The sequence below is a fragment of the Manihot esculenta genome, chromosome 8, assembly GCF_001659605.2.
Source record: "Manihot esculenta cultivar AM560-2 chromosome 8, M.esculenta_v8, whole genome shotgun sequence".
NCBI classification, from domain to species: Eukaryota; Viridiplantae; Streptophyta; class Magnoliopsida; order Malpighiales; family Euphorbiaceae; genus Manihot; species Manihot esculenta.
Window position 1 is genome coordinate 5989409 of NC_035168.2, and position 60948 is coordinate 6050356.

Genomic DNA, 60948 nt, shown 5'->3' on the forward strand with positions numbered 1-60948 from the left:
CAGCTCTTTAAATATTACGAGTCCATTATAGCCATTCTTTCCTAGAATTTCTACATGATCAGGTCACATCAAAGTAAAATAGTCCGGTCAACGAAAAATTCCAGCTAAATTAAGTTAAGAACCTTGATCTACACAGCCATGTCAATAACCAAACTAGAGCACTATCATATCGCACGAGTTTAAGTTCTAACCGGAATAAAACACTACAAAATCTGAAACGAGAAAAAAGAAACGTCATCGCACAATAAGATCTCATTTATCCACCAGATCACAAACATAAACCGATCAAGATAATCAAGCTCCGTTCTATCTCTGAAACTAAACTACAAAAAAGAGAGAAAGACGAGAATTCGATCACGTCTTCTTTCGACTCCATTGCATTAACAGAGCATAATTCTCCACTTCTTTAGACATTTGACTTCATTTTCCGTTCATTTCCCCTCCATCTTTCCAAACTTTCCCAGCAACCAAACAACAACAAAAGAATTTCAAGGAAATCGATTGGAATTCAACAGATACATAGATCTAAACAACCAAACACCAAAACCAGTAACGCAAAACGACATCGTCGCATCACAGAGAAGGATCAGATTTGAATTTGATACCTTGAGCGAAGAAAATATCTGAGCGTTGTACAGTCGTTATGATTACAGAACGTTGGTTTGGACCATTAAGCGTGCGATACGTGAGGGAGCAAGGCGCATATTTATAGGGCGGGCGGTCTACACCTGGGTGGTTCGGAGTAACGAGGCTGAGGTTCGGAAGAACCAAACCAGCCCCTTGATTAGGGGGAAATTCAGCTATCGGGCCTGCGGGTTCTTATAGCTGGTTGTTAGCCGGTCCCCGTCAGACACGCGTTAGACGCCTCTTTTTGACTCGTTGACATGATATTTTAAAGCGAGTGATAAGGATAATATTTGTAATATCGCGTGTCGGTTTCTTATAATGGTATAGTTATGCAGCTGAAGTTAAGTGCGTACAGAAAAAATATGATAGTTTAAGCACGATAATATCGTGAGAAATATATGCTATGTGCAATTCAAGCTTTAAAAAATAAAATTTGGAAAAAAGAATTTAGTGCCCGATTTAGAGCTTCTTTTTTTTTTTCTTGACGTAATATAGAAACAATTTTTTAGCGTTATTTTTTTTTTTAAAAAAATATCAATTTACCTCTCATTTACAGGGGTAAATTTTTCATTAAAAAGTTGAACAATTAAATTTACGAAGGTTAATTAAACATATATAATTATATATATGCAAAAGTAATTTAGAAAAATCAAGGGGTTTCATTAACCCTAATGTAAAAAAAAGTGTAAATTAAATGATTTCTCACCCACATAAACAAATGAAAAGAAAACCACAGCTAATATATTACATTAATTTTTTATATATAATTAATTTTGAATAAAATTTAAATTTAAGATTACTTAATTTCATAACGTATAATTATATTTTCATATTTACTTTGTTAATAAATTCTTAACAATTTTAATCAATACAGTAATTTTGCTTTTTGTAACGCATTATGGAACAGTTCAAGCTCATTCACAATTATCTTCGTGGCTTTGAAAAAGCTTGTGATTCGAAAGTGAACAATTTGATGTCTAAATTCTGCTACTCTTCAAATGTTCCATTTGAGATTCTATCCCAAATTTGTCTTGTTGGGATGAAGCAGGTAGAAGACATTGGGAATTACATAGGTGTTTCAATGGTTCATAGCAGAACGCCTAAAAATTTATTTGACATGATGTCCCCTCAATTCTAGATGAAAAGTTTATCAAAGTATGAATACTTACTTATAGTTGGTATTTATAGATAATTATTTTGACTCTTAAATTATTAAATTAATTTTAAAAAATAAAATAAAATAAAATTTATTTTTTTAAAATTTTCAATTATGTACTTTTAATGTTTCGTATATTTCTGTTTATATAATATAAAAATAGCTTATTTGGGATAGTTTATATAAGAAAATTCAGGATTTCATTTGGAAAGAGTAAAGTAGCATAAAAAGAGTGCATGCGTTCGGTTATTTTTGTTTTTTTAAAACAAGGGGTTGAGAGAGTCGAATCTTAGATCTTTCAAAACTACAGAATACACTTTTCATCAGACTAATTCTTGGAGTGCCATGCGTTCGGTTATTTGGCAGCTATATTAGGGAGGGTTGGGCATTAAGTTCACGTCGCTGTATGAATTTGACCTTTCTAGCAAAACTAGGTCTTCAATTGGTTGAATGATGAAAATTGTGCAATCAGCTGGCTTGGAAAGCAACGACTTCCCGTGCTTTACTGTGGCATTTGCATCTCTCTTAGCCCGTCATGTACACTCCCTCCACGCCAGGTCATTTTTAAAGTTTATGCGAAAGAAAAGAAAAAAAATTAAACCCGTTTTATAATTGACTTAAACTATATGATCCATACAAAAATTAAATAAAATTTAATTATTTGTATCGTAAATTCAATATAAACCAAGTTAAAGGCTTATATTATTTATTAGTTAATTTTTTAATTTTAAAAAATATATTAAATATTTTTAATATTTTAAAAAATTTATCATTTAATTATTTTATTAATTTTAACGGTTAAATATTATAAAATATATTAAAATATTTTTTAATATAAAAAATTATTTAATAAATTTTTTAAAATTTTAAAAAATTAATTATTATATTTTTAAAATTATAAAAAATAAATATTAAAATATTTAAAATTAAAATTAATAGATAAATTAATTAATATATTTTTTAAAATGTTAAAAATATTTTTATATATTTTTTAAAAATTAAAATATTAATTAATTTTTTTATATTATAAAAAGTAAATAGTAATTTTTCAATATAAAATACTCCACATTACTAGAATTGTCTTTTCTATTAAAAAGAGTAGTAAATCACCGGTAATAGAAGTGACCTATATTATATATAATAAACGGCCAAGATCATAGAAATTTGATGATGACACATTATAAAAATGTGGGCCCAGAGATTAGGTGCTCGTTTGCCACATGGTTTGTTGGTGGGCAAGGCAAGAGCATGATATATGATGAGGGTGACACCTTGCTTATCCAGCCAAGCAAAAGCCTTAGCTCCTTATCATACCAAATAATTTATTTGATTTCATAAATAATAAATGTAATTAATAATTTAATTATAAAGGATATAATTTTTTTTGTCTTAAAACGAATTATCTAAACTCCATTCAAAAAATTTAAATTTACATTTATTTATATTATAAATAAACATAATATAATTTAAATTATAAAATTATTAAAAAAATTTTTAAATTAAATTTTTTTATTTAATTAAAATCTTTTAAATTCAAAATTAATAAAAAAAATTATTCAGAAATTATTATTTTACAAAGAAGTCACAATCTTTCATATTTCTTTAATTTTCAATGTAAAATTAATGTTGGCGAATTCAAGTGAGTATGCTCATAAATTTATTCACAAGTTTGTTCGCGAGCTTATTTACGAGTTTGAAAATGAGCCGAACTCGCGAGATTAAATGAGCTGAATATTGTTAGATTTAAATTTGACTCGTTTATTAAATAAATCTAAAAAATGAACTCAAACTCGGCTCATTTTGAAAATGAGCCGAATCCAATCGAATTTTTATCGAGTTGAATCTCGAATAACTTACAAACAGTTTGTTCCGTTTACGTTTCTAAAAAATACTTGATATATATTTTTTTTAAAAAAATATCCAATTAAATAATAATTTGACCTTTACATATTTATATGAGCTATTTATAATAAATATTTATAATAAAAATAAAAATCAGAATGTCCAATCAAATAATAATTAGACCTTTAAATAAAATTTAACTATAGTGTCTGGATTTATGAACTTTTTCAGACAAGAAGAGGTTTTATATTAATTTCCGGCACAAATAAAGTATTAAAAAAATCTTAAATCACCTAGTAATCATATCATATCCATTAATTAAAGCAAATTAATACAAATGGATGTCACCATTGCTAAAAGACAGAGTGTAATATTTTAATATACTTGCTTAATCAGCATCTTTTACTTTTGGTAAGCTTTTAGCTAAGATCATCATTATCACTTTGTCCATTAAAAAATGGAATTTGAGGATAGAAATTTGGGAAGGAAAGCTCTTAGACATGTAATTTTCTATTACACAACTCATTGGGATCCCACAAGTGCCTTTTCCAATTCACCTACTTCTCCACAATTTCTTTGCCTACAATGTGCTGCCTTTTGTTTGTTTAAGGGAGTGTGGGTTGCCTAATTTTGTCTACAAAAATTGCAAATAGTTACACTTCAAAATTTTATGTTAAAAAAATTATAAAAGTACTCATTTTTATCTGCATTCAGGTTATTTCACTTTAATTATTAATTTCTATTTTATTTTATAAAAGTTACTCATTTATATTTTTATAATAAATAATCACTCTAATATGAATTTAATGAAATTTTCAATAAAATAGTATATTTTATGTGGCTTTAATTTATAAAAAATTCATTTATTTACCACGTTGAATTAAAAGTCTCCACAAAGTGTGAATCTCCTTAGTAACCTCTCCCTTGAAAATATTGAACTATTCTATTGCAGTAATTTCTTTATCTAATTAGTTGGGTCTGTTCAAATTTTTCTTTTCCTTTTTTTTAGTTTGTTATACTCAAAAGGGTATATAGTAATTTAGGTTTGCAACAAGAGTTCTCCTTTAAACATTAGGATTTATTTTTCAAAAGTTGAATTTTAGCAACTTGGAGTTATTGAGGTATAATTGATTTTAGCTTATTTTGGCATTCAATTTACTATATATTGAAAATTCAAATATGGATTGTTTATTGTAAATTGTTTTTAGTTTTATTTAGATTATTGTAGGTTAAGTTTTATTCCAAAGACTATATTATTCATTTCGAAATTGGGTTTAGCTTGAGATAAATTAACTAAAAGTTGAATTTGTAGTTTATGCAACTGTGTTGTTGAATTATTGAATATTGAATAGCCATTTAATAGTGGAATATGAATTACATGTGGGTCCTAGGTGTAATGGGATTTTTTTCAGTTATTTGTGATGTGGATGAATATTTTCAAGTCCATATTGCTTCTCTTTTCTATAATATATCATGTTTTCTATAGCCTCTTTTATATGGATTGTTGTTAAGTTTCATCATGCAGCATTTTTGTGTTTAATTGAAGTGAAATGCATTAGAACTCTGTTTTGTCTAAATTAATGGGTAACTTCAAGAATAAATCATATAATTCATTTGCTTGAATTATATTCAAACAATATTATTAAAGTGTCGAAAAAAGTGTTAGATGAATCGAGATGAGACACATTTAGTGAAGTCTCGCCTCAGACTATTATTAAAGTGTCGAAAAAAGTGTTAAATGAACCGAGATGACACACATTTAGTGAAGTCTCGCCTCAGTGAAAAGAGGCGTTAGATAGCAGGCATTTTGAGGCGCATCTTTTCTATGTAACTATTTTTTTCGGAAGAAGTACAAAGTAGAGTAGCAAATGGAGGAGGAAAAAGATTGCAAAAAATAAAGATTTTTAAATTATTATTGTGATTGGGAACCAAGATATCAGATTATCTAATATTAATATTGCTAGAAATTGTATGAAAATTTATAAAGAGAAAAATTAAAATTAAAAGTCTTCCAGTCTCAGTGGTTTTTTCTCACCACTCATATTTATCATTAATGCAAAATCTCAATTATATGTATTTAAATGTTCAAGAAATTTCATAAAATATTTTTCAAGAGCTTGTGGAGAGTTTGAGATAAATTTAATTTTTGCTTACGGTTGAATCAAAGTCTACATTTAATTGAAGTGTCCGTAATCAGTATTTTAGGGTTCTTTATTGATAAAATTGATTAAAATTTCAATTAATCTCCAAAAAATAATGGATACTGCAAAAACATTTAAATAATATGATAATAACATTTATTTATTTTTATTATATTTACATTTATATATATATATAGTTTTTAGAATTATGTCAATCAACAATTGAATAGTATCGGTTTGCAAGATTTATAAGTGACTTAGTTTTTATTTAATTATTATTTAATTTTGGACAGTGTAATATTTTTAATTTTTATTATTTAAAAATTTAAAATTTAGTTATTATAGATATCTCATATTATAATACGGTGAATATTTTTCCAAAGGATTCTCTTTGGCACTCGCTCTACTGGTGTGCTTCATTCTTGGCTTCTCCATGGTGCTCGTGGCATTAGTCTAGATTTATTGTGAATTGGTTCTTTTCTGACCTAATTATGAAAAATAGACTAAGGTTTTTCATATTTTAGCAATTTAATGTAAATGTTTAAATCTTCACAGAAATTGCTAAATTTTAAATTAGAAATAAATTTATCCAAATTTTTAAAAATTAGTTGATCTTGCCATATGTTTTTAAACTCGATTTTGATATCATTGTACATCAAGATTATTAGACCTTTGTTCAAATTGAATCGTTATAGTCAGACACCCTCTCCTTACTAACACTAAATCTCATCTTGATCTTCATTAGTCATAAAAATAAAATTATAGATTAAAGAATGTGTTAAAGTAATTTTTTAAGGGTAGTTGAAAACATGTTGGAAAATAAAGTTTAGGATTTGATGGATGAAAATTAAATTAAATTAAATTTTTAATAATTTTTAGAAATTTAACTAATTATGAAAAAATAAAAATTTTAAATTAATATACCTAAATTTAAAAAAGGTTAGAGTTTTCTTAAAAAAAGAAATACTCTATTAGGACTTTTTCTTTTGAGACAAAAGGCATTGTCTCTAGCGACAGGGGTGATCTTCTTCCACCTCATCCTCCTTTCTCTCCTTTCGGATGAGGTTGTATAGTTTTTGTTTCGTCTTTGATTTTTCTTTTATTTTGCTTTGGCTAAGTTTATTTGAGGAGGTGTTGCTTTGTGCTTTAATATCTTATTTATAGCTCCTTCCGTCTGTGCGCTTCAAGGAACACTCTAGCGAAAGAGAAATCAAATCTCATGAGGCAGATTTCCCTTTTGCTGGATTTGTTCAGCTAGAGGAGTTTTTCATGGTTTGTGTAATGGGGGCTGGACTTGATCGTGGAGGTCCCTACTCTCTTTCTTTTAGCTTTCCACGATGCATGGTTTGATTGTGGTTGAGGCTGAATCCTCTGTACTATATTTGGCTTCTTATTTGTCGAAGATCGGTTCGAAGATGGCTTACAGTAACAATGTGAATGGGTCACCTCAGAGTACACCTTTACTGCCTTCGTCTGCCTTTTTAAACCTGTTGAAACCTCGTTGACTATGAAAATATTTGGTTAAAGGTTCCCGACAGCTTGCATGTATTTCTCTTTCTGTCTTTCCCTCTTCTACCTTTGTAGCTGGAGTTGCTTGAGCTTTGATGGAATTTTTCCTTCCCTTTTCTTGGTGCTTCAATATGTGCTAAAGCCTATGGATTACTGTAGCGAGGTTTTCATTTATCAGCCTTAGGGGCATTGTACAAGCTCAGATGGCCAGAGATCTATGTGAAGAAATGAAGTTGGGTTTGCAGCTGTTTTCGGATCTTCAACAAGTCATCAGATATTTTGGATTTTTTATTTTCCTTCTCTTTTATATATTTGGGCCTTATAATTTACCTGATTTTTGATGTATGATACCTTGGATCTGTCTTTATATTATCAATGAATACGACCTATTGACTGAAAAAAAAAAATACTGAACAGATAAAACTAAAAAAAGCTGGAAAATGCTGTCTAAAAACAATAGCAGTTCAATTATTTATGGAAAATTATATCAATACCCGTCGCATCTAGACATTATATTTTTCACATATAATTAATGAAACAGCAACCAAAATATTGGAAACCATGATTCAGAATCACGCACTGCTCTGATTCAGAATCACACATGCATATTTATTCTTTACTTTTTTTTTTCTGTAATTAAGATTTATTAGCAGACGCAGTTTGTGGAGTTATGGCAATAGATTTCTATATTATATGGATTCTGGAGCAAACCCACTGGAGAAGATTCAATGACTTGGTCTGCGGAGCCACGCATTGCAAGAAAGCGGATAGAAAGATGGAACTTCCGATGAAGAGTACAGGCACAACGTCAGGAGGAGAATTGGCTATAATTGCATACATGTAAGCTCCAATTGTAGAAGACGCTGAGATTAGTAGCCATGGAAGGATTGGAAGTTTGTGCATGAGGATTGCGATCAAGGCCATTGATGCGAAGAAGATGGTGGAGTTAAAGAAAAGGAGCAGGCGGAACATTCCGCCGGAATGATTACTTGAGACTTTGACAGGAAGCAAGTTCGGCAGCTGAAATGCTCCGAGAAGGCTCATTGCTGCTGAACAAGTCGACATCAGTAACAGCAAATGAGCGCTTCTGTTTCGTAACTCACAGCTGCCAAAAGATCCTGGAGGGGATGGCTTGTGATCCAGCTTCGTAACTACATTCTGAAATCGAAAGTTGCTCTGACGATTTTTCCGTTCAACCGTGTCTTTGCCTCTTAAAGCTTCAGCATTTTCTGTTGTTTCCAGAGACGCCATTGAATCTTCAATTTTCTCATCTTCTATCATTATAACCTGTGATGCCAAGCAAACAAAAGCTAGTTTCCATGATTCTTGAGTTATAATTATAATTTAAATATATATGACAACAATATACGGTAATTAAGCTTTATAAGTTTCCAATTATTGCCACAAATCTAATAAATGTATGAAAAAAAGCAAGAAATGGAAGTATTTTCCAGGAAAAATAGAGTTCACCACAAAACTGACCTTGCGAGTCTCAACGCAGGTTTTAGAATCTTCCCAAGGAAAATCATAAAAACCGATTTCTGTATTTCTTTTGAAGAGAGTAGCGGAAGGCCAACACACAGCAAAATCATCTTCTGGTGGTCTGCCGAAGGATGATGAGGAGCAGATCATCGATAACAAGTCTTGACAAGCACGAACAAGCCTTGAAGCAGGAGAACTCTGATCTGTCATTTCTCTTTGAGAGAAAACCTCCAACTCATCAACATCAACTGCCAAGAACAAAGAAATCAAGAATATATATATAGGGTTTTTTTTTTTTTTTTTTTTTTTTCCCTTCTTCTTCTTATATTCTACCCTTTTCTCAAAAGAAATTGTTGAAGTATTGATTTTGTCTCTGTTTAATTAACTTAATATTTATTTATGATAAAGAAGTCAAATTTCTCTTTAACTATACAACAACCACGGTAGAAAATATTAAATTCTAAATTATTATTAAAATATTAAATAAAACCAAATAAATCAAGTGGAGCTTTGTTCACACTCTTAAATTCTAAATTTTCTTTAAATTATTATTCACCTCTTTGCCCTTTCCAAACAATCCATGCACCATTCTCTTATTATTTATTTTTTTTCATCGTTTTTAATGAAAGAATGACTTTATTATTGTTGAATTAAACCCGACAATATATATATTTTTCTCTTTCACTAGAAATTGGATGTGATTAATTAAACTCATTTGAAAATAATCTTTGTAGAAAAATCGTCTGAAGGTAGAATGTAAGTAGTTAGTTACACCAAACCTTGATATTTTTGGAAAAATAATGTTAAGAAAGCTTGTTACAGTCATTTGTTAAACCAAACCAAAAGTATTTTTAAGTAACCACGTAGAGTGATTCACAAGAAAAGAAAATTTCCAATTTAATGTGAAAGGAAAAAATATATATATAGGCTTCAGACGACGTTAAAAAAAGAAAAATTCTCACCTATTTCAGCATTATAATAAAATTTTCATTAGAATATATTAAAACATAGAAGAGAAGAGAAATGATATTATTTATTTTTAGAGTCGGTTGTAAATTTGTAATGTAATAAATATCTTTTATATTATAATTTATTAAGACACCAAATATTTACTTATATCCTTATATGTTAATAAAAAAAGAAAAAAAATAGTGAAGAACTCGTGTACCTTTTTGTATATCACCAAAGTATAGCTAGATAGCTCTATTTATAGCAGTCTGATATACTAGAAAGTTTAATACACAAGGAAAGCATAATCTTTCTAAAACAAACAATAATTTACTTGATAACTCAATGTTTTAGTACCACAGTAGTAGCTGATCCACAGTACCTGAGCTGTATTACATGTGCACACCAACACCCCCTCCTCAAGTTGGATCTTGGAGAAGTTGAACAAGATTCAACTTGGACATAATTGAGTGATGAGCAGCGGAAAAGAGAGGTTTTGTGAACACATCTACCAATTGTTGAATGGATGACAAATAAGATGGTGAAATGAAGCCACGCTGCAAATGCTCTCGTACTAAGTGACAATCAATATCCAAGACTTAGTATGCTCATGAAAAACATGATTATTAACTATATGAATGGCTGCCTGATTATCACATCTTAGAGGAATGGGGAGCTGTATAGGAACCTTTAAATCGGAGAGAATATAACTAATCCACAATAGTTCACAAACTGTGGCAGCCATACTACGATATTTAGTCTCAACACTGGACTTGGAAATAATATTTTATTTCTTGGTTTTCCAACTAACAAGAGTATCACCAAGAAATATACAATATCTTATAAGAGATTTATGAGAAAAAAATACAAGAATCCCAATCAATATCACAAAAAGCATGAAGCTAGAACTCAGACAGAGCAGGAAAGGAAAGGCCCTGTGATGGACAAGATTGAAGGTATTTGAGGAGATGTAAAGCAGCTTCCCAGTGAGCTTTCTGGGAGTAGACATAAACTAGCTCAAGCACTGTACTGAATAGCTAATATTAGGTCTTGTTATGTTAACATAAAGAAGTCTGCCAATTAATCTCCGAAACTTATCTGGTTCAGGCAAAATTTCTCATTCGTCAATGGACAACTTTAATTAGGAAAGGGAGCAAAAGCATGTTTGCAATCAGACATTCTAACATCTTTCAACATATTTAGGGTGAACTTCTTTTGACTGATAAAGGTGCCAATATCTAATTTGGCTATCTTAAGACCAAGGAAGTACTTGAGAAAGCCAAGATCTTTTATTGTAAACTAGGAGTGCAAAGCTGATTTGACTTGTTCAATCAGCTGAAAACTTGTATCAGTCACAATGATATTGTCGACATATACTAAAAGAGTAAGAAACCGACCATCCAATGATCGAGTAAATAGACAATAATCATGGGCGCTTCGTTGAAAACCAATGGATTGGAAAACCAAGGTAAACTCAATATTCCATTGGCGAGAGGCTTGCTTGACGCCATATAAAGATCCCTTCAAGAGACAGACTTGTCCAAGCATTGCTTTGCTATAACGAGCTAGAGGCTTCATGTACACCTCTTTATCCAAATAGCCATGCAAAAATAAATTTTCGATATCAAGTTGAAAGATGGGCCATTGTTTGATTATGGCCAATACAATAAACAATCTCACAGTGACAATCTTGGCTATAGGAGAAAATCTCTCTTTGAAATCTAAGCCTTCAATCTAATTGTACCCTTTGGCTACAAGCTGAGCTTTATACCTCTCTACTTCACCATTTGGCCTGTATTTTATCTTGAAAACCTGTTTGGATCCAATGAAATTCTTGCCTTTAGATAGTAACACAGTTCCCAAGTATTATTTTTTTGCAAGGCCTGCAATTCTTGGTTCATAGTACTTATCCAATTCTGATTTGTTATAGCTTGTATATAAGTAGTAGGTTCTTGGATTCTAGAAACTGAATTAAGGTAAGAAAAATGGTTAGGGCAGAAAATAAATGATGATGTACCTAAATTGATAGCAGCAGAAATAGCAATATGGAAAGTACAAACAAAATCTTTTAACCATGTAGGTTGATTATGCATTCTAGCACTTCTTCTAGGAGGAACATTTTCATTGGATAAAACCAAATTTTGTGAAGGAATAGATCAAGAGTTATTTGAATTTTGAAGAATGGGAGAAGAAGGCGGCATAGGAGAAGATGAAGAAAGAACTGACTTGGAAGGAGGAACAGTAATGTGACCAGAACATAAAGCATGTGTAGGTAAAGGTAAAACCAGTAAGATGACATCCCTGCTTACAAATAGCTTCTTTGTATGCAAATCCATCAGCTTATATCCCTTTTGCCTAGTGGGATAACCTAAGAAAACACATTTGATTTCCCTATCACCAAATTTTTCTTTTTATGGTTGTAAATTGGCAGCAAAACAAAGGCATCCAAAAATCCTTAGGTGATCAAAGGTTGAAGGTTTAGAAAAAAGGAGTTCATAAGGTGACTTCCATGAAAGGACTTTTGTTGGTAATCTGTTGATGAAGTATGGAGCTGTCAAGACACAATCAGACCAGTATTCAGCAGGCAAGTGAGCTTGTAACTTTAAAGCTCTAGTCACTTCTAATAAATGTCTATGTTTCCTTTCTACTCTTCTATTTTATTGGGGAGTATATGAGCAACTTTTCTAATGAATAATTCCCTTTGAAAACAATAATTGAGTACATCTTAATTGACAAACTCACTCCCATTGTCTGTTCTTATGCACTTAACAATAGCATTGAATTGAGTAGTAGTATACATAAAAAATCTTTGAAGGACAGGACATACTTGATCTTTATGTTTGAGCATATAAGTCTATGTAGCTCTTGAATGATCATCTAAAATAGTGAGAAACTACTTATCTCCATTAATAGATGCCACACCATAGGGCCCTCAAAGATCTATGTGTAAAAGTTCAAAAGGAAATTGAGCCATGCTATCACTCACAGGAAACTGATTTCTGGTTTGTTTGGCTAAAGGACACAACTCAATTTGTAATTATAATCAACAAGAGGTTTATATTTGTTAATATGAATGAGTTTATGAGAAGAAGTATGGCCAAATCTAGCATGAATTAAAGCAAAATTAGTACTGGAGACAGAATTGAAACATTGAACATTCTATTTATTGATAGAATCTGTCACTGAGGTAGAGAATATAGTATCTACAGAGGTGGAGATAACAAACTGAGAAATTTTTTATGTGTACAACTGAATTGTAACAAGAAGAAAGCTAAATGCGTCTAGAATGTATAATCCTTCATGCTCTTTCCCAATTGTTATTACTGTGCTAGTCTTGTGGTCCTGAAAAACATAATAGAAAGGAAAAAAAAGTGAATTTTGGTATTTTGAAGCAATTCGAATACTGAAAGAAGATTTAGCTTGAAGCTAGGGACTAGAAGAATATCGATTAGAGTGAATGACTCATGTAGTTTTATGTTGCCTTTCTTATTTATAGTAAGTACATCACCATAAGGTCAACAAATGTTTGTTGGTGTATATGTGTTTGTAATGTTTTGAAGAATTTGAGAATTAAAATTCATGTGATTCTATAATCCAAGAATCTTCCTTTAATATACCAGCATAACAGGCCAATTGAGGACAAAATTTACCAGCATAATTGTGAGTCTGCATGAAGGAAGTGCCTGCATTGGTCATCACAATATTTGCTATTGCAGTATGCTTTCCTTTCATCCATTTTTGCATCTCCAACTACAGGTTATCCAATTTGGAATTCATTTTATTTATCTTTACTAGATTAGAATTGGAACCAATGTCTAAAGGAGTTTCAAACACAGTTATCAGCCAGATCTGATTTGCATTCAACATGTGCAGCAAACTTAGGTCTTTGACATTGTGAATTCTGATTTTAGTTTTTGTTTCTACTTTTGAACCATTCGGGATAGCCAATGAGTTTAAAATAACCAATTCTTGTGTGACCATCAAGATTACAATAATCATAATGGCCTCTTTTTGGATCATATTTTTTGTAATCTTTTCTTTGATTTTGTGGTCTAACAGCAAGTGCAACTGATTATACACTTTCAAAAATATTTGATTGGACTTCTATTTGTGCCTCAACTCTCAAGTTCATGGAATACGCTTTGTTAACTCTGATACCATGTTAACAAGGAAAGAAAAATGAAAAATAGTAAAGAACTTGTGTATCCTTTTGTATATCACCGAAGCAAAGCTAGATAGCTCTATTTATAGCAGTCTGATACACTAGAAAGTTTAATACACTAGGAAAGTATGACCTTTCTAAAACTAACAATAATTTACTTAATAACTCAATTTTTTTTGTGCCACAGTAGATGACCCACAGTAGCTGAGTTGTATCACATGTGCACACCAGCACTATATCAATTAGAATTAACCTATTAAATACTTAAAACACATAAACTTGTAAAAATCATAATAATTAAATACAAATTAGTCAAATTATTAATAATTTATCTAAAAAAAAAGATTGACCGCATATATTGCTTATTATATTTTAAATTTTGTTAACTGTATTTGACACTTTTTTTTTTGGTAATAAGGAGAACACAAGGTAAACTAACTGACTCTAGAACTAACAAGCTCCTCAGAATCCTATAGTATAAGTGGTATCAAAGCATTTGATGGATGATCTAGCACCTCTTATAGACTTTATCTTTGACCGCCACAATTGCAAGAAAGTTCGCACAAGCGTTAGCCTCACGTAACACATGCATGAAGGACACAGTAACCTTATCGGTGAGCTAGTTTAAAACTTCTCAAGCCCACATGTTGTAGAGTTCTAGCACCATAAGGCTCATTCAGCATAGGATAGCTGAATAGTTATCGCCTTCTACCTCAATCCTAGTAAAACTCCAGTGCTTCACTTGTCTAATATTATAGGAGATCACCTGCAACTCGGCATTTAGAGTTGATAATTGCCCGAGGGAAATAATGAAGCCTTTGATCCACTGCCCAGCTTCATCACGCAGGATACCTCTCCCAAAAGCAGCATAGTCATTAGGAGAAATCGAAGCATCCATGTTGAGTTTCACAAAATGCTCACTTTGTTTCTACCATATGATAACATAATGATTTCTCTAAGATTCCAACTCTAGATGAGGAGTCCTACTCCTGAGACTTTTGAATTCTCTTGCTTCACTAAGAGCTAAGCTGATAAAAACATTTAGACTGGATTCCACCTTCCCAAAGAGAGAGTAATTTCGCTGGTTCCAAATTCTCCAACAAACTACACCAAACAGGAGAGTCTAGGAAACTTTGTGAATCATCTTACTAGTATGGTGGAGATTCCAATTGATCCAATCTTGTGTGGACATACTACTAGAGATGAATGTATGCTATTTACTCTTATCAATAAGCTTCTACCAAATATAAGACGTCGAAGGACAATCTCGAAGGGAATGCAAGATAGACTTGCAAATCTCATATACAACAGATGGGTTTTGATGTCTTCTTATTCGTTCCACATTGGCTAACAACTTATCATGCCAACTTAGCCGCATAAATGTCCTAACTTTTTGAGGGCGACTCCATCGCCTAATGAGCTTCCAATCATCCTTCCTCCTAGGACTTTCTAAGTTGGACAAAAGAGATATGCAGATCAAATTGTAACTATACTAGACCCCGAGAATTTCCAAATAGGAGAATCTTGTGGCCTGGGATTCATTGGTGGGGGTGCAAAGACAAGGCAACTAGCACTGCTGAAGGGAGAAAATGGTCCAGTTTGTGCTAGCTCAATTGGCCATTAACTTTAATATAATGATCAACCGAATTTTCCAGCATGGCTTCAGAGATGGAGGATGTAGCAGTATCTATTAATGGTGTCACGTCGGAAAATCAAGAGTTAGTCCAAAAATTAATAAAAAGTCCATCACCCATAAACTAGGCTACACCTTTTTTGAAAATATCCCAAAATGAGCAGATACACCACCAGAGATTAGAGCAGCTAGATGTTTGAAGCCTAAAAATAGGAGCGGTGATCTGAAGTTTGTATTTAGCACTAAGAACCTTCACCCAAAGAGCATTTTTATCTGCAATGAGTCCCCAGGCTAACTTTAGCATAAAAGTCTAGCATGTGATCTTGGAACGTATAAAACCATGCCCACCATGTTCTTTTAGGTGTTGGACCTGGTGCCACAGTACAAGAGAAAACTTTCTAGCACCACCTAGGTTACCCGGCTTGCATGAATTGATGAAAAAGTTTATCCACTTCATCACAAATGGATACAGGTAGGAGGGAGGTCTGCATGGTATAAATAAGGACTACAAAAAGCACCGATTGAGCAAGAGTGATTCTTCCTCCCAAAGAAAGCTTGCTTGCATCCCAAGAAGCTTGCTTGCATCCCAAGAAGCCAAATTTCCCTTGATTTTATCAATAATGCCTTGAAACATTTTCTTAGTAACTTGAGAATGGAGGAGAGGCACACCTAAGTACTTCTTGAGGTTATCTGTTTCAAGGCTCCAAATCTGTTGCTTAGAACTCTCCTAGTGTGTGGGGAGACAGTTTTGGAGAAAAAAACTCAGGTTTTATCTTTATTGACTTTCTATCCAGAGCTTGTGCAAAAGGTGCTTAGCATTGTGTGTATAATATCCACTTGAGATATAGAGGTTTTTTCAAAAAGAATCAAATCATCAGTAAAAAATAAGTGAAATAAAGGTAGCCACCCCAAGAGAGGATGATAGGTTTCCAAGTCCCTTGATGCACCATTTCATTAATATCATGGGCTACCCTTTCCATACAAAGCACAAAGAGGTAGGGAGACAAAGGGTCTCCTTGTCTTAAACCCCTCGACGATTTGAATTTATCAGTCAACATGCCATTCCACACTACCTACATTAAAATAGAAGAAACACAATTCATAATAACACGAATCAAGTTAGTTAGGAGACCTACTTTAGAAAGGATATCTCGCAGAAAATCCCAACGAATTTTATCGTAGGCCTTCTCCAAATCTACTTTCAAAACCAGGAAGCCTTTGGAGCCTTTTTTTCACTCTCATAGAGTGAATGACTTCTTCAACAATGATAATGTTATCTATTATTCTTCTGTTAGGGATAAAGCAAGTTTGGTAAGGACCCACTAACGATAGAAGGCATCCTTTAATCCTGTTGGCAATAACTTTAGTAACAATTTTATACATGATAGACATAGAGCAATAGGCCTAAAGTGCTTAACAGAAACATGATTTAAAATTTTAGAAATAAGAGAAATAAGAGTATTGTTGAGGTTTGCATCCAAGAAACCCCTTCAAAAACTCTCATAACTTCCTCATAAATACTCTTACACAAGGAAAACCACTAACTTTAGAAAAAACTTACTTGAAAACCATCTAGGCCAAGTGCCTTCTAGGGTTTCATATCAAAATGTGCTTATTTGACTTTAATTGATGTCACATTACGTAACAGACTCTGGAGGGTATCAGTGTGGATGCTAGGAAACTTACTAGTTAAAGGGTAGCTAAGCACATAAGGAACATCATTTTGGTAAAAATTATGAAAATACTGACAAGGACTTGAGAGTCTCTTGATCATCCACCTAGACACCCTGATCAATCTAGATCATCTTGAATCTATTCCTCTTCCTCCTAAAGATAGTATTAGCATAAAAGTATGCAATATTTCTATCACCCCCATTGAATCCAATCAGATCTAAATTTTTGATACCATAGGAGTTCCTCTCTACAAAGAATCATATCCAGTTCCTTTCTCAACTCTATTTTAATCTTTTGAAGAGACGTTGAGAATTGATTATCAAGGGCTTTCTAGATACCTCCTATGCGGGCAAGAAGGCATCTTTTTTTATGAAAGACATTGCCGAAGACATCCTTATTCCACTCTTTCAAAATATTGGAGAGACGGAGAAAGGATTTCATAAAGCCACCATTGGAGTTCTAAGAGTCCTACAAAAAATGAGAAAAACTAGAATGGGAAAGCCAAGCTGCTTGAAATTTGAAAGGCCTCCAACATAGGAGGTTGGAAACTTTGGAAATTAATAAGGACTGGCCTATGGTCTAATTGAATCCTTGTTAGATGAAAGATGCTAGCTTCTGAAAAATTAGATCTCCAAGTTGAATTGCAAACAACTCTATTAAGCCTTTCAAAGAGCTTTCCCTTTTGCGTGTGAATCTAGACCCATGGAAACCAAGGTTCGCTAATCGAGCTTTCAATCCAATTTACAAAATCTCGAGAGACTCCTATTCTATTGGGTGAGCCACCCCTATGCTCATCTGCAGAAAGTAAAGAATTGAAATCTTCAGGAAGTAACTAATTATCATAGAAGGAAATATTAAGAGAAAGCAAGTCACTCTAAAGATTCTATCTGACATTAGTTGTAGGACTACTGTAAACTATAATAAAGAGAGTAAGAGGCATACCATTCTTATAAATACAAACATATAAAAACTGCTTATTATTTAATAAGACTTCAACATACCAGTCATCATTCCAAAAGAGCCAAATAACTTTCGAAAAACCCTTGGCCTTAAGATGATGTGAGTGGAGGAAGCCCATCTTAATGGTGAACGAATTAGACTTTTTGCTACTAATTCGAGGCTCCTAAAGGAAAACGAACTTCAGTTTATAATTATCAAGTAGCAACTTGAGAGCATTAAAAAAAGAAGGGCTACTTGCCCTTAGCAATTCCAAATAAAAATAGACATGAGAAAAGACAAAAAATTAAAAGCAAATTGAGTAAATAAAACTCAATCATGGAGGTATGGTTCTAAATGTTCTCCTCAGCACCATCCTCAAGACCTTCATTCATGTCCTCATCTAAGAGTGGTTCCGATTAAGGAGGGATGGGCAAGCTTGGAGGGGTGACACCATTAGCTTGGGTTAAGACTAAATCGCGTTGAGGTTCAATAGATTTGGAGTCTAGAGGACGCCCATGTGCGTTAGCTATAAGGTGGAGACTTTGGGTTCTTTTTCTGTTACTGGTCGATTGTAACTGGGCTCCTAAATGTGCATCCTTGAGGGGTGGGCCTAACTGAAAAACAAAATCATTCTTAAAGTCCAAGGACGATTCCACGTGATAAGTTTCATGTCTTTGGAGATTCTCATCTGGTTTTCTAGCAGTATGTTGGTTAATTGACAGACTATCACAGGCAAATCTACCTTGAGATTTAAATTTTTATTTTTTCTTCTCACTGAGAATCGTACATTCTTTAAAGGCACATCCTCTTGATTCTTAGCTCTTGACTGCCGGATATTGACATTAGAACTTTCCATATTCTTCGAATTTGTAAGGACATAAAATCTGGAGCCATTATTCCTTAAACTCTCTCCTTTCAAGACTTTCCTATTCTGGTTCTTTCTTCCCCGGCAAGCTACTACCATCTAGTCTCCATAGGCGAGTGTTTGGATGTAGCGGAATAGTTTCGGTTGGATTTTGCACTTGCTCAACCTCTTTTGCTAACTCTTTAAAAGCACTGTCTATTATTGAATGGCCTACTCTCCCGCACTAAAAGCAAATATACAACAAATTTTCATGTTCTATGAGTTGAACTCTCCCTTTGATATCTACTTTGGATACAAGGGGTTTGTAAGAGGTTGATAGCCATTGCTAGCATATTTCCCTCTTATGGCCATCGTAGTGTTCTCATCAAATTTAATCAGAGTACCCACAGAAAACTCCATTCTATGCAATATTTTCTTATGGTAGAGATGCAGAGGCATGCTTGGAAGTCTAATCTAAATAATGACAGTGTCAATAGTGCTTTTATAAACTTTAAAGGACGAGTCCCATGGTTGCTGTAATACCCGGCTCGAGTCCGGCCTCGGAATTCCTGTAGTCTGGTGGAATCTCGGGTGTCGGAACCCTCGAGAAGGGTCATACATATGTTTTCTGAGGTATTTTGACTTGTTTTAAGGTTTTAAGTATAAAGGAAAATGAGTTTTGAAAGAAAAGCAATAAGGGAGAAATGCAAAGGTTCGGCCGCCGAAGGTCACTTTCGGCCGTCGAACATTGCATGGTTTCGGATTCACATTCGGCTGCCGAAGGTGGTCTGGCCAGCCACCTATAAAAAGGGCCAAAGGGTCGGTGGAAGGAGGATATTTCTCCTCCACTTGCAGCCAGAGGTGAGTTCAAGCCTCTCCCACGTTGACTTTCATGTTTTTCATGGTTTTCACCAAATCTTTCAAGAGTTTTAAGAGTTTTGGTGTGTTTTGAAGGTTTTGAGTAAAAATAGCAAGTTTGGAAGTTTGGAGCTTTGGAAGAGATTTTCTTCATATCTCCACGTGAGGATCACTTGATCTCTTGTTTGGAAGAGGTAAGTCAAGATCCAGAACCTCTTTTACTGATTTTTGAAGGTTTTATGAGAGTTATATGGATAGTATGCATGAATAGGGTTTTGGTTGAGGTTTTGCATGATTTTGTGTTTCAGCATGTTTAAGTGTTGTTTGCTATGTTTCTTGAGATTATAAGTGAGTTTTAGGCCTTTTGAGGCCTATTTTATGGTATGTGCTAGTTGGGAGTAGTTGATATGCATGTTGGGTAAGTTTTGTGTTGAGTTTGCATGAAACAGAGTAGGGTTCTGCCCAGCAGGCAAAACCAGGTTCGGCCGCCGAAGGAAGGTTCGACCGCCGAACCCCTTGTGGAGGCAGTTTCGGCTGCCAAAGCTTGCCCCCGAAAGCTAGGCGTTCGGTTTAGAAAGGGACTTTCGGCCGCCGAAAGAGGGAGTTCGGCCGCCGAAAGTGTGTGAGTTTCATCTCTGGACGAGACCTTCGGCCGCCGAAGGTGCCGCCGAACATGCATGAGTTTCGTCTCTGGAGAGGGGTTTCGGCCGCCGAACCTGCAGCTGAATGTGCTAGTTGGGAGTAGTTGATATGCATGTTGGGTAAGTTTTGTGTTGAGTTTGCATGAAACAGAGCAGGGTTCTGCCCAGCGGGCAAAACCAGGTTCGGCCGCCGAAGGAAGGTTCGACCACCGAACCCCTTGTGGAGGCAGTTTCGGCTGCCAAAGCTTGCCCCCGAAAGCTAGGCGTTCGGTTTAGAAAGGGACTTTCGGCCGCCGAAAGAGGGAGTTCGGCCGCCGAAAGTATGTGAGTTTCGTCTCTGGACGAGACCTTCGGCCGCCGAACATGCATGAGTTTCGTCTCTGGAGAGGGGTTTCGGCCGCCGAACCTGCAGCCGAAAGTGCCCTGTCCAGCTTTCTTTTGCATGTTTTATGTGATTGTTTGGGGATCTTATAGAGGGTTTTTAGGGAGTTTCTTAGAGATGTTCTTGAGTTAGTTTGGTCCCTCATTTGAGTCCACCTGTGTAGGAACGGACCAGAGGAACCCCAGAGAGCAGCAGTGAGCACTGTTTCAGAACCTGCAGAGTTAGTACAGAGTCAGCCAGAGGTGAGTGGAACTTCTCTTTTCAGAACTAAACTGCTTTGAGCATATGTCATGCATCATAAGATTATAGTAGGATGCTTGCATTAGTTTCACGAAGATGACGCATTGCATAATACGATGTGTATGAGGCTGTGGATAGACCAAGGCGACCCCAATAGCCCTAGCTCTGTGTAAGACCTGGTCGGGCCAGGCAGCCTTCTGTAGGTAAGACCTGGCTAGACCAAGCAGCAGATTATCGTAAGACCTGGCCGAGCCAGGCAAGCAGAGTTTGTAAGACCTGGCTGGGCCAGGTAGATTGAGGTTGTAAGACCTGGTTAGGCCAGGCATCCTTTCAGTGGGATTTTTGGTGGTCATGTCTATCCCTGAGATGATGTGCTGTTATGCATTCCATGAGATCATGTTTTCAACCTATGGTTTATAGTTCTGCTCATTGGGCTTGTATAGCTCATCCCTCTCCCCTATCCCCCAGGTTTGCAGGTTCAGAGTCCAGAGGGAGTCCAGCAGGGTGTGCAAGAAGCAGAGTTATGTAATAGCTAGTGTGGACATGTTCATGTAAAGAGATAATGTATAGTGTGTAGCTTTGTGCTTGACTTATAAGAGTTGTAATCCCTTGTTGTAGTCACATGATCAGTTTATGTATGTTTCTTTTATTGTTAATGAATATGAGAAAACCAGGCTTAACATTATGAGTTGATAGACCAGAAAGAGTGCATGCACAGGTTAAGCCCTGGAGGAAAGCAAAGTTTTTAATGGTTTGATAGAAAATGTATGATCATGTATGGGATTTCACAGGTACACAGACAGTATAGCAGGCTTACTACGGGTCCCGGCGACCTTAAGTCGATCTGGATCCTAGTGCCGGTAGCAGTTCGGTTTCCGGGCTGTTACAGATTGGTATCAGAGCCCTAGGTTCACATGGTTGGACCTATAGAGATAGAGTTGGGCTCATAGAGGTTTAGTGGGTCAAGCACAATAGGAAAACATGTCCACTAGGATAGGATGTTAGTCCTGTCTATCTGATGCTGTGAACTGCCAGTATGTATGCATGTGCCTTATATGATGTGTGATGTGCGCTTATGTGCTCTGTTATGTGTTGTTTTCCAGAGAGAGTTAAGATGCGAGGAACTCGTCGATCCGCGAGATTGACTGAAGTCCCACCTGAAAGTGAGGGTACAGCTGCTCGTCCTCCTGCATTGCCAAGGGCAAGGACTCACAGGTCAAGCAGGGAGGGAACGTCAAGAGACCCTAGAAGGTCTTCTGACGAGAGCAGAAGAGGAATAGGCAGAGGGGAAAGAGCAGAAGAAGAGAGAGTTGCTATGGAGGAGGATCAGAGTAGAGATGTAAGTATGGGTATAGGAAGGTCAGAAGAAGGTATGGGGGAGTCTCAGGGAGGCGCGCAGGCCTCGGGGTTTGGCTATCCACCCTTTCCACAGGGCCCAGGGTATCTGATGGGAGGCACGTCAGATTACTCCAGCTTCGCCCCATATCCACCCTACATGCCATATATGCCCTATCCTTCCTTCTATCCACCATATCACATGTATCCACCCCCACCTTTTCATCAAAGTTCAGCATCGCCTGAATCCAGAGAAACAGTACCTCCACCACCACCTGAACCAGTAGCCCCTGTTGTTGAAGCACAACCCAGTTCTTCAGGGGGAAATAAGGTGAAGATGACCGAGTACTTAAAGTTGGATGCTCCTAAATTCAACACGGGAGATGATCCCTTTGAGTATCTCAGTGCAGTCAGAATGATCACAAGTGAGTTGGAGCAGATGACAGTAGAGCCATTGAGATGGCAGGGTTCACATTAAAATGCAAGAAAGCCAGAGAATGGTTCAAGAACTATGTGGACCCCAGAATCGACAGTATGACATGGGAAGAGTTCGCCAACGAATTTGCTGGGTGGGCTTTCCTTGACAGTTCCAGAGAGCTAAAGGTTGTGGAGTTTGAACAGTTGAGACATACGGAGGAGATGAGTGTTGATGAGTATACAGATAAGTTCCTGGAATTGTTACCGTATGTGGGTCAGGCGTATGATACGGATCAGAAGAAGGCAAAGAGATATGCCACGAGGCTCCATCCCAGGTATTTCTCTTTGATTCTCCATGCGGAGAAGGAGAGTTTCCACTCCATTGTGGATGCTGCTAGAAAGATGAAGGCCAGTGCCATAAGTCAGGGAGTAGTCAAGCAGTCAAAGGCACAGTCTTCTGGTGCTAAACCAGGTTCCTCCTCGCAGAGTACGGCAAGTGCGAGCAAGAAGAGATGGGATAAATTCAGAGGAAAGAAAGGCAAGTTCTGGAACAAGATTAAGACGGGTTTGGGAATGAGTAGCGGCTCCAGCTCTGGCACAGATCTTCCAGTTTGCACTAGGTGTGGGAGACCGCACAGAGGAGCTTGTTTGTTGGGATCTACAGCCTGCTATAGATGTGGGCAGGAGGGACATTATGCACGAGAATGTCCTCAGGCGACTTTGGTTACACCATCCCAGCAGATGACCTCAGGTAGTGTCGTACAGTCAGCAGCTTCAGCCCGACCACCAAGCAGTGGCAGAGGTAGAGGAAGAGGGGCAGCCTCTTCATCAGGGATGGGTTCCCGAGGTGCAGGTCCGTCAGCTCCAGCACGGATTTTCACCATGACGCAACAGGAGGCAGACACGTCGAACACAGTGGTGTCAGGTACTCTCATCATTGGGTGTTCAGAGGTGTATGCTTTGATGGACCCCGGTGCTTCTCATTCTTTCATTTCTTCTAGAGCCGCAGAGAGATTGGGGTTGATTGTATCCGCGTTAGAGTGTCCTCTCTGGGTCAGTGGACCTAGATGTGACCCATCATTGGCAGAGTCAGTCTGTCAGTTCAGTCCAGTGTTTATAGAGGATAGATGCCTTCCAGCTGACCTTGTGGTTCTAGAGTTGACAGATTTTGATGTCATTCTAGGGATGGATTGGTTATCTACCTATAGTGCTACCTTGCACTGCAGGGACAAGGTAGTGAGTCTCAGAGACCAAGATGGGTCAGAGTGTGTCTTCAGAGGAGATAGGAGAGGGACACATAGGGGTTTGATCTCAGCCCTCCAGGCTCGTAGGATGTTGAGGAAAGGGTGTCAGGGGTTCCTAGCTTATGTGAGAGAGCTAGACAGTCGGGTTAGGGAACCGTCCTCAATACCAGTTGGTAGAGACTTCCCAGATGTGTTTCCTGAAGAGCTTCCAGGACTACCACCTGATAGGGACATAGAGTTTGAGATAGAGTTGATGCCCGGTACCAGACCGATCTCTATTCCTCCCTACAGGATGGCACCAACAGAGCTGAAAGAGTTGAAAGAGCAGTTACAGGATTTGGTAGCTAAGGGTTTCATCCGCCCGAGTACCTCACCCTGGGGTGCTCCAGTCTTATTTGTCAGAAAGAAGGATGGACCTCTTAGACTTTGTGTCGACTACAGACAGTTGAACAAAGTCACTATCAAGAACAAGTATCCTTTACCCAGGATCGATGATCTATTCGACCAATTGACAGGAGCAGGTTGTTTTTCGAAGATAGATCTGAGATCCGGATACCACCAGTTGAAGATCAGGGAAGAGGATGTATCCAAGACTGCGTTTAGGACCAGATATGGGCATTATGAGTTCCTAGTGATGCCGTTCGGGTTGACTAATGCCCCTGCAGCATTCATGGATCTCATGAATAGAGTTTTTAGGGAGTACCTGGATCGTTTTGTGATCGTCTTTATAGATGATATTTTGGTATACTCCAGGACTGCAGAAGAACATGCCCAGCATCTGAGAATAGTTCTCCAAACCTTGAGAGAGCATGGCTTGTATGCCAAGTTCTCCAAGTGTGAGTTCTGGCTCAGGAGCATTTCCTTTTTGGGACATGTAGTATCAGAGGAAGGAATAGCAGTAGATCCCAAGAAGGTAGAGGCAATAGCCAATTGGCCTACACCCACGACAGTGACAGAAATCAAGAGTTTTCTAGGTTTGGCAGGCTACTATCGGAGGTTCGTTCAGGACTTTTCGAAGATAGCTGCTCCGATGATCAGACTGACCAGGAAGAATCAGAAGTTCGTATGGTCAGAGGAATATGATGAGAGTTTTGAAGAGTTGAAGAGACGGTTGACTTCAGCACCGGTGTTAGCTCTGCCGATCAGTGATGACGATTTCACAGTGTTCTGTGATGCATCCCAAGTGGGATTAGGTTGTGTGTTAATGCAGAATGACAGAGTGATAGCTTATGCTTCTAGACAGCTGAAGAAGCACGAGCTGAACTATCCGACACACGATCTTGAGATGGCAGCTGTTATCTTTGCACTTAAGATGTGGAGGCATTACCTCTATGGGGTAAAGTGTGAGATCTATACGGATCATAAGAGCCTGCAGCACATCTTGAGTCAGAGAGAGTTAAACTTGAGGCAGAGACGGTGGGTAGAATTGCTCAGTGATTACAATTGCAAGATCCAGTATCATCCGGGTAAGGCTAATGTTGTAGCTGATGCCTTAAGCCGGAAGTCACTTGGCAGTTTATCCCACATTTCAGTAGAGAGAAGACCGGTGGTGAAGGACTTTTACAGACTCATGGATGAAGGGCTACAGTTGCAGTTATCTGGTATAGGTGCTTTGATTGCACAGATGAGAGTTACACCAGTGTTTCTAGAGCAAGTGGCTCTGAAACAGCACGAAGATCCTGAGTTAGTAAAGATTGCTAGGACTGTTCAGTCTGGCAACAGTGCAGAGTTCAGATTTGACAGTGAGGGGATTCTTCGGCACGGTAAGAGATTATGTGTACCAGATGATAGCAGGTTGAAGGAAGACATTATGAGGGAAGCTCATAGTGCGAGGTATAGCGTTCACCCTGGAGCCACCAAGATGTATCAAGATCTGAGAAGAGTGTATTGGTGGCCAGCGATGAAGAGGGAAGTGGCACAGTTTGTGTCAGCCTGCGAGACCTGTCAAAGGGTGAAGCTAGAACACCAGAAGCCGGCTGGAATGCTTAACCCACTGCCGATTCCAGAATGGAAATGGGAGAACATCGCTATGGATTTTGTAGTGGGGTTACCGGCGACGTCCAACAGGCTAGACTCCATATGGGTGATTATGGACAGACTGACGAAATCTGCTCATTTCATTCCAGTCAGGAGCAACTATTCTGTGGACAAGTTGGCGCAGGTCTATGTAGACGAGATAGTCAAGCTGCATGGAGTTCCAGTGTCGATAGTATCAGATAGAGGACCGCAGTTCACCTCCAGGTTTTGGCGGAGTCTGCAAGCTGCTATGGGTACAAGATTGGATTTCAGCACTGCTTTCCATCCACAGACAGACGGTCAGTCAGAAAGGACCATCCAAACCATATAAGATATGCTGAGAATGTGTGTGTTAGACTTTGGCGGTTCTTGGAGGCAGCATCTACCTCTGGTGGAGTTTGCCTACAACAACAGCCATTATGCTAGCATAGGGATGGCTCCTTATGAAGCTCTGTATGGGAGGAAGTGCAGAACACCTGTTTGCTGGGAAGAGGTAGGAGAGAAGGCTCTTGCAGGGCCAGAGTTAGTTGAGATTACCAGCAAGTTAGTGCCTGTGATCAGAGAGAGGATCAGAACAGCTGTAAGCAGGCAGAAAAGCTATGCAGACATCCGTAGGAAGCAGATAGAGTTCCAGGAGGGGGATATGGTATTGCTGAAGGTGTCTCCAATGAAGGGAGTGGTTCGCTTTGGAAAGAAGGGTAAATTAGCTCCACGGTACATAGGTCCCTTTGAGATCTTGCAGAAGATCGGGCCTGTGTCGTATAAGCTGGATTTACCTGCATCGATGGAACGAATTCACCCGGTATTCCATGTGTCTATGTTGAGGAAATTTGTGTCAGATCCCGAGAAGGTTCTCAGTGAACCTGATGTAGAGATCCTTGGAGATCTCACTTATGAAGAGCAGCCAGTACTGATCTTGGACACACAGATCAGAAAGTTGCAGAACAAGGAGATACCAATGGTGAAAGTCCTGTGGAACCACCACAACCTAGAAGAGTGCACCTGGGAGACACGGGAGTCCATGCTCCAGCAATACCCATATCTGTTTTAAGGTTAGGTTTTCCCCATTGTTATGTGTTTATGTGTGTTGTTGTTTGAGGAACATTCGGGGACGAATGTTCTTAAGGGGGGGAGAATGTAATACCCGGCTCGAGTCCGGCCTCGGAATTCCTGTAGTCTGGTGGAATCTCGGGTGTCGGAACCCTCGAGAAGGGTCATACATATGTTTTCTGAAGTATTTTGACTTGTTTTAAGGTTTTAAGTATAAAGAAAAATGAGTTTTGAAAGAAAAGCAATAAGGGAGAAATGCAAAGGTTCGGCCGCCGAAGGTCACTTTCGGCCGCCGAACATTGCATGGTTTCGGATTCACATTCGGCTGCCGAAGGTGGTATGGCCAGCCACCTATAAAAAGGGCCAAAAGGTCGGTGGAAGGAGGATATTTCTCCTCCACTTGCAGCCAGAGGTGAGTTCAAGCCTCTCCCACGTTGACTTTCATGTTTTTCATGGTTTTCACCAAATCTTTCAAGAGTTTTAAGAGTTTTGGTGTGTTTTGAAGGTTTTGAGTAAAAATAGCAAGTTTGGAAGTTTGGAGCTTTGGAAGAGATTCTCTTCATATCTCCACGTTAGGATCACTTGATCTCTTGTTTGGAAGAGGTAAGTCAAGATCCAGAACCTCTTTTACTGATTTTTGAAGGTTTTATGGGAGTTATATGGATAGTATGCATGAATAGGGTTTTGGTTGAGGTTTTGCATGATTTTGTGTTTCAGCATGTTTAAGTGTTGTTTGCTATGTTTCTTGAGATTATAAGTGAGTTTTAGGCCTTTTGAGGCCTATTTTATGGTATGTGCTAGTTGGGAGTAGTTGATATGCATGTTGGGTAAGTTTTGTGTTGAGTTTGCATGAAACAGAGCAGGGTTCTGCCCAGCGGGCAAAACCAGGTTCGGCCGCCGAAGGAAGGTTCGGCCGCCGAACCCCTTGTGGAGGCAGTTTCGGCTGCCAAAGCTTGCCCCCGAAAGCTAGGCGTTCGGTTTAGAAAGGGACTTTCGGCCGCCGAAAGAGGGAGTTCGGCCGCCGAAAGTGTGTGAGTTTCGTCTCTGGACGAGACCTTCGGCCGCCGAAGGTGCCGCCGAACATGCATGAGTTTCGTCTCTGGAGAGGGGTTTCGGCCGCCGAACCTGCAGCCGAAAGTGCCCTGTCCAGCTTTCTTTTGCATGTTTTATGTGATTGTTTGGGGATCTTGTAGAGGGTTTTTGGGGAGTTTCTTAGAGATGTTCTTGAGTTAGTTTGGTCCCTCATTTGAGTCCACCTGTGTAGGAACGGACCAGAGGAACCCCAGAGAGCAGCAGTGAGCACTGTTTCAGAACCTGCAGAGTTAGTACAGAGTCAGCCAGAGGTCAGTGGAACTTCTCTTTTCAGAACTAAACTGCTTTGAGCATATGTCATGCATCATAAGATTATAGTAGGATGCTTGCATTAGTTTCACGAAGATGACGCATTGCATAATACGATGTGTATGAGGCTGTGGATAGACCAAGGCGACCCCAATAGCCCTAGCTCTGTGTAAGACCTGGCCGGGCCAGGCAGCCTTCTGTAGGTAAGACCTGGCTAGACCAGGCAGCAGATTATCGTAAGACCTGGCCGGACCAGGCGAGCAAAGTTTGTAAGACCTGGCCGGGCCAGGCAGATTGAGGTTGTAAGACTTGGTTAGGCCAGGCATCCTTTCAGTGGGATTTTTGGTGGTCATGTCTATCCCTGAGATGATGTGCTGTTATGCATTCCATGAGATCATGTTTTCAACCTATGGTTTATAGTTCTGCTCATTGGGCTTGTATAGCTCATCCCTCTCCCCTATCCCCCAGGTTTGCAGGTTCAGAGTCCAGAGGGAGTTCAGCAGGGTGTGCAAGAAGCAGAGTTATGTAATAGCTAGTGTGGACATGTTCATGTAAAGAGATAATGTATAGTGTGTAGCTTTGTGCTTGACTTATAAGAGTTGTAATCCCTTGTTGTAGTCACATGATCAGTTTATGTATGTTTCTTTTATTGTTAATGAATATGAGAAAACCAGACTTAACATTATGAGTTGATAGACCAGAAAGAGTGCATGCACAGGTTAAGCTCTGGAGGAAAGCAAAGTTTTTAATGGTTTGATAGAAAATGTATGATCATGTATGGGATTTCACAGGTACACAGACAGTATAGCAGGCTTACTACGGGTCCCGGCGACCTTAAGTCGATCTGGATCCTAGTGCCGGTAGCAGTTCGGTTTCCGGGCTGTTATAGTTGCATCTGTATATAACTGCCAAGAATGACCTAGAGGCCTTCTAGAATTGCAGTATAATAATCAGCCTCATTAGAAATGTTAACAAGAAAAAAGTCAATATCTAGATTGATCATTTGAAGGTGAGTATGCTCCACAGAGCTTAAAGCCTTGATTGTAAGGAAAGGAAGCCAATTTTATTACTCAGGAGACGAATCACCATCGCTTTGCTCCATCTCTTTGCAGGAGATTTCTCAAGTTCACTCGAGAAAGAGATAATAGAAATATGACCTCTCTATAAAATAGTTACCTAATAGTCGTTAAAATCCACTTCTATGTCCTGATATCATCAAACTCAAATTCATATTCCTATTTCTATCACTTTTTCTTTAAAGGAGACGCCAGCCTGCACAAAGTGAGGGATACGATAAAGTTAGGCAAATATAATTTTACTATTTCATAAAAATTTGAGTTAAGCCAATAAAATTTAAATATAATTAGCAGTAAGTAGAATTATTTTTGAATTATTTTTATAAATTATTATTGTTATGATTAATTTATATTTAATTGTTATAATTTTATAAATTTAAGTGTTTAATGAGTTATAATATAAAATAATATAAGAGTCTCGGTATATATTTTAGCCATCTATTGAATTTTGAAATCATATTTAATCCAACTTAGAACGAATACGGTACTTGCATATGGTATTTAATTATTGAGTAATTTAAATATATCTGCATATTTACTTATAGAAATTATGAGTCAATTTAAATTCAATTTATAAATTTATTGAAGAGGATATTGAGATTTCCAAACATACCCTTATATATATTTAATAATTATAAATTTATTTATTCATATTTTTTAATTTTTAATTTAATTATATATTAGTATATATTTAAATTTTGAAAAGCTATTGTAATATTTAAATTCTATATATTTAAATTTTATTATAATCTAAAATAATTTTAATTTAATTGGTTAATTATATTATTGTATTTTTTAATTTAAATTAGATGAAAAACTATTTTGACATTTAAATTATACATAATTAAAAGTTTTTATACTCTTAAAATTTTACAAAAGAAGATTCATTAAGAATAAAAAATTCATTTTTTTTTAAAAAAAATTAAGAGCTAGGAGTATTTTTAATGACGGAAACTTTGTCGTATAATAAGATTCATCAACAAATATATTAGTACATTGGTAAAATTTTAAGTTGGGCGGACTAATATTCGGTTTAAATTAAAAATTTGATTGAATCGAATTAATTTAAAATTTTAGTTCAGTTTTTTATTTATTTTGATTTGATTTAATTTTTAATTTTAAAATTTTCGATTATTTCGGTTCGATTTAATTTTGATAAAAAAAATCGAAAAAACTGAACCGAACTGATTAGTGATGATAATATATTATTTTTAATAATATAGAGAAACTATATCATATTAAAATTAAAATATTTTAATTAAATTTTAAAATAATAAAAATAAAATGTAAAAAATAAAAAATTTATTAAAAATTTAAATTAATCAAACCGAATTGAATCGAATCGAATTAGACCGATTCAATTCAATTTAATTTCTGAGTAAAATCAGTTCGATTCGATTTTCACAAATATTAAAATTTCAATTTTCAATTTATTCGATTCTATTTAATTTTAAATCAAATCGATCGATTATTCTGATTCGTAATGATAAACATTCCATCAATAATAATTATTAATAATAAAATTTAAAATATTAAATAGGTATAAAATTTATTTTTTAATATTATAATAAATAAATATAAAAATAAAAATATTATCATTTCAATAGTACTTTTACTTTTAATAATATAAAAAATAATTAATTTAATTTTATGACTAAGTAAGATCATTATTTTAATGCAAAATTTACCATATATTTTGTAATTATAAATCAACTTACTGTCCTAATTTATTTTTAATTTTTATTGAATTTTTATTAGTATATATATATATTCTCGAAACTAATTAAGTCGTAAGTTCTAGCAAAAAGATTTATATATTTTAAGTTTTTGTTAATACTAATAATAGTAAAAGAAAAGAAAAATTAAAATTTAAAGTGTAAGGAATATTTAGTTAATTTAACCATTTCAATTTTTATTATTTTTAAATAATTTTAATATATTAATTTTAATGACAAAAATTAAGACAACTAAGCACTCATTCCCCCCCTGCTCAGATTGTCTGAGAAAATCCATTTCTTATGCATCTTCATCAACGAAACACTGAAAAAATTAAAGTAAAAAAGCTGCAACGTTGTCTAAAAACAACAGCATAACATTATTTTTGAAAATTATTATCCATGATATCTGGGCATTTTAAGTTTTACAGGAAAATAAAAAACAGAAACTACAACACTGGAAGCCATGAGAAGCTCCATCAATTCAAGTAAACAAGCTAGCACAGGCATATAGTGCTCTTGACTCAGAATCACACATGCTTTTTATTTTTATTTTTTCTTTCTTTGTAGTAGTAGTAGTAGTTAAGGTTTATTGGCATGAGCAGTTTTTGAAGACATCCGGAGAAAGCTCACCGGAGAAGATTGAACGACTTGCGCTGCGGAGCCACGCAATGCAAGAAAGCAGCTGCAAAGATGGAACTTCCGATGAAAAGCACAGGCACAACGTCAGGAGGAGAGTTGGCTATGACTGCACACATATAAGCTCCAATTTTAGAAGACACTGAGATTAGTAGCCATGGAAGGATTGGAAGCTTGTGCATAAGGATTGTGATCAAGGCCATTGATGCAAAAAAGATGATGGAGTTAAAGTAAAGGAGCAGGGGGAACATTCCGCCGGAATGATTACTTGAGACTTTGACAGGAAGCAAATTCGGCAGCTGAAAGGCTACGAGAAGGCTCCCTGCTGCTGCACAAGTTGAAATCAGTAACAGCAAATGAGCGCTTCTGTTTCGGAACTCGGAGCTGCCAATGGACCCTGGAGGAGGTGGCTCGTGATCCAGCTTCATAACTACATTCTGAAATCGAAAGTTGCTCTGACGATTTTTCTGTTCAACCGTGTCTTTTCCTCTTAAAGCTTCAGCATTTTCTGTTGTTTCCAGAGACGACATTGAATCTTCAATTTTCTCATCTTCTATCATTATAACCTGTGATGCCAAGAAAACAGAGGAATGATTCCATGATTCTTTTCTGTTCTGTTCTGTTCTGTTCTGTTTTGTTCACCATTTATTCTTATCAATACACAAATATTGATTAAAAATTGCAGAGAAAAAAAATCTTATAAAAAATTCATTGACCGCTGTTGGGACTTCAAGATCAAATTCATTCATATTCCAATCAATCTGAAAGGTAAAAATATAATCACAGTTTCTTTATTATTTCAAACATCAAAACTGGAAATTGCAAATTTAAAGAACAAAACTGGAAAAACCTTAGAGTCAATGAATTATTCTAAGCATAATCACTTATACTCTGTTATTTCAACATCTACTCTTAGTACAAGGTCTCCCCATTTTTGCTAGACATCTAATAAACTTAAACGAAGCATGAAAAAGAAAATATTTTCCGGGAAAGAAAGATTTTACCGGAAAACTGACCTGATAGCCGGTACCCTTTCCTGGGTTGGTCTCGGGGAAAGTAAAGAGAGTGCGCACATCTGTCAACTGCAATTTTTTTCGGAAGTATTGGAATGTTTCACTTAGAAAGAAATCCATGGGCACACCAAGATGAGCTGCTAGAGCAAAGAAATCAAGAATACAAAGGTTTTCTGTATGTGTTTTCTTCCCCTTCTTATTTGTCAATTTTACCCTTTTCTCAAAATAAATTGAACTATTAAAAATTAAAGAAAATTCTTAACTTCTAGTCAACTGTATTGATTTTGTCTCTTGTTTTATTTAATTTACACTTTATTTATTTGAAGAACATTTTTTATTTTATTATAATTTATTCTGAGTGATTTTGATGGATTTTTTTTTTTTTAATTTGTTTACGATTTGTATAACAAAACCGTGTGGAAAAAGGTGGTAACTCTTCTTTTTGGGCGTTTATACATCACAAAATGAAATTTCATGGAAAAGGTTTCACCCCTCCACAATCAACTTGTAAATATTTAATGTTTACTAATTTGAATTTTTTTAAAAAAAAATTATGATATAATTATTTTAATATGACCAAAAAGAAAATCATACATAGCAGTGTGTGAACACTGAAATTAGACCAGCAACTTCATACACTAAAAATCAAACTGAGCAAATTTAGTTTGATTTTGAATTGGAATTCGAAATTTTATAATTTTACTCAAGAAACCTCTAAATTTTCATTTAATTTATTTGTTTTTTTATTAGTTTTTATATTTAAAATTAAAGAATTTAATTCTTTTTTAATTTAAAAAATTACATGTTAAAAATGTGAATCTATTTTTTTTTTTGTAAATAAAATTTTCAGACGAATAATTTCAAGTTTAATAAAAATAAAAGCTGATTCATATTCTTTTTCTTCTTTTACTAGAAAATGGATGTAGAATACGGTCAGCTTTGCAGAACAATCGTTTGAAGGTAACGAGTAATTAGTTACAACAAACCTTGACCAGTTCTTTCTTAATAAACTAATTTTAATAAAGTGAAAAAATCATGTCAAGGAAGCTTCTTATAGTCAAGCGGAAAAATCACGTCAAGGAAGCTTCTGATAGTCATTGATTTATTAGTATTTATCAAAAAAATATAATCTCGTTTCTGAGATCAATATATGAAAGTTAAATTTTGAAAATAAAATGGGTTAATTTATTAAATAATAAAATATTTTTAATAAATATTTACACTATTTATGAAAATTAAATTCCTAAGAGAAAATAAGCGGAACCATTAATATAATTATTTTAGTAAAAAATATTTCCAAAACCGCGTGACGAAGTCAATGAACTGAGAAGGGTTGTTACTCGGCAATTTACAATGGAAATTCATACGCTATAATACTTAAATACCCAAAATAACAACAATAATAACAATAATACCACTCATAAGACTTTCTGTTTATCAATTACAAGAACCTTGGACAAGTATCAAACATCCCGGAATTAACAAGCTTTTGTATTTCCGGTGGATTATAAGGATGGCACTCCGATTAAGCTCTGAGACAAAGGACACAATTCTGAAGGTACTGGGAATATCTAATGCATCTTCGCTGACGCTGGTTTCTCTTCTCCCGAGCTCTTCTTCTGCAGAAGCTCACCAGTTTCATGCAGGGGAAATATTATCTGGCCATTTGCCTCTGAACTTTTATATACTCACATTTGCAACAAACAATATTATTGTTTGTACAGGGGCCATCGCAGTTCTCATGTGGTCAATTCCTTGTAGACCAATTCTGGTGTACACGTTGATCAGTGTTGTTGCTCTTTATGGTTTGTTAATGCTTAAAATCATGCCCAAGTTCGTAGTTGGAGTTTTGGGCATTGAATTTTCGAGCTATGCTCTTGTTTGGTCGTTGGCTTTAACCTTCATTTCCGCGGCGTTTGTGGGGTACCATTTTGTGAAATATGCTTGTTTGGGTCTCTCCAAACTCGGTACATGGGTGGTGGCAAAGCTAAAGCTAGACACTGCCTGGATCTATGTCTGTTCTACTCAGCAGACGCTTGCTGCTGACATGCACAGCTTTCTGCTCGCAGTGAGTCGTTGGGTGCACGGTAAGGACTTTTCCTTTTGCCATATTTTTAACTTTTTCCCAATAGTTTTTAACCTAGCATTGAAAGTTAATTTTGAATATATTTGAGAAGTTGCATCAAATTGAATTTATTTTTTTATTATAGTTTTTTATTTGGAATTATGACAGAATTATACTGAATTAGAGAATAAAATTAGAAGAATGTAAAAAAATTATAGCGATAAATTACATGTTATTTGGATTTGTTAAAATAATAATTTTAAATAATAAAAAAATAAATAAAAATTATAAAATGGAGAGATAAAATATTAAAATATAATTAATAATAATTTATCTGTAATATACAGTATATTGACCAAAACATACATGGTTGAAGTTAATGATACAAATTATATTTTATTTTGATTGGATAAAAATAATATGGGATTTTTTTTATTGTGTAGGAAGTGTGTGATTTACTTGGATTGGGTTTTTGTTTAAATTTAAATTATATATAAATTTTAGAAAAATTGATTAAAAATATAAGTTTATTTTTCCCAAGAGAAAACAAAAATTTATGTTTTCATAAAGAAAACAGTTTCAATTCAATTGAAACTGGGCCTCCATTTATTCTCTGAAAATATTTTTACAAAAATAATTTATTTTTAAAAAATTAAAAATGTTTTTCATTATTTAGGTGAAATATAGTAAAAAATAATGGTGGTGATATATATATACATGTACAAGTCTAGTGATATCAATAAAAATTTTAAGTGTTATTAAAAAAAATTCTTTCATAAAATAATTTAATTTTTTTAATTAAAAAAATTTTATTAATTAGTTTTCTAAACGTCTTAATCATTATAAAATATATACAAAATATTTTTCTAAAAATAATTTTCGTTCAATAGTCGAAGTCTTGATCATTATCCATGTTTCTAATTCTATTTTATGGTTATTTTTATGCCAATTTTTTTTTTAAAAAAATAAACTCTTACTTTTTTTCTAACAATTTTTTTTTAAAAAATTGGATTTTTGATAAGCATTAAATACTATAATCAGCTTTACTTCCGTTTAAAATTTAAAAGTTTATTGCAAAATACTTTATTTGACTTTTAATTTTTATATCAACTGTTTTTAGATTATATTTGATCGGTTCGATTCAAAATCAAACTGAAACTGAATAAATCAAAACTTAAAATTTAAATTAAACTGAATTTTTAAAATAATTTAATTTAATTAATTTTTTCAATTTAAATCAAATAATACTAACGATATCTTGGTTAAAAATAATTTTTTCTATTAATTTTTTAATTATAATCATCGTTAATATAAAATAAAATTATTAAATTTTATTAAATATTAAGAAAAATTTTAAATTTTTATTTAGAAAATAAATAATTAATCGATTAATGAGAAATTATCTTGAAAATTAAAAAAAAATTGAATTATAATAATCTGTTTTTTTTTTAATTATTGTACTAGGATAAAAACAAATTACAAGTTCACTTCTTTAAACGATCCCAAAGTAAATTTATAGCAGTAACTTTCATTCCAGGGATTTTAGGGTTTATTTGCTTTTTACTGTGTGTTTGGTAAATGAATTTTTTTTAAAGTAATATAAGATAATTAAAGATAAAGTATCAAAATTTCCCTAATAATCTAATTTAATTAATCGAAAAAATAAAATTTTTAAAAATTTTGAAATATTCAAAAACCTAACCATTATTAAAAAAAAAAAATCATTATTTTATAAGCTCTTATGTCACCTGCTAAAACTTTCTTCCCTGCTAAGTTAATTTTAGGGGTGAGCATTCGCTTGGTTCGGTTCAAAATCGAACTGAACCGAATAAATCAAAAATTAAAATTATAGTATTTATAAAAATCAAATCGAACTGATTTTGATTAGAAATCAAATCGAACTGAACCGGTCTGATTCAGTTCGATTTAATTGGTTTCGATTTTTTAATAAATTTTTTATTTTTTACACTTTATTTTTAATATTTTAAAATTTAATTAAAATATTTTAATTTTAATATAATTTAATTTCTCTATATTATTGATTCGATTTTTTTATTATTTTCTTATCAAAATCGAATCGAACTGAAATAACTGAAATTTTTAAAATTAAAAATCAAACTGAATGGAATTAAATAAAAAATTAAACTAAAATTTTAAATTAATTTAGTTCGATTGATTTTTTCAGTTTAAACCGAACACCACTGTGATTAATTTTATTGAGCAGATGGTTGAAGAGTGAGGTGCAGCTTTTTCAATTGGTGCTTGGATATCATCGTGTGCTTATGTGAAGGTACTTAATTTTATTCTCATGCAAGTTTAATCAATTTCTATTCATGTAAAATACATTTATGATAAATTAATATTATAATAATAAAAATTAAATTTAATTGATTTTTTTTTTAAAATAAAAATCAAAAATTGAAGAATAAAATCTGAAATTTTTCAGATTTATTCAAATACACATACCACTATATATTAAGACTATGACTGTAAATTTAATTAGCTATTAAAATTAATATATTATAATAATATTAAATTATTTAGGGAAATTAATGTAAAATTATATAGGAAAATTAAATATCTTAATAAAGAGAATTTTAAATTTAAAAGGAAATCCATTGCAAAAAAAAAATTTAAATGAAGATGAATATTCAAAAAATAATTATTACATCAAAAGAATATTTTCTATTAAATAATTTTTGTAGTTCTCTAAATATTAAAAATATATAAAAATAATAATTTCCTCTAAAATATTTTATGCAAAACAAGTAGAAGTTGAATATGAATTTTAAACTTCCAAAACAAGATATTTAACGCAAATCTAAATTCATTGATTTAAATGCATGAATTAGAAAAAATATAAAAATTTTTTTATATATTTCAAGAATGAATTTTTTTAAATAATAAAATTTTTATTTAATAATAAAAAAACTTGACATATTAGAACCAAACTAAGTCAAGACTAATAGGTCTCTCCATGTGAAAAACTATGGAACAATCTCATCAGAAATAATATTTGAAAGAAAGCTCAGAACCTCAAGGCCAATTCAAAAATTATATAGATTCAGATTCCTAAGAGAGTAAAAGTCAACAATAAAAAATTACCTGTCCAAATTCAGATAAAATTTCATGTTCGGATTGAATAACACTTAACTATCATTCGGTCGGTTCGATTGAAAATCGAATTAAATTGAATAAATTAAAATATGAAGTTTTGATATTTATAAAAATCAAATCAAATCGATTTTAATCAGAAATTAAATTGAATTGAACCGATCCGATTCAGTTCGATTTACTGGTTTGAATTTTTAATAATTTTTTTTACTTTATTTTTAGTATTTTAAAATTTAATTGAAATATTTTAATCTTAATATGATCTAATGTCTTTAAATTATTAAAAATAATATACTATTATCACTATTCAGTTCGGTTCGATTTTTTTGATTTTTTCAGATTAAAACTAAATCGAACTAAAATAACCGAAAATTTTAAAATTAAAAATCGAATCGAACCAAAATAAATAAAAAAACCAAACTAAAGTTTTAAATTAATTCGATTCAATAAGTTTTTTTCGATTTGAACCTAATAAATCTGATCTTTCTCTTACTCCATAATAGATCTGGTTTTCTTCTTACTCCATCATATGGGTCCATCATATGGGTCTCTCAATGTTCGATTTGATGAAAGGATCTGCAAAATAAGAAAAAATGGTCAGGGGTCTATCGGGGATGCCCCCGGTGGAGACCCTCCGACGTTCAAGTCAGGTTCATGAACTAGGATAGTATAGATAGGCAAGAGTTGCAGAGAAAAATAAAGTAAAAAAAAATATATGGAGCCGAGGAAGTTACCTCCTCGGCAGTTATTACATGAGTGGCAAGAGGGTAAATCCTTAAACTCTATTTATGACCGCGTGGCCTAAGAATTGCTCCTGTCAAAAGCGTCCTTTCCTTGCCTTTTTATTTCTTTATCTCTTTACTTTGATGTTTGAATGTATGGCGATCTGGAGATGTGTATTTGATGATGAATGATATTTCACCTCGGCCTGTACCTTATTATTATTTTTTACTCAGACAGTCTTCTTGCTTTGTCAATTTTACTTATTTAATGGACCAGGCTATCTCTACTGGGACTTTGCTAGTCGAACTGACCCGGGCTAAGAGCTCGGCGTCTGTCTAAGCTTCTGACTTGCGGGTTTTTCTTATTCTCATGAGGGCATTTCTGTTTTTGGCTCATGACCTCATCAGTGCTGCGAGCTCAGATATATAATACCTAGAGGAATGTCTTATTTGCATGAGTGCCCCACATTAGACGATTTTAAATCTTGTTCTTGTTACGAGCTCGGACATCTTGTCCCTCTAGATGTAACCTTCTGCCAGTCAGTGCGGTCTGAGCTGTGTGCTCCACTGGGATAGCTTGGCCTTTTGTCGTCTTCCTCTTCCTGGGTCATCTTTGCTAAGTGTTTATTTACTGTAGGTTAATCCGAGCTGCGGGCACGACTCTTCACTTTCGTTTATCCTTTTGTGCATTTCGCATTGGCAGGCCTTTTCATATAGGGAGCTCGGCTCTTTGTTGTTTCTTCTACACTCAGCTTTATTCAGCTTGATTGTTTACTTGTTGTGAGTCTGTCCGTACTGCGAGTTCGGAAGCTCGAATTTTTATTCTTTGCTTAGGCTTTTATGCCTATAGCCCGTGATACTGCTTGTGCTATGAGCTCAAGAGTTCGGGATTTCGTTTTCTTTACTTTGGTGTCCCGAGCTCTTTTGTGAAGTCGTACTTAATTTCTTACTTTCTTGTCTAGCCTTACACAAGTTATGTTTCAGCCTGACTGCTTGTTTGTTCAGCTTTTAACCTTTCTTTTATAGGTTTATAGCCTCGCCAGCACAGACATAAGGCTCAACAGGGAGGTATGTCTGGCCGCTCTGGGTTTTTGAGAAGATCGACCCCGGTCGAAGAGGTTGGACTATCTATTTTGGGTTTGACCATACTAGGGTTCAATTCTTTTGTATCCAATGAGTCAAGACTTTCTACTGCCCCATCCAATCATTCAGAATGGTTCATTTGGCCTTTTACATTGCTTCTGTCCCCTTGATTCTTTATCTGAGCATTTGACCCTTGAGTATGTCTCGGTTGTTTGGGTTTTTTGCTGCCGAGTGCTTTCCGAGCTGTCTTCCCTCAAGCGTTTTTTCGAGCTCTTTGCTGCTTAGACCTTTCTCTAGGCTAGCCGAGCTGGTTTAGTGCTAGCGGTCAATTCTCAAGGTTAGTGCCTCCTATGATTGTCCCTAGTCCTTTGTTTGGTTCTCTATCTTGGTATGCATTTTGCTTAGGATTCGCCTCGCCTTAATTTGATCTGCCTATTGGATTTACCAGTTCGAGCTCATTTTATTGAGATCGGCGTGGTGCTTTGACACTTTGGCGTCGTAAGCCTTGCATTGGCCTTTAGTAGGTCACATTGCTACATGATATAGGCGTTGGGGCGCCTTAGTTTAATTTCGTTATATGTTGGCTATTTTGCGAGATTGAGGTCTTATTAGCCTGTAACCCGAGCTATTTTGAAAGGTCGGATTCAGATTTTTTATTTCTGTTCCAGCACCCTCTTGAGATCAGCATGGCGCTTTGGCGCTTTTGGCTGTTATGTGAGATCAAAGTCTCTTTACCTTATGACCCGAGCTCATTTGGGAGGTCGGAGTTTAACTTTTCATTTATGGTCCAGTGCCCCAATATTTTATGTGAGGTCGGAGCTGTGTTCTTTTGAGCTGTGTTCTTTTGAGTTGTTTTTGCGTGTTGTCATCGTACGCCGCTGTTTGCTGTAAGTATACAGTTTTTTTTTAATAAAAGGTGAAAGAGTAGTTTCCTTCATCCTCTCAGCTTGGTTTTGTGGTGCTGGCAATCATTTTCCTAGACCAGTCACCTACCTCGCTGAGGGCTTGCTCAAGATTCAGACTCTTAGGCCTTACTGTCGCTTCTAGGCTCTTTAGCCTTGCATGGGATTCATACTCATTGGCCTTACTGTCGCTTCGTCATGTCAGCCGGTTTTGTGGTGTCGGGGGTCATTTTCCGAGGCCGGTCACCTACCTCACTGAGGTCTTGTACCAGATTTAGGCTCTTAGGCCTTACTGTTGCTTCCAGGCTCTCTAGCCTTGTATGGGATTCAGGCTCATTGGCCTTACTGTTGCTTCATCATCTTAGCCGATTTTGTGGTGCCGGGGGTCATTTTTCGAGGTTGGTCACCTACCTCACTGAGGTCTTGCGTAAAATTCAGGCTCTTAGGCCTTACTGTCGCTTCCAGGCTCTCTAGCCTTGCATGGGATTCAGGCTCACTGGCCTTACTATCGATTCATCATCTCAGCCGATTTTGTGGTGCCGGGGGTCATTTTCCGAGGCCGGTCACCTACCTCACTGAGGTCTTGCGCAAGATTTAGGCTTTTAGACTTTACTGTCGCTTCCAAGCTCTTTAGCCTTGCATGGGATTCAGGCTCATTGGCCTTACTGTCGATTCGCCATCTCAGCCGGTTTTATGGTGCTGGGGGTCATTTTCCGAGGCTGGTCACCTACCTCATTGAGGTCTTGCGCAAGATTCAGCCTCTTAAGCCTTACTGTAGCTTCCAGGCTCTCTAGCCTTGCATGGGATTCAAGCTCATTGGCCTTAGTGTCGCTTTGTCATCTCAGCCGGTTTTGTGGTGCCGGGGGTCATTTTCTGAGGCCGGTCACTTACCTCACTGAGGTCTTGCACAAGATTCAGGCTCTTAGGTTTTACTGTCGCTTCCAGGCTCTCTATCCTTGCATGGGATTCAGGCTCATTGGCCTTACTGTCGCTTCGTCATCTCAGCTGGTTTTGTGGTGCCAGGAGTCATTTTCCGAGACCGGTCACCTACAGAATTTTTTCTGCAAAATAAGAGTTTGCACAGAGTGTATATAATAAGGATGCTCATTGTCAATTCAATAATATTCATCAATAAATAATATGTTGCACATGTCACTTAGTTTCATATTTTAGATGAATGTAAATATTAGCTCTAACTAATAATATTAACTCATATAATTTAGAGATTCAATAAATAATATTTTGCATGTGTAAATTTCTCCAAGATTTTTCAATCTATAAAATACATGATCTTTTTCTTAGGAATGTCTGTACTAATATTTTAATGTTATGTAAGCAATTATCAAGATATTTAACCTCAGAGAAGTATACTTTAATTAAATTTAGCATTATTATTTACATACAAAGCATATCTCTTAATAATCTATAAAATCTTTTGTATTCAATAATAATTAATAAAAAACAATTGCCAGTAACTAAAGGCAGTCTTGATATTCTAAAGCAAAATAATAAGCATACACAGCAAGAGGCAATTTTGAACAGTTTGAGTCTTTTCACCTGAGCTCTTCCGCCGATCTATTTTTCATCATTTGTTGTGCAGTCCGACCTCGCCTATTTGTTGTCTAGTCAGAGAGATGTCCAATCTATCCAACTTGCTTCATTTTTTCTCGCAGATCCTTCTTTTTTTGTATTTTATTTTATTTTTTATTTATTAATTTTCGCTCTAATTTACTAACTTGGGACTCTATAGCCGACCTGCCCATTTAACCTTTACAACATATATACAGCCGACCTCACAATTTCAACAAATATATACATCACTTATTTTATTTATTTTTTTTCCTATAGAAAATATTAAAATTTTATACTCATAGATAAGTATTTCGATCTGAAATTTCACTTCACCAGGTTTCAAAGAAAAAGTTAGTAGTAATAAAATTCAATAAATATTAAAATAAACTATCTGAAAGACTATCAAAATATTCTTGAACATAATGAATCTTTTTTTTAGCTGGGTTATTGTAAACCTCCAGCTTCCTTTTTGTATAAACTTTTATACTTTTATGTGGATCTCAATGGGTGAATTTAGGAACTTTAAAGATAGTAAAAATCTCTTTTGTTCACACAGACGGCGCCATTTGATAAATCTGATCTTCCTCTTACTCCATGATATATAGATCTGATTTTCTTCTTGCTCCATCATATGGGTCTCTCAATGTTCGATTTGGTAAAAGGACCTGCAAAATAAGGAAAAATGGTCAGAGGTCTACCGGGGATGCCCCCGGTGGAGACCCTCCGATGTTCAAGTCAGGTTCATGAACTAGGGTAGTATGGATAGGCAAGAATTGCAGAGAAAAATAAAGTAAAAAAAAATATGGAGTCGAGGAAGAAGCCGGCCCCATAAGAAGGAAATGGAAGACCCCCTCTCTTTTTACCTGTCCCTCATGTTCCTGCTATTGTGTTGTCTATCTATGTCACTCAGCCCCTATGTACGGACGTGTCAGACTCCCTTTTCACGTCAGACGGCCATTTAATTCCCCCGACGCGCATGCGGGCAGGACTGTGAAGTGACTGGACTAGCTCATCTCCCTCACATCACATCACCGGGCTGGGCATCTTCCTGCTGGGTCTGGACTCGCGGGTAACCCATCCGGCCCGACGTATTTGGGTCGAGGCCTGAGATGCTGAGTTGGTCAACCTAAGAAGGATTTGATAGGTTTTGGGCCATTGTTCTCCTCTTGAACCCGGTCTCATCCAGAATAGAGGAAGTTCGGTAGTCATCAGAATCAAATACTGCTCACTTCTACCTCTTTATAATCCCATCACAATAATAATTCATTGCACTATAATAAATATTTTATCAATTTTTAAGATGTATAATACATTTATTTAGGATATTTTAAAATTATTTATTTATATAAATTTGAATTAAGATATTTTAAAAATGAAAAATATTTTATTTATTTAAAATATCTTAAAATCATAAAATACTCTTATAATTAAATATTTTTTAAGAAAAACTTTAAAAGTATATTAAAAGGAAAGTATTAATAAATGTTAAATAAAATACATTTTTATTGATAAATTATAAAATTTTAATTTTAATTTTAATTATATATAATATATTAAGAGACAATTATTGATATAAAATAAAATAAATAAATTTTTTTTTTTTTTAAAAACACATAGTGGATGTAGGACAATCCCATCCCACGTCAGAAGAAGGGAAGGGAGGAGGAGGGGTTCTCCTTTTCCATAAAAAGAAAGCCCTTCTCTCTCCTGACATGTTAGAGATTTATAATATTTATAGATGTGAAAAGAATTTAAAATATTTTAGATATAATAAAAAATATAGTTAAATTTATTTTTAAATAATTTTTAAGTTTGAGCTTTTTATCCACGAATTCATTTAATATTTTATGAATTGAAGTCAAGTTTATATATAAAGTTTGATTCGAACTCAAATTTTTAAATTTTTTTAATAAATGAATTTAAACTTTATAAATTTTAACTCGGTTCGGTTTGATTATACTATTAAAAGCCAAATCATATATATACTCTAAAAAAATTAAATAGAAATAAACCTCTTTAGAATATCTTAGAATGGAATTCATAAGTTTTTCTCCAAATTCTATTATTTCTTTCATTCCAAATTTCCCATGAGATCATATAGTGCATAAAAATATCATCCCTATAATGTCTCTAGCTAGATGAAATAAAGAAAACCCTAAAGGAACTAATTAATTTGCACTGAACTGAATTCATGCATTACCAATAGTCTCGTTCAACTGAATACGAGAGATAATATCCACATTCACTAGTAAAAGTAATTCATTAAGTAATTGAAAATTCAAACTAAGTCCATCCTTACTAATAAGACCTGTCACCTTCGTATTCTCTACCCGAGTTGTCTCTAAGTGAAAATTCTCATCTGAATTCAATTAGGGATCATTTCAAATATCAATGAGCTGTCCATCACTCATTTGCCATTGAATATACTCTTAAGATCTACAAAAACACTCTTCCAAATTTTTCCTTAAAGATAACAGAAAATCTGCCTCTTTTTTTCACTTAGAAAAGATAGGTCAAGATACCTCCCATGATTTAAAAAATATGAATGGCTTTATATTTCTACGAGAATAATAAATTTTAAAATATTACAATTGTTAATATTGTTAAACAATGTATCGGCTAATCTATATTCATTTTTTGTTTTTCCCTAACAAGCAGGAAAGCAACTGAAAGAGTGTAGATTGATGGACATATCCTCAAATCGAATAAAGCGCACGTATTATTATATTTTACATTCTTACACTTTTTTTTTGGGACATTTTGTGATTTGAGGATGGATGCTTATCCCAAATAATCCTATGCATGCCGATGCAACGTACGTACTCGTATTTTGATTTGAAAAAATTTCATGGATGGATTATTATTATTATTAAATTGAATTATTTGGAAATTCTTGATTTTAAACGGAAAAATTAGGAATTAAAATTTTATATCTCAACAGATTAGTAATTTTTAAAGGAAAAACTATCATTTTTTCAGTTTTGTACTTTGCTTTCGATCAACAATAGAATTTAAAACTTCGTTTTTCAATTAAAATTGATAGAAAAATCGCACAATAGATTTCCTGTTCCTTCAATTTCATTTATTATTATCTCATTCATTCTTTCCTTTTCTTTCATTTCATTTATTCTCATTTTTTATTTCTCTTTTCTCTTTTCTCATCTTCATCATCTTTTCCTTATTTTCTCTAATTTCACTCTTTTTTTTTTACTTATTTTTCATTTTCTTCATCAACTTTTCTTATTTTTCAACTTTTTTACATTTTTTTCATTTTCTTTTTATCACATTCCCTTTCATTATTCTGCATTTTCTTTTCTTTTAAAAAATAAAATATATTAAAAATTTATATATAGAAATATTAATAATTAAAAAAATTATTTTGTATTAATAATTAAAAATTTTTTATAATAGATATATTATTTTTAATTATTTATATATAGAGCTATTTTAAATTAAATAATATATTTATTATAAAATAGTTATAATTATTATTATAAAATAAAATTGATTACTATTTAAAATATGAATTATATATAATAATTAAATTATTTATTTTTAATTTTAATTTTAAAAATTAATTAAAATTACATTCAAATATAAAACAAAAGAAGTAATATTAATTAAGATATATTCATGAATAATTTTATAGTTTCAACAAAAGATCTCAAACCTGAACCACACAAATTGGGCATGATGGATGAATCAGATTAGTCGGTTTCGATTTATAGATTAATACCCAAGTAGTCGTTTTCAAACGACATTTAGCCATCACTTGGAAAAAAAAAAAAAAAAATTCTTCAATTTGAACCTTTGACCAACGATATATGCATGCTTCGCCGCCCCAGCATCAGCGTCCATCCCACGCTGCTTATTTTAGAAATTGAATCTAAAATGGAATATGCTTGCTTCTAAAAAAATTTTATTATTTAATTTATTGAATATAAAAAATATATTTCATTAAATTATAATAAATTATTTTTTTAAAAAATAAAAATTAAAAATTGATAGTGTAAAATTTAAAATTTAGAGTTATTTAGATACTTTTGTTATCAAATTAAGTCTATAAATATAAATTATGATAAATTATATAATTAAGTATATCATATTAATCGAATTGTGATATACATAAGTTGTGCAATTCCTCGGTATTTCAAGTGACGTAATGGCGAAAAATGAAAACAAACTTTTTGAAGTCAAAATCAGTGGGCAAAATCTTGCCTAGTCTCCGGTGAGGGTTTGATTGAGATTCGAGGAGTTGCCTGATATTGCTGTTTTCCTTTGAAATGGAAATTGAAATCGGAATTAGAACATAAAATTTTTCAAATTTAAGTTATAGTATAAATTAATTAAATTTATACTAATATAATTATTTAATTTTCCCTGCTATAGAATTTTCTGAAAAAAAACAAAGCATTTAAAATAAAATTTCTCCAAAACTTAAAAATTAAGGGAAAAAGGGAGAGAGAGAACTGCAAATTCCTTAGACAACTATAGTTGATAAGTATATAACAAACAAATGAACAAAGATACAAACGAAACATTTATATATATAAAGATTTGATAGATTTTGTATAAGCTCGCCTATGGATCGATCTTTCTTTCTCCTCTCTGCTTCTTGCTTCTGCCATGGATGATCAAGTACTTCTGCTTTTGTTAATAGCAGCAGAAGCCTTATTGGTGTGATTGTTGGTTGAAAGAACAAGGCTTAAGCTTGTGGAATGTTGGCGATCGTCGGAGGTGTCTCGCTTCTGAATCTGCAGAGGAAGACCTGATTTCTGGGCTGTATCTACACGAACTGATTGCGGACGTGGGTAGAAGAAATCAGTTGGGAAAAAGTAGTATTGTTGAAGACCAGCCATGGATTCTCTCTCTCTCTCTCTGTGCAGCTGAATATCAAGATTCAAGAAACTTAGTTTCAAGAACAAGAACTAAAGGAAGAGAGCTGCGCTTGGAGGAAAAGGAAAGTGAGGGAGGATTCTTGATTGGAAGATAGTGGCTTCCTACTCTTTATATAGAGAAGGGGGAAGAGACGGCTTTTATGACTAAAACCAATTTGTTTATAAAAATATTAATTAATTTTTACAGTAACTTGGAATTTCAATCTATTTTCTATTTGTTTATTTGTTTCTCGATTCCTTGGTGGAGATTTTATTCTCAAGAATATTCTTTTTTATTTTTAATTTTTTTAAAAATATTTACTATATTTAGCGCATTTGTAGCAGAAACTAATCAATATTTTAATTTTAAAAGATATATTTTTATAGTTTTATAATTTTTATTTTTTTAATTATTTTAAAATTATTATCTCACTTTTTTATTATAATAATATATAAATTAATTATTATAATGCTATTTAATTTTTAAGATATTTTTTAATACATCTTTTAATATTTAATAAAATTTAATATTTAAAATTATTCAAATATTATTTTTTAATATGTATAAAAAATAAAATAATTATAAATTATAAATCGGATGGCGTATTAAAATATCTTTTAATATTTTAAACAATATATCTCATTTATTTTGTAATCTTTATCTATATTATTTTTTATATGTATTAAAAAATATAATTTTTTATTAATTTTTTAGTTATATACTATTAAAAAAATATTTTAAAGAATTTTATAAAAATAAATAAGATTATAATAATTAATTTGTATGTTATAATAGTATGAAAAAATAAATAATAATTTTAAAATAATAAAATAAAAGAAAAATAAAAATTATAAAATAAAAAAAATTAATTAGTTATTTTATTAATTTTATTTATTAAGTGTTTTACTTCGTCCTATAATATTTATCCATTATTTTTTTATATATATTTTTATTAAGATCTATTAGTTTCAAAAATTTTCACATTTATAATTTAAATTTTTAATTTTAGATTAAAAGGTTTCAATTTTTAAATTTATGATAATGATAACAATTTTTTAAATTAATTTTAGTGAAATTTAAATTAATTTATCCAATTTATTATATATTATTTTTATTACATAAATAATTTAATTAATTAAAATTAAACTTTAATTAAGATTTTACTCTTAATTATATAAAATTCTTAAATTATATAATTGATATATTTCATTCGCTTGTACTTAAATAAAAATTTTTATTAAAAATTTTAGGTAATTAGAATTTAAGATCTTAATAAAAATTTAATTTAAATTAATGAAATTATTTACATAATAAAAATAATGACACAACAAATAAATTAATTTAAATATGATCAAAATTAATTTAAAAAATTACTATAATTACAACACATTTAAAAGTTAAGATTTTTTAATTTAAAATTAAAAATTTAAATTATAAGTATGACAACTTATAAAACTGAAAACTTTTTAACCAATAAACCTTTTATTAATTTTTTAATTATATTTATTTTAAATAAATTAAAATTTATTAAATATTAATAGATATTTTGAGATATTTTTATAAATAAAATAAAATTAAATATAATTATAATATTCAATTTATATATTATTATAGTGTTAAAAAATAAATAAAAATTATGGAATGGAAGTGATATAAAATGTAAAAATTTATTAATTTATTTTTTAATTTTATAAAAATATTTATTATTTAATTTTTTATATTAAAAATATTTTAAATTTTTATATAATATTTAATAATTAAAATTAACCTAAAAAAATTAATTAATAAATTTTTTAAAATTTGAAGCTGGAGTAAGCTGGAGCAATTAACCAGTGTGTACCAAGATTTTTAAGAAAATCATTTTCATATTTTATGATATTTAGGTATTTAGAAAAATTATTAATGAAAAATATTTTTTATATTAAAAAAATTAAGCAAATGATTTTCCATATTCAAAGCAGGAGCATTTTTTGCACTTTGATATTGTTATTAACGCATTATTTGGAATTATTAATTTTAAAAGAATTTTAAAAAATATTTTTTTTAATTTTTTTATTTGGAAAAATTATTTGTATAAGAATTCATTTTAAATATTTTTTTTTAAATTTTTTTGTTTGACAAAACTATTTGTGTAAGAATTCATTCGCTTGAATTCTTATAAGAATTCGCTTGAATTGTTATAAGAATTGATTTTGAATTAGAAGTAAATATTTTTAAAATTGTTAAAATTTTATAAAAAATAATTTCATTTAAAATTATTTGAATCAAAATTACTTAATTAAATTTGAGGAATTTTTTTTTATCTTTTTTAATTTTAAATTTATTTTTTATTTTTTTAATTAAGAATATCTCTTTGAAAAATTAATTTAATTTAATATTAAACTATTAATATTTAATGAATTTATTAATATTAATAAATTTTTTATATTATTTTTTAATTTAAAATTATATTTAAACTGATTTTAAATAAATAAATTTTTAAAAATTAAAATAAAATTTAATTTTATTAATAGAATTCAGATTTAAAAAAAAAAAAAAAACATACCAAGGACTATCAGATTTTCTATATCTAAATTTATTAACAAACTTTACTTTTTAACATTGCATTTAAACAAAAGAAAATAAATAGTTTTCTTGAAAAATGTTTGCTATATTTTTTAACATATAAATTATTATTTGCAAACTAGACAAATATATATATATTTTCAATAAATTCATTAATTATATTTTGTAAGTAACTTCTATAAAATATATTTTATTATTCCTCCACTTGATATGATTTATAAAAAAATCGAATTAATTCTTATAAAATTATATATTATTTTATTTATTTTAAAAATTAAAATTTTATAAATTAAAAAAATAATATATTTTAAACAAAAAAATTTGATAAAAAAATTAAATTTTTGCGAAATATTCACTTCTGCAATCAATTATATATAAATCTTAATAAAGACTTTAAAATATAAAAAATGATTTTTTAAAAATAAATTATTTTTTAAAAATAATTTATTTTTTAAATTAAAAAAAATATTTTCTATTAATTAAATTTTTTTAAATATTTAAATTATAAAAAATTAAAAAAATATTTTTTATAAAATAAATGTAGCTTAAGAGGCTCAACATAAAATGAAAAGTTTTTTATACTATTTTAAACAAGAAAAACTAAATTACTCTAAAAATTAATTCAAACATAAATATCATCCTAAACTAATATAAAAATTTGACATTAGTGGTCTCAGATTATTTATATTTTATTTTGTATTTATTTACGAAAAATTATTTATCTTAAAAGTATTTTCTTTAAAAATTATTTTTTAATAAGATAATTTATTTTTTATTGTTAATTTTAAAAGTAAAATATATTAACAAATTTATATATATAAGTCTTAATATAAAATTATCAAAATATGAAAAATAACTTCTTATTTTTAAAGAAAAATATTTACTTTTAAATGACTTAATTTTTTCTTTTATTAAAAAAAATTTTATCTTAACTAAATTTTTTGGAGTGCTCCAAAAACTAAGAAATATGTAAAATATTTTTTATTTTAAATGAAATAAATGGTGTTTTAAAAAGAGCTAAAAAAAAAATACTAAACATCTCAAATTCCAAAAGACATAGACTTAAAGAATTTGGTTTCAATTATTCGAAATAAATTTATAATTTAGACTCTGTTTATTTATGGAAAATAAATTATATTTAAAAAATATTTAAAATAACTTATTTTTTTAATTTTAATTTAAAAAATAAAATTATTAATAAATTTATATATATAGATGTTTTAATAAATTCAAAATATAGAAAATGAGTTTTGAAAGCCATTTTCCTTAAAATGATTTTTTTTATCAAGAAAATATTTTTTAAAGAGAAAGTCATTTTTTTAAAATATTTTTTTTAATTAAGAAAATATTTTCTATTAATTAAATTTTTTAGTACTACAAATACCAGATACAGAGTCTTAAATTTTAAATGAAATGTTAACACCTCAAAGTGCTAATTAAAATAAAATATTTTCCTCATGGTACTAGTTTCTGAGTTAACTTGGGTTTCTCTCTCCAAATTATAAAGGGTAAATGAATCAAACTATTCATGAGTTATTTGAGATTTCGATCGATAAAAATTCGATCGAGTTCAACTTGGTTTCTAAATGGCTAAACTCGAGCTTGGTTTTTAAACTCATTTAGTAAACGAGTCAAACTTTAACTCTGAAGTATTTGTCTTGTTAAAACTTATGAGTTTGACTAGTTTTCGAGTTCATGAGTAGATTTATGAATAGTTTTATTAAGTAATCTCTTTAAGCAGATTAAGATTAATATCATATGAGAAATAAGGTCAACCCTTGCATAAATGTCATGAACCAAACTTAAGTTTTCTATAATTAAATTATGCATATTTTAGTTACACTCTTAGAATTTACAAATATTCAGATTGTTAAACAAACTAAACATAAACTTATTAATAATCGACTCGAGTTCGAAATGAGAAAAATTCAAGTTTAACTTGACCTTAAAAAAAATTTAATGAATCCGATATAACACAATAATTGCCTATAGTAGGCCATGCACTGGCACTCGAAGATAAGGTCACGTAGTAAGAGTCTGATCAAATGATACCGATCCCACTGAGGGAAAAGAAGACTCGCACGCTTCAAGTCTCCGTCAAGATTCGCCCTCTCAACCTATAGGGTGAGGCTCCATGGGAAGTTACCGTTAAAGGATATTATATCTTAGATCTTCATTAAGTCTACAATAATGGGATTCTCTACCAATTAGTCAGTACCAACCAAATTTTTAGGAGATACGATAATTAACTCCATTCTCTTATAATATAAAAGCTAATGATCGCAAAAAATAAGGGACACATTCTTACACAACTATTCTTGAGTTTTAAACAATTCCTTACAGTCGTCATTTTCTTCAGTTTACTGACTTGAGCGTCAGAGTGACTACCATAGACTCTAACCACCTCACATTCTCTTTCTTGTAGAGTGGCCAATAGCAGCATAGCTTCATTTCAGCCACATCATTTGGTTCCGCTATCAAAAAATCCATTGAATTATCTTTATTTGGATTAAAACCGTTCTCTTATTCTCTTTCTCTTAAAAATAAATCTTTCTTTTCTCAAAATAACTGATAATTCACGAGTTGTTGCTAAGACTACTGCCAATAAGAGCATAATGATTTCCTCCACTTCTAGTAATGGACAAAATAGCCCATCGATAGTCAATGAGGTTGATTTGAGCAACCTAAATGATGAGTAGATGCTTCAATACATAAAAAAACTATAGGCCGCTCTCAGCAGTATAAAGCTCGCGAGGAGGTCTCCTTCATGGCTCCCAGGATAAGGGAGGAAGCGCATTGAAGGACTTAGACAGAGGTAATCCGAACGCAGTCAAAGAGGAAGGCAAAGCTAGAGGAAGAGGAGTCGTCAGACGACACTCCAAAGGATATTGACTGGAAGCTGATACAGGCTGCACAAAGGTATTAGAAAGAGCAGGAGGAGAATTATGGGCTGGACGATGTCTCGCCCCTTTCAGAAGAAATCTTGGCAAAGGTATTTCGCGCTAAGTTTAAACTTCCAAGTTTAGACAAATACGATAGAACAACAGATCTCAAAAGTCACCTAGCTATCTTTAAAACAATGTTGCAACTTCAGGATGTCAATGATTTCGTATTGTGTTGAGTGTTTTTATTAATACTCACAGGCTTGGCTCAGAAATGGTACCAATATCTGAGTCCAGATTCAATTCAAAATTTTATACAATTTGTTATGTTATTTAAATCTATATTTATTACTTATATACCTACTAAAAAGCTCTCATCTGGCTTGCTAAAGATTTATCAAGAAGAGAGAAAGTCTTTAAGAAGCTTTATCTCACGGTTTAATGTAGAAGCAATACAGATGGAAGAATGAAATCATGAGATAGCATGTGAAGCATTAAAAAAAGGAACGCGTAACTCCAAGTTCATGGATTCTCTAATAAAGAACCCAGCTGCTATGTACCGACAGCTAATGGGCAAAGTCTAGAAGTACATAAGACTAGATGACGAAGTTCAAGTATTGAGAGAGGACAAAAGGACGAGTCAAAAGCAAAATCAAGAACTAGAGAGGCGAGGATAGGAAGGAGACAAGAAAAGGCCACAAGGCAGGTTCCGCCAGGCCACAATCTAGGTGTTAGTCCTACTAAACAAGGCATCTTATTCCAGGCCACAAGGCAGATTTCGCCAGACCACAATCCGAGTATTAGTCCCGCTAAACAAGGCATCTTATTCCAGGCCATAAGACAGATTTCGCCAAACCATAATCTGAGTATTAGTCCCGCTAAACAAGGCATCTTATGCCAAGCCACAAGGCAAATTTCGGTAGACCAATTCTGCTGTTAGTCCCGCTAAATAAGGCATCTTATGCCAAGCCACAAAATGGGTTCTGCCACGCCATAATTCAGGTGTAAGTTTCGGTAAACAATGCATCTTATGCCAAGCCACAAGGCAGATTTCGTCAGGCCACAATCTAGGTGTTAGTCCTGCTCAATGAGAAATTTTATACCCAGGCCACAAGGCGAGTATCCGCCAGGCCACATGACCGGATGTTAGTCCATTTTACAAAGTTTCCAAGGCATTCTTATACCTAGGCCACAAGACGGGTTCTACCAAGTCATAGTTCTGGTGTTAATCCCGCTAAACAAGGCATTTTATATCAAGCCACAAAGTGGATATCTGCCAGGCCACATGACCAGATGATTAGTCCCGTTAACTAAAGCAAATTTCTACAAAAAAGCGCCATAAGGTGGGTAACTGCTAGGTGAGTCTTCGAGCGTTAGTTTCAAAAGACAAACAAATTTTTTTTTCAAAAAGCGCCACAAGGCGAGTAACTGCTAAGCAAGTCTTCCGGTATTAATCCCAAAAGACAAAGGCAAGTTTTCCGCCGAAAAGTGCCACAAAGCGGGTAACCGCTAGGCGAGTTTTTTGAGCGTTAGTCCCAAAAGACAAAGGCAAGTTTTTCTACCGAAAAGCGCCACAAGGCAAGTAACCAATAGGCGAGTCTTCGAACGTTAGTCCCAAAAGAAAAAGGCAAAGTTTTCTGCCGAAAAGCGCCACAAGGCAGATAATCGCTAGGCGAGTCTTCGAGCGTTAGTCCCAAAAGACAGAGACATGTTTTCCACAAAAAATCGTCACAAGATGAGTATTTGCTAGGTCACATGACCGGATGTTAGTCCCGCTTCAAGTTTCTAAGGCATTTTATACCAAGGCCGTAAAGCGGATATCTGCCAGGCCACATGACTGAGTGTTAGTCCCATTTTGCAAAAAGTCTCTAAGTCATTTCACGACCAAGACAATAGGAGGGTATCCGCCAAACTAACGACCGAGTTTAAGCCTGATTAATAAAATCCTCAAGTTGTTACCGTGACTGGATGTTAAGAGCAGGCAAAGTGATGCGACTGTGGAAGGACAATCTAAACAAGTCATGTGCCCCAATATAATTGTCACCTTTGAATATGAAAAATTGAAAACCAGCGGAGAGACTTCTGATATAACACAATAATCGCCCAAAGTAGGCCATGCGCTGGCACTCATAGATAGGGTCAGATGGTAAGGGTCTGATAAGATGATATCCAATCCCATTGAGGAAAAAGAAGACCTAGATACTTCAGGTTCCTACAGGGTGAGGCTCCATAGGAAGTTACCATTAAAAAGTATTATATCTTAGATCTCCGTTACGCCTACAATCACGGGATTTCCTACCAATTAGCTGGTACTAATAGGATTTTTAGGAGATATGATAATTAACCTCATCTTCTTACAGTATAAAAATTAATGATCGTAGAAACCAAGGTACGCATTTTTACACAACTACTTTTGAGTTCTAAGCAATTCATTGCATTCACCATTTTCTTTAGTTTACTAACTTGAGTATCGGAGTGGCTGTCATAGGCACCAACCCCTTCACATTCTCTTCCTTGCAAAATGGACAATCACGACACAGTTTCATTTCGGCTATATCAAAACTAAATTTGAATTTTTTTAAAATTCGATTCAATTCTATTTGTTTACACCCACCAAATTATATTTGGAAAAGTATAATCGATGTTCAAAATAGTATTACTAATGGTCTATGATGGCTAACTGGAACTGGTACCTCAATGAGAATTTAGCATGACCGTTGGTTGCCCAATCAGGTTGGTGGTAAGCTATGGAGTTCACCACAAACTCTCCCGGTTGATGCTTTGTTTCATGACTTAATTCTCCTGCATTCTATGTGTTTGAACTGAGTCTTTAATAATGTTTCTTATTATATTGCTAAACAATTTTTTATTGGTGGAGCTGAGATTATATGGCAGGATGATCCACCGCCATTCATTAATTGTTGACCTAGCTTCTATGGATGTAATTCCTTCTTAGTATTAATGCTGCACGTGTTTGTTCAGAAATAAAGTATTAGTTAATTAATGACATGTCAATAAAACAATTAAAAAGATTAGTTGTTAATTAATTAATTATATTTCATAAAATTTAATTACAATTTTGTAATCATATCATAATTATCTTTTAAATTGTGATAAAATAATGCGTAACATATATATTAAGAAAACGTGTTACATTTATATTGCATTTTACGAAGGTGTAGATTACAAATTTGGACTGTAGTGCACATTTTGTGGTTGAGATATGTGATGCGTACACCTAATTTGTGAGGTGGCTTCATTTTGCCTAAATATATAAATGAAAAAATCTTGAATAAATCGGATGTATATTTATCAATAGTATAAATATTATAAAAATTTATTGACTTAGTAAAAGATTTTAATCGGTTAATAATATTATTGAATTTATTAATAAATTTTAAAATTTATTGATAATCTTAACAAATATTTTATATAAAAATTTTATCAAAAAATTTAAAATTTATTGATAATACTAACAAATTTTAAGATTTAGTAATAATTCATAAATTTATAAAATAATTGATATTTAAAATTTATTAAAAATTTATTAATGAATTTTAATTCGTTAATAAATTTAAAAAGAGTGTTGTAATTACTAATAAATTTTAATTTATTAATAATTTAAAAATTTATCACTAAATTTCATCTTGATAAATAAAAAAAAATGTTAAAATTTATAAATGGATGATATACAGTAATAGTTACATTCCTAAATTTAAAAAAAAATTCATGTCTTTTTAAAATTCACGTTTTTCACTTATCAATAAAAGATAAATTTATTAATATATATATTTTTAATCGATTGATAATTTTTCTTTATAAAATTTAGTGATGGATAGCAAACTCATTTGCTAAATTCACTAGTAATACATATTTGTAAAATATGATATCTTTTATTTTTTATCATTCATTTATTTTATTATTTTACTTTCTTTCATTTTTTTTTCTTTCCCTATTTTTTCATTTAACTTTTTTATCTCTTAATTTTTTTCTATTGTTTTTTTTATACTTTTTCTCTTTTTTTACTCTTTTTTTTTTCTTTCTATTTTTATTTTTCTCCATAATTTTATTTTTAATTACATTCTTTCAATTTCTATAATTTGTTATTATGGAATTTTCAGGAAAAGAAAAGCAGTTAAAAGAAAATTTCTCCATTTCTTTATAAAAAAAAGAGAAAATTGCAAATTCCTTGGATAAGTATATAACCAACAAATGAAGAAAGATACAAATGAAGCATGTATATATTTGAAAGATTAAATCGATTTTGTATGAAGCTTTGCCTATGGATCGATCTTTCTTTCTCCTTTCTGCTTCTGCTAAATGGATATGCAATATCTTTTTTTGTTTCCCCATAGACATGCATGATCAAGTACTTCTGCTTTTGATAATAGCAGCAGCAGCCTTATTGGCGTTATTGTTGGCTGAAAGAACAAGGCTTAAGCTTGTAGGATGTTTAAGATCATCGGAGATGTCTCGCTTCTGAATCTGCAGAGGAAGAGCTGATTTCTGGGCAGTATCTACACGAACTGATTGCGGACGTGGGTAGAAGAAATCAGTTGGGAAAAAGTAGTATTGTTGAAGACCAGCCATGGATTCTCTCTCTCTGTGTGCAGCTGAAGATCAAGATTCAAGGAACTTAGTTTCAAGAACAAGAACAAGAACTAAAGCAGGAGAGCTGTGCTTAGAAGAAAAGGAAAGAAATAGAGGATTCTTGGGTGGAGGCCATAGTGGCTTCCTACTCTTTATATAGAGAAGAGGAACGAAATTCTTTATAAAAATATTAATTAATTTTCACAGTAACTTGGATTTTCAGTCTATTTTCTATTTCTTTGTTTATTGTTTGTTTCTTCATGGGTGGAGATTTTGTTCTCAAAGGATTCTCTGAACTGTTAAGTGGTTTAGATTAATGCTTGACTTGAAGAAGTTGGTTTTTATATTGTGGCCACATGAACCACAATGGAAATTAGGTGTGCACATCACATGATCTAATTACAAAATTTATTAATACACGGGAATTATGATTATATTATAGGACAACTTTTACCTAAATTGTCTAATCTTTAATAGGATTTGTTGAATCTTGCTCAGACCACAAATAATATTCATCATGCTGTAGTTTGAGAGATTGATGCAACTCTGATTAATTTTTAAAAATATTCCGTGCTGAATTTAAATTGGAAATCTTTAATCAAGAAAAAAGAGATTTGCGCCATCACATCTCACTCTTTAAAAATTCTTTTAAATATATAATCGAATGATCCTCCGTCATTCATTGTTAACCTAGCTTTTATGGATGTAGTTTTTTTTTTTTTTAAGTAAAACTACTTATTATATTAATAAAATTTCATCAAACAAATATGAATATTATCCCAAACAGAGAGACGATTATGCTCGGTAGATTCTCTAACCAAAATATGAGCAGCTAAAATAACATTACGACGAACCCATTTAACAGAAATATTAGTTCTAGAGTCTATCAAAAATTTATAATCATTCAAAATTAAATCCCTGCATAAAATAATTTGGCAAAAATGTTCATCAAGTGCCTGTCTAAACCCCTGCATAAGATAATTTAGCAAAGATACTCCTCATTCTTTCTCATCTCTCAAGCATGAATCATTAAAGTCTCCCGACCAAAGCCACAGAAGAGAGTTTCTACGAGATAAAGCTCGAATAAGGTTCCAAGACTGACGCCGTCGTTGCGATTCCAGAAATCCATAATAACTAGTAAACATCCATTGAACATTAACAACCGAATCAATAAAATTTGAAGAAAAGTCAACCACAAAAACAGACTACTCTTCCACATTAATGAAAGGTCTCCTCCCAATCCTTGTCTATTGACTGAGAAGCAACTATCAAAATGTAAAAAATTATGAAAAAATTCCATACGAGAACTAAGAGTTTTTGTTTCCATCAAAAATAAAATGTTCGGCTTGTAACTAGAAACTAAATCCTTCAATGCAATAACTGTCCGAGGATTGCCGCCATAAATCTGCCAAAGAGGTTTGCATATTCTGAAAATTGATTGGATTGTATATGAGAAACATCCCCACTATACAGAAATCATAAGTGACGATCAAAATATCTCTGGAGGTCTTATTAGAGATAACAATATCTTCTTTTTCATCGATAGTCATTTAATACAGATCGTCTTCCATGAGGAAGGGAAAGAATAAGTTAGATTTAAGGAAGAGGAAAAGACGATAACATTGAATCACAAAAGGACCACAAAGGAAAACTTGTGTCGAAAGTAATGCAATTATGGATATGTACTTTAAAACATTAATTAGTTAATGATATGTCATATAATTTAATTACAATTTTATGATTATATGATATTTACTTTCTAAAATAATGCGTGACATATTGAAAATTGAATATTAAATATATATAATAAGAAAACATTTAACACATTTATATTAACTTTTTTTAATAAAATTAAAAAAAAAAATATTTCCGAACGAGTAGGATACAAATTTGGACTGTGATGCACATTTTGCGGCTGAGATCTTGTGATGGGTACACCTAATAAGGTGGTTTCATGTGGCTCAAATATAAAAGCAAACTTCAAGTCAAAAACTAAATTAAACCCATTAAACAGTTGGAGGATCTCTTCGTCTACCAAATCTAAAATAATAATAATAATAATGATAAACTACAAAATTTAATTTCTACCACAAAAAATTACTGGCTCTCCGATGGTCTTAAGCTTGTTGAGAGTGCCATTAAGAGAGTTCCAGGTAAGATGATGAATGACACGGTGAACAAATATATCGAGAGCAACGAGGTTTGGAACTAGCAGTCTTTTAGCAAATATTTGCTGTTTCGTCTATCCTTTTTCTCTCGGCAATTCCTGTACCTTCTCTTTTGTTGGGTCCGAATACGATAATTTTGCAAGCGTCCAGCTCTGGCAACTTCTCTATCAAAACGGCTTATTGGTGGCTCGTGAAAGGCTATGATTGGCAGAATGACCAGAAATAGCGTCTGGCTTGGAAATGGAATGGACCGCAATGCATTTGCATGTTTATATGGCTGGCCCTCTATGACCGTGTGCTCACAAACTCGGAGAGAGTTATTTTGATAAGCATATGATTTTATTAATATAAAGACCAGGAAAAACTTAGCATGACCATAGATTCTATCCAAAACACAACCTCTTACAATCACCCTAAACCAATGGTATGGCTTCTTCCCTTTCAAGACTTTTTTGGCTAGAATATCAGCTACAACATTGGCTTTTCTGTGAATGTGATAAAAAGAGATAGGGGAAGAGAGGACAAACTATTAAGGATGAAATTGATGACTCCATTCAGCCTCCAAGGGACAGAGTTAGAATGGTTAACCCATGAGATTGCATTCTGCGAATATGCCTACTCTCGCACATCTCCTGTTTGCAGATAATACCCTTCTTTTCGGGAGAGCCTCTATTGAAGAAGCAACCAAGTTTAAACTTATAATTGAGAATTACAGCACTGCTTCTGGGCAATGAATTAATCTGCAGAAGTCTGATATATATTTCAGCAAATATAACTCTATACTGTTCCAAAAGCAAATTGCTGATATTCTTGGTATTCCAACGTCTACTATGCTTTCTCGTTATCTTGGATTGCTTGTTTCTTGGAGGAGGTCTAAATATCAATCCTTGCAATTCATCAAAGACAGAGTGTGGCATAAATTGCAAAGCTGGAAATGTAATTTATTATCTCTTGCAGGTAAAGAAATTTTGATAAAGGCAGTAGTCCAGGCCATCCCATCCTATGTTATGTCGGTTTTCTTGCTGCCATTAAATTTTATTAATGACATCCAAAAACTTGCAGCGAGATTCTGGTGGCCAAAAATCTCTGGATATCTCAAATATTCATTGGATTAATTGGAAGAAGCTTTCATGAAGTAAGAAGGATAGAGGATTGGGGTTCAAGGATTTGCACCTATTTAATCTCTCATTGTTGGCAAAATAAGCTGGAAAATTAACGTAGGATTCGATATCTTTATAGGCAAGGTTGTTAAAGGGAAGATATTTTCCTTCATCAAACTTCCTGGAGTGCAACCAAAATGGTAAGCAATCTTGGGGATGGAGAAGCTTGTTAGCAGGAAGAGAAGCAATCAAACAGGGTAATCGATGGAATGTTACAGGTCCTTCTTTTCTGAATATTTGGGAGGAAGCCTGGATTCCCACCCTTCCAAACTTTAAAATCACTAGTGCACGTCCTCGAGATAGTCTAGTGGTATATGTATCTG

General features: G+C 33.0%; 4 protein-coding genes across 5 annotated transcripts in view; all 4 read right to left on the reverse strand.

Moving 5' to 3' along the window:
• LOC110621293 (protein EARLY RESPONSIVE TO DEHYDRATION 15) overlaps window positions 1-793 on the reverse strand; it is a 2097-nt gene extending 1304 nt beyond the window's left edge. For both annotated transcript variants that reach the window (XM_021765521.2, XM_021765519.2), the window contains exon 1: window positions 606-793. The gene's annotated coding sequence lies outside the window, so the exon portion shown is untranslated. The remainder of the gene's footprint in view (window positions 1-605) is intronic.
• Window positions 794-7895: 7102 nt separating this feature from the next.
• LOC110621791 lies at window positions 7896-9034 on the reverse strand. The gene is made up of 3 exons (XM_043958918.1): window positions 8758-9034; window positions 8114-8562; window positions 7896-8008 (listed from the first exon to the last, which is right to left on the reverse strand). The coding sequence occupies exons 1-3, from the start codon at window positions 8965-8967 to the stop codon at window positions 7960-7962; spliced, it is 708 nt and encodes a 235-aa protein (XP_043814853.1). The 5' UTR covers window positions 8968-9034; the 3' UTR covers window positions 7896-7959.
• Window positions 9035-31628: 22594 nt separating this feature from the next.
• Window positions 31629-33127, reverse strand: LOC110620344. The gene is made up of 2 exons (XM_021764045.2): window positions 32928-33127; window positions 31629-32477 (listed from the first exon to the last, which is right to left on the reverse strand). The coding sequence occupies exons 1-2, from the start codon at window positions 33042-33044 to the stop codon at window positions 31902-31904; spliced, it is 693 nt and encodes a 230-aa protein (XP_021619737.1). The 5' UTR covers window positions 33045-33127; the 3' UTR covers window positions 31629-31901.
• Window positions 33128-56866: 23739 nt separating this feature from the next.
• Window positions 56867-57409, reverse strand: LOC110621673. The gene has a single exon (XM_021765950.2). It carries the CDS (start codon window positions 57295-57297, stop codon window positions 57073-57075), a length of 225 nt encoding a protein of 74 aa, XP_021621642.1. The 5' UTR covers window positions 57298-57409; the 3' UTR covers window positions 56867-57072.
• Window positions 57410-60948: the final 3539 nt, after the last annotated feature.

Bases quoted from the DNA above. Each gene is read 5' to 3' on its own strand.
- LOC110620344 (XM_021764045.2), bottom strand. From the start codon at position 33,044: ATGGATTTCTTTCTAAGTGAAACATTCCAATACTTCCGAAAAAAATTG. The intron at 32,478-32,927 runs GTCAGTTTTCCG...TTGGCATCACAG, and splicing joins GAAAGGGTACCGGCTATCAG to GTTATAATGATAGAAGATGA.
- LOC110621791 (XM_043958918.1), bottom strand. From the start codon at position 8,967: ATGACAGATCAGAGTTCTCCTGCTTCAAGGCTTGTTCGTGCTTGTCAA. The intron at 8,563-8,757 runs GTCAGTTTTGTG...TTGGCATCACAG, and splicing joins CCTGCGTTGAGACTCGCAAG to GTTATAATGATAGAAGATGA. The intron at 8,009-8,113 runs GTATGCAATTAT...TCCGCAGACCAA, and splicing joins TCTACAATTGGAGCTTACAT to GTCATTGAATCTTCTCCAGT.
- LOC110621673 (XM_021765950.2), bottom strand. From the start codon at position 57,297: ATGGCTGGTCTTCAACAATACTACTTTTTCCCAACTGATTTCTTCTAC.